Raw genomic sequence first — 72,089 nt, forward strand, 5'->3', positions numbered from 1 at the left:
AATTGTCCCCAGAGAAATTCCAATACACCCAAAAGGACTCACATTCTACTTCACAAAAAATAAAAAGTTCTCTATGCTATCCAAAAGAAAAAGAAAAAAACAAGATTTTTTTTCTTTGTTTAAAATGTTTGAAGGTCTTCCAGCTACAAGAGTTAAGCGTTTGGACTAGTTCATTAGAATTTTGCGTAAAAACTTATCTCAGGAATGAACAAATAACAGTTTGGCTACTGGCAAAAAGACAAAGAAAAATAAAGACAATTGTGTTTGGGTTGTGGTCTGGGTAGGTGATGGTGGGGGGAAAATGAGAACACTGCACACTATGAAACTAGCCACCTGCTACAAAGCCCAGCAGTATCGATATTAAACTAAATATAATTTCATATTGGTGTCTCCAAATCTAATTCAGTACCACGTGGTTCATTCCATCCTTCTCTTGCTTTTCTGCAGCCTTCTTCTCCAATAGTGAGAAATTTGGCTCCCATCAATCACCAAATGTATGGTAATACATTTACTTATTTGTCAGTTTCCAGTATACAAAGTACAGCAGTTTCAGAACTGTTAACCAATACCCCTGTGAGAAAACTTTACCAACTGCAGTATTTATGTACACTTTTGTCTTTAATCTTACAGTTTCTAGTTAAAACACTGTTTTCCAATAATTATTTAGGTCAGCACCATTTCCGCCATCCCTTTAGTGAAGTTACATCACATATCTGAAACACACTTGTTAGGTTATTTTGTCACCACTGCATTCCCTTCTGGAATCCCTAACTCTTGGTTGATTGACTTTTTTACTTGCACATATTAAACTCTCTATGCTATAAAGTTCTGTCAGTTTTTACAAACATATAGTATCATATGTCACCACTACAGTTTACTGATAACTCTACACCTCCCCCATCCTTTCCCCCAAGTCAAAACTCCCCTTTCCTCAATCCCTAGCAACCACTGATTGGCTTTGCATTCCTAAATTTGGCCCTTTCTAGAATGCCATATGAATGGAATCATTCGATATGATGTAGCCTTTTCAGTCTGGCTTCTATAACTTGGGAAAATGCATTTAAGAAGCATCCATGTTGTACCATCAATTGGATATCATTGAATAATAACCCATTGCATGTACCACTGTTGTTTATGCATTCACCTACTGAAGAACTTCTTGGTTGCTTCTAGTTTTTGATGATTATGAACAAACCTAGCAACTATGATTAAAGCACGTGTATGGATTTATATTTTCAAACCAATTTGGTAAATATCTAAAGGTGCTTTTGCTGGGTCATGTGGTAAGTCTGTGTTTAACTTTAATAAGACACTGCTAAACCATACTCCAAAGCGGCAAGTGTGAGATAACCAGCATTTAGTATTGTCAGGTTTTTTTTTTTCTCTTAACCAATCTAATAGGCATGTCAGTAATATCTTGCTGTTTTAGTTTCCTTAACGACAAATAATGTTGAGGATCTTTTTACAGATGGTTATTTGCTATCCATAAGTCGTTTTTGAAGCAATGGTTCAGATCATTTGTTCATTTTTCAAAAGTGGCTGTTTCTTTAATTTTTTTCTTGTATTTTGGATATCCACTTTAACAGATATGTGATTTGAAATTTTCTACCAGATATAACCTGTGTTTTTATTCTCTCAAGAGTATCTTTCGTAGAGCAAAGTCTTTAATTTTGATAAGTCCAATTAATAAATTTTTTTTTCATGGATCATAAAAGGACTGTCTCCAAAAAGAAAGCGAGTTCTTACAACCAAGTGTGACAGAGAAGTCAGATAATTTTGCGAATACAATTAAAATAATTTATTCTTTTGTCAATTAAAAAAAGCAATTCCAAATTCTGTGGGAGAGGGGACTTACAGAAGAAAGTCATTATGTAATTATAAATAACATTAAAATGTTACGTTTTAAATTTTTTTTATTATTATACTTTAAGTTCTAGGGTACATGTGCACAACATGCAGGTTTGTTACATATGTATACCTGTGCCATGCTGGTGTGCTGCACCCATCAACTCATCATTTACATCAGGTATAACTCCCAATGCCATCCCTCCCCGCTTCCCCCTCCCCACAATAGGCCCTGGTGTGTGATGTTCCCCTTCCAGAGTCCAAGTGATCTCATTGTTCAATTCCCACCTATGAGTGAGAACATGAGGTGTTTGGTTTTCTGTTCTTGTGAAAGTTTGCTGAGAATGATGGTTTCCAGCTGCATCCATGTCCCTACAAAGGACATGAACGCATCCTTTTTTATGGCTGCATAGTATTCCATGGTATATATGTGCCACATTTTCTCAATCCAGTCTGTCACTGATGGACATTTGGGTTGATTCCAAGTCTTTGCTACTGTGAATAGTGCTGCAATAAACATACGTGTACATGTGTCTTTATAGCAGCATGATTTGTAATCCTTTGGGTATATACCCAGTAATGGGATGGCAGGGTCATATGGTATTTCTAGTTCTAGATCCTTGAGGAATCGCCATACTATTTTCCATAATGGTTGAACCAGTTTACAATCCCACCAACAGTGTAAAAGTGTTCCTATTTCTCCACATCCTCTTCAGCACCTGTTGCTTCCTGACTTTTTAATGATTGCCATTCTAACTGGTGTGAGATGGTATCTCATTGTGGTTTTGATTTGCATTTCTCTGATGGCCAGTGATGACGAGCATTTTTTCATGTGTCTGTTGACTGTATGCATGTCTTCTTTTGAGAAATGTCTGTTCATATCCTTCGCTCACTTTTTGATGGGGTTGTTTTTTTCTCATAAATTTGTTTGAGTTCTTTGTAGGTTCTGGATATTAGCCCTTTGTTAGATCAGTAGACTGCAAAAATTTTCTCCCTTTCTGTAGGTTGCCTGTTCACTCTGATGGTAGTTTCTTTTGCTGTGCAGAAGCTCTTTAGTTTAATTAGATCCCACTTGTCAATTTTGGCTTTTGGTGCCATTGCTTTTGGTGTTTTAGACATGAAGTCCTTGCCCATGCCTATGTCCTGAATGGTATTACCTAGGGTTTCTTCTAGGGTTTTTATGGTTTTAGGTCTAACATTTAAGTCTCTAATCCATCTTGAATTAAATTTCGTATAAGGAGTAAGGAAAGGATCCAGTTTCAGCTTTTTACTTATGGCTAGTCAATTTTCCCAGCACCATTTATTAAATAGGGAATCCTTTCCCCATTTCTTGTTTTTCTCAGGTTTGTCAAAGATCAGATGGCTGTAGATGTCTGCTATTATTTCTGAGGGCTCTGTTCTGTTCCATTGGTCTATATCTCTGTTTTGGTACCAGTACCATGCTGTTTTGGTTACTGTAGCCTTGTAGTATAGTTTGAAGTCAGGTAGCGTGATGCCTCCAGCTTTATTCTTTTGACTTAGGATTGTCTTGGCAATGCGGGCTCTTTTGTGGTTTCATATGAACTTTAAAGCAGTTTTTTCCAATTCTGTGAAGAAAGTCATTGGTAGTTTGATGGGAATGGCATTGAATCTATAAATGACCTTGGGCAGTATGGCCATTTTCACAATATTGATTCCTCCTATCCATGAGCATGGTATGTTCTTCCATTTGTTTGTGTCCTCTTTTATTTCACTGAGCAGTGGTTTGTAGTTCTCCTTGAAGAGGTCCTTCACATCCCTTGTAAGTTGGATTCCTAGGTATTTTATTCTCTTTGAAGCAATTGTGAATGGGAGTTCATTCATAATTTGGCCCTCTGTTTGTCTGTTACTGGTGTATAATGCTTGTGATTTTTGCACACTGATTTTGTATCCTGAGACTTTGCTGAAGTTGCTTATCAGCTTAAGAAGATTTTGGGATGACATGATGGGATTTTCTAAATATACAATCATGTCATCTGCAAACAGGGCCCATTTGACTTCTTCTTTTCCTAACTGAATACCCTTTATTTCTTTCTCTTGCCTGATTGCCCTAGCCAGAACTTCCAACACTATGTTGAATAGGAGTGGTGAGAGAGGGCATCCCTGTCTTGTGCCAGTTTTCAAAGGGAACGCTTCCAGTTTTTGCCCATTCAGTATGATATTGGCTGTGGGTTTGTCATAAATGGCTCTTATTATTTTGAGATATGTTCCATCAATACCGAATTTATTGAGAGTTTTTAGCATGAAGGGTTGTTGAATTTTGTCAAAGGTCTTTTCTGCATCTATTGAGATAATCATGTGGTTTTTGCCTTTGGTTCTGTTTATATGCTGGATTACGTTTATTGATTTGCATATGTTGAACCAGCCTTGCATGCCAGGGATGAAGCCCATTTGATCATGGTGGATAAGCTATTTGATGTGCTGCTGGATTCGGTTTGCCAGTATTTTATTGAGGATTTTTGCATCCACGTTCATCAGGGATATTGGTCTAAAATTCTCTCTTTTTGTTGTGTCTCTGCCAGGCTTTGGTATCAGGATGATGTTGGCCTCATAAAATGAGTTAGGGAGGATTCCCTCTTTTTCTATTGATTGGAATAGTTTCAGAAGGAATGGTACCAGCTCCTCCTTGTACCTCCGGTAGAATTCGGCTGTGAATCCGTCTGGTCCTGGACTTTTTTTGGTTGGTAGGCTATTATTGCCTCAATTTCAGAACCTACTATTGGTCTATTCAGGGATTCAACTTCTTCCTGTTTTAGTCTTGGGAGTGTGTAAGTGTCCAGGAAATTATCCATTTCTTCCAGGTTTTCTAGCTTATTTATGTAGAGGTGTTTATAGTATTCTCTGATGGTAGTTTGTATTTCTGTGGGGTCGGTAGTGATATCCCCTTTATCATTTTTTATTGCATCTATTTGATTCTTCTCTCTTTTCTTCTTTATTAGTCTTGCTAGCGGTCTATCAATTTTGTTGATCTTTTCAAAAAACCAACTCCTGGATTCATTGATTTTTTGAAGGGTTTTTTGTGTCTCTATCTCCTTCAGTTCTGCTCTGATCTTAGTTATTTCTTGCCTTCTGCCAGCTTTTGAATGTGTTTGCTCTTGCTTCTCTAGTTCTTTTAATTGTTATGTTAGGGAGTCAATTTTAGATCTTTCCTGCTTTCTGTTTTGGGCATTTAGTGCTATAAATTTCCCTCTACACACTGCTTTAAATGTGTTCCAGAGATTCTTGTATGTTGTATCTTTGTTCTCATTGGTTTCAAAGAACATCTTTATTTCTGCCTTCACTTCGTTATGTACCCAGTAGTCATTCAGGAGCAGGTTGTTCAGTTTCCATGTAGTTGAGCGGTTTTGACTGATTTTCTTAGTATTGAGTTCTAGTTTGATTGCACTGTGGTCTGAGAGACAGTTTGTTATAATTTCTGTCCTTGCACATTTGCTGAGGAGTGCTTTACTTCCAACTATGTGGTCAATTTTGGAATAAGTGCGATGTGGTGCTAAGAAGAATGTATATTCTGTTGATTTGGGGTGGAGAGTTCTGTAGATGTTTATTAGGTTCGTTTGGTGCAGAGTTGAGTTCAATTCCTGGATATCCTTGTTAACTTTCTATCTCATTGATCTAATGTTGACAGTGGGGTGTTGAAGTCTCCCATTATTATTGTATGGGAGTCTAAGTCTCTTTGTAAGTCTCTAAGGACTTGCTTTATGAATCTGGGTGCTCCTGCATTGGACGCATATATATTTAGGATAGTTAGCTCTTCCTGTTGAATTGATCCCTTTACCATTATGTAATGGCCTTGTCTCTTTTTATCTTTGATGGTTTAAAGTCTGTTTTATCAGAGATTAGGATTGCAACCCCTGCTTTTTTTTTTTTTTGTTCTTCATTTGCTTGGTAGATCTTCCTCCATCCCTTTATTTTGAGCCTATGTGTGTCTCTGCATGTGAGATGGGTCTCCTGAATACAGCAAACTGATGGGTCTTGACTCTTTATCCAATTTGCCACTCTGTGTCTTTTAATTGGACCATTTAGTCCATTTACATTTAAAGTTAATATTGTTATGTGTGAACTTGATCCTGTCATTGTGATATCAGCTCATTAGTTGATGCAGTTTCTTCCTAGAATTGATGGTCTTTACATTTTGGCATGTTTTTACAATGGCTGGTACCGGTTGTTCCTTTCCATGTTTAGTGCTTGCTTCAGGATCTTTTGTAGGGCAGGCCTGGTGGTGATGAAATCTCTAAGCATTTGCTTGTCTGTAAAGGATTTTATTTCTCCTTCACTGATGAAACTTAGTTTGGCTGGATATGAAATTCTGGGTTTAAAATTATTTTCTCTAAGAATGTTGAATATTGGCCCCCACTCTCTTCTGGTTTGTAGAGTTTCTGCCGAGATATCTGCTGTTAGTCTGATGGGCTTCCCTTTGTGGGTAACCTGACCTTTCTCTCTGCCTGCCCTTAACATTTTTTCCTTCATTTCAACTTTGGTGAATCTGACAATTATGTGTCTTGGAGTTGCTCTTCTCGAGGATTATCTTTGTGGCATTCTTTGTATTTCCTGAATTTGAATGCTGGCCTACCTTACTAGGTTGGGGAAGTTCTCCTGGATGATATCCTGAAGAGTGTTTTCCAACTTGGTTCCATATTCCCCCTCACTTTCAGGCACACCAATCAGACGTAGATTCGGTCTTTTCATATAATCCCATATTTCTTGGAGGCTTTGTTCATTTCTTTTTCCTTTTTTTTTTTCTCTAGACTTCTCTTCTCACTTCATTTCATTCATTTGATCTTCAATCATTGATACTCTTTCTTCCAGTTGATTGAGTCGGTTACTGAAGCTTGTGCATTTCTGCATTTGTCACGTATTTCTTGTGTCATGGTTTTTATCTCTGTCAGTTCGTTTACGGCCTTCTCTGCATTGATTATTCTAGTTATCCATTCTTCCATTCTTTTTTCAAGATTTTTAGTTTCTTTGCACTGGGTACGTAGTTCCTCCTTTAGCTCTGAGAAGTTTGATTGACTGAAGCCTTCTCCTCTCAACTCGTCAAAGTCATTCTCTGTTCAGCTTTGATCCATTGCTGGAGATGAGCTGCATTCCTTTGGAGGGGGAGATACACACTGATTTTTTGAATTTCCAGCTTTTCTGCCCTGCTTTTTCCCCATCTTTGTGGTTTTATCTGCCTTTGGTCTTTGATGCTGGTGACGTACTGATGGGGTTTTGGTGTGGGTGTCCTTTCTGTTTGTTAGTTTTCCTTCTAACAGTCAGGACCCTCAGCTGTAGGTCTGTTGGAGATTGCTTGAGGTCCACTCCAGACCCTGTTTGCCTGAGTATCAGCAGCAGAGGCTGCAGAAGATAGAATATTGCTGAACAGCGAGTGCTGCTGTCTGATTCTTGCTCTGGAAGCTTCGTCTCAGGGGTGTACCCTGCCGTGTAAGATGTGAGGTGTCGGTCTGCACCTAGTGGGAGATGTCTCAGGGGTCAGGGACCCACTTGAGCAGGCAGTCTGTCCGTTCTCAGATCTCAACCTCCATGCTGGGAGATCCACTGCTCTCTTCAAAGCTGTCAGATAGGGTCATTAACATCTGCAGAAGTTTCTGCTGCTTTTTGTTAACTATGCCCTGTCCCCAGAGGTGGAGTCTACAGAGACAGGCAGGCTTCCTTGAGCTGTGGTGGGCTCCACCCAGTTCGAGCTTCCCCATGGCTTTGTTTACCTACTTAGGCCTCAGCAATGGCGGGCACCCCTGCTCCAGCCTCACTGCCGCCTTGCAGTTAGATCTCAGACTGCTATGCTAGCAACGAGGGAGGCTCCGTGGGCATGGGACCCTCCGGGCCAGGTGTGGGATATAATCTCCTGGTGTGCCATTTGCTAAGACCCTTGGTAAAGCACAGTATTAGGGTAGGAGTTACCCGATTTTCCAGATGTTGTGTGTCTCAGTTTCCCTTGGCTAGCAAAAGGGATTCCCTTCCCCCTTCTGCTTCCCAGGTGAGGCGATGCCTCGCCCTGCTTCAGCTCTCGCTGGTCGGGCTCCACCAGCTGACCAGCACCGATTGTCCAGCACTCCCCAGTGAGATGAACCTGGTACCTCAGTTGAAAATGCAGAAATCACCCATCTTCTGTGTCACTCGCGCTGGGAGCTGGAGGCTGGAGCTGTTCCTATTCGGCCATCTTGCTCCCAACTATATCATATGTTTTAAATTTTAGGGAGTGAAAGAAAAGATAACCCATTTGACCTTGATACTAGAAACATCATTTTTAAGGTCGCGACTTTGAACACAGAGACAAAGAAATGTAATCACAGTGTACTATTTGGTTCTCCATTGTATAATCATAACAAATTAATTAGTTAAATATCATGTATTGGTTTTTAACTTTTAGAATAAATTGGAAGCATGGAAGAGTTCACTATGATTACAGAATAATTATAACACTAATAGCAATCATTTATATAGTTCTTATTATGTATCAGGCCCTGTTTCAAATGTTTTACATAAATCCTCACAATAATCCTGTGAAATAAGAGTACGTTATCCTCATTTTATAATTGAGAAAACTGAGGTACAGAGAAATTAAATAACTTGCCAAGGTGACACAGCTAGGATGTGGTAGTGCTTGGATTTAAACCCAGGCAACCTAATTCCAATCTCTACATTCTTAACCACAAAGTTATACTGCCTTCCTTAAGTAGAATATAAATATTATAAACTTTGATAATTTTAAAGTAAATGGATATTTGACAGAAGTTAAAAGACAGAAGGGAGGTAAAAATTAAAGTAGAGGGTATGGGTGATAAACTCTCACTTTATTAAAAGGGGAATAAAGGATACAGTACTGCCAAAAGTTAATGGAACATGAAATAGAGGTTCAGGCATATTGGAGTCACAAAGATAACCAACAGAGGAAATAACAACAATAATATATAACTATATGAAGTTTGAAGAAGGGCAATAGAGTAGCAGAAGAGTAAATCATCTTAAACATCATCAATAGTTATCGCCTTTAATTGATAAATCAAGAAATAGTAGTATAAGCATATTATTTAAAATTATAGAAACACCCCACAAGACAAAATGAAATAATCAAAACTGGCTTGCAGCATTTCAAATAAACTAGTTGTATCTGTCCGTTTTCACATTGCTATAAAGAATTCCCCAAGACTGGGTAATTTACAAAGGAAAGAGGTTTAATTGACTCACAGCTCCACATGGCTTTATTTCCTCAGGAAACTTATAATCATGATGGAAGGGGAAGGGGAAGCAAGGACCCTCTTCACATGGTGGCAGGAGAGAGAAGTACATGTACCAGCACAGGAAAAACTACCATTTATAAAACCATCAGATCTCATGAGAATTCACTCACTATCATGAGAACAGCATGGAGGAAAGCGACCCCATAATGCAATCACTTCCCACCAGGTCTCTCCCTAAACACCTGGGGATTACAATTCAAGATGAGATTTGGGTGGGGACACAAAGGCTAACCATATCGCTAGTCTAGTACAGCAGTTAAAAATATAAACTCCGAATCAAACCTTCTTGGGATCAAACCCCATTCCTCCACTTAACATTACAGTCTGTTAAAGAAAGTTATTCAGCTTCTCTTTCCTCAATTTTCTTATTAGAAAATGGCTATAAATATGGAGATGGCTAATTCATATGAATGTTATGAAGATTAAAAGAGTTAATGCAAGTAGTGCATTAGAACTATGTCTGGCCCATAATAAGTAAACCTTAAACAAATATTAGCTATCAGCTATGAACTACAGGAAAGAGTGCACACACACGCACACACGCGCGCGCGCGCGCACACACACACACACACACACACACACACACACACACACAGAAAATAGGTTTACGTTTAGTTCCTGACTTACTTAGCTAAGGATCCAAAATCTTATTAGCAGTCAGACTGCCACTCAGAGCAAGAACAGATGTAGCATGGCTCAACACAGCTGTCACTGGCCTCCAGAGTCATGCACTACCAATGAGATAACAAGGTGACATTTTGCCATATTTAACAAGTTCAGTTATTAGGGTGACACTTCTCTTTGATGCTTAGGGCTTACATCACCATTTGGGGAATAACAAACTAACAAGCTATGCCCTTTAATGGAAAATTACAAATATCTGGGTTCTTGCTGGTTCTTGAGCCAAACCCAGTGCCAGTAAGGCCACAACTTTACCTAAGAAGATGAAGCAGGATCAATGTACAGATATTCCTGAACAGCCTCACTTCCTCCAGCTTGATAGTGTTTGAAAAGACTGATTCCCCACAGATTGCCTCTGTGAAGTAGAACTGGGGTTCTGATCACTGTGGAGATGAAATATCCAAAATTATGGTACCAGCCATAGATCTAATTAGCTCATCAGGAAAAAAAAAAGACATATATAAAAATATGATGAACTTTATAGACCAGATTAGGAGGGATGAAATAAAGATGCAAAATTTTGCAAAAGGAAATATAACACTCTGTGGTAATAAGATAATGCTGCTTGCAGAAAACTGCATTTAAGTTAAGTAGAAAGCAGGTAAGAAAGCATTCTATGTACGAAGAATAAATGAGCATAGGAAAGCAGCAATGCAAAAGGAGAGCTTAGGCAACATAAGTGTTCCAGTTTGATTGAAGTAAGAGATTTACATGAAATTCCACTATGAAACATCATGGAAAACCTGTAGCCTTTGAGGGTATGTACTAAGTGGAAAGATGAAAGTAAAGTATTTCAAAAAGTGTAATCTCTTTTCTCTCTACACTTTTTCTCTAGATGACTCAACAAGTCTCATAGTTTTAAATATTATCTCTGTGATGCCAACTCCCAGACTTCCTTCCTGAACTTCAGTCTAATCTATTACACTCACATGAAGCCAGGCCGTCTCATTCGACTTGGACACCAAGCAAGCATCACAAATTCAGCACATTCAAAGTTGTACTTCCTGAAAACCCCCTGCCAAATCTGCTCCTCTCAGGGCTACTCCCATCTTAGTTAATGGCAACTCCATTCTTCCAGCTACTCAGGCCAAAGATTTTCAAATAATCCTTGACTTTTCTTTTCCCTTCACACCCCACATCCAATCTATCAGAAATTCTGTTAGTTCTACTTTAAGTATATCCCAAACCAGACTCTTCCTCTCACTGGATTTGTACCAAAGCTCCTAGCTGGCCTCTCTGCTTCCTCTCTTACCTCAGCATCATTGCCAGAATGATTCTCTTATCATGTATGTCAGATGTCACTTGCATGTTCAAATTCCTACGAAGGCTAGCCAGCTTAGAGTCAAAACCACACCTCTAATTGTGATCTATGTGGCCCCATTCAATCTGCACTTTTCCACATCATACCTCTCCCCCAACACACACCCTTGCCTCCTACTAGTCATCTTCCAGCTCACTCTGCTCCCCATCGATATTCATAGTCATCTTCCAGCTCACTCTGCTCCCCATCGATATTCATAGTCATCTTCCAGCTCACTCTGCTCCCCATCGATATTCATAGTCATCTTCCAGCTCACTCTGCTCCCTGTCGATATTCAAACATGACAGGCACACTTGCATCTGAGGTCCTTTACACCTGCTTTTCTCTTTGCCTGGAACCTTCTTTCTCCATATGTATTGCCTTCCTCACTCAATTCCTTCAAGTTTTTACGCAAACGCTACCTTTATAGAAGGGCTTTCCTAGCCACTTTAATCCAAAATGTCAATCTTTTTAATATTTTTTCCCTCAGAAAGCCCTGTTCTGACAAAATGTCAATGTCTCATACTCCATACTCCCAGTCTTCCTCCTTCCTTCAATTTTTTTCTCCTTTGCAGTTATCACTGCCTAACATGCTATGTACTTTACTAATTTATCAGTCCTTTTTACTTCTCTAGAAGATAAGCCATCCAAGGTCGTAAGTTTTTGTTTGCTGTTTACTATAACCTTAGTTCCTAAAAGAGTCCTTAGCACATAATAGACACCCAATATTTGTTTAATTAATGAAGAACCTGGCAATGCTATACAAACTACATTAGAAGGAGAAAATATTATAACTAGAATACCATATTCTCAAATTCTCAAAAATATGTGTTTAGTAGCAACAATGCTGCAAGGTTTCTGGAGAATGAAAAGATAAAAAGACCATGTGAGAGAGCGACACAATTAACTGTAATCTAAATATTCACAACTTTCACAAAGAAAATGCTATAAGGACTTGATGGAAAATTCCACTGGTGGGGAACGACTGCAGCAGCCTAGGCATCAGGGGATCAGGCCCTATATTGAACATAATGAAAAAAAATGGAAAGGAAAGCACAGGTGTGATTATAACAATAGACAGAAATAGTTGGTAGAGATTGGCTATTACTTGAACAGGGAAAGAAACACCACAAATTTTCAAGCTTAGAAAATGACACGAACATAGTGCCACTTTTAAAAGGGGGGACTGTGTACAAAATTAACGGAAAAATGACTAGTCCAACATTAAACATGCTTTGTTTGAGGTGACAGCAGACCATATAAGTGGAAATTTCAGGTCACAGTTCTAGCCTGAGAACTGTGACTCACAACTTTAAGAAATACAGAATTAGAAGAGTTTTCCCCACTACAGAGAATTGAAACTGAAAAAGATGAGATTTCTAACCAAAAGAGTAAAGAACACCATGGGAAATAGGTGAACTTACATGTCAGGGGAAACAAGGGGTGCAAATGAACATGACAGACAAAAGGAAGTTAAAGAGGAAAAAATAAAACCAGGACACATCAAAATCCATATAAATATAAAAATTTATTCAGGATTTTAAAAATAACCAAACTACCACCACTTTCAGATTTAATAATTTTGCAAATATGTTCATTTAGGTACTCAAAATCTCAGATGAAACCAAAGAAATACTTCAGTCTTCATTTAAAATTGTCAGACTGGTATTATTATTTTCCTGGTAACCTCTGAAACAAAAATCAGCTCGTATACTTTTGCACATTTAATTGGATTGTAGTTTGGATGTAAGATAAAGAATGTGATGCAACAAGTCTCTGTCACCCAGGAATCCACATAATATCATGGAAAGTTGTGCAGCCTTCTTTATAATTGTAATTCAACCCTGCTCAGCATGTGGCCCAGTTCCATATATATAAAGAGCATTTAATGTATATTCATTTATAAAAGTAGCAAATAAGACAAGAAAGAAAATACCAAAATGGGTAGATTTCAAGTAACTAATTCTGTGGAGAAATGGGAAATGGAGAGCTATTGTCTAATGGATACAATGTTTTGGTTTGAGAAGATGAAAAAGGGTGGTGGCAACTGTTGTATAATGATGTGAATGTACCTAATGCCACTGAATTGTGCACTTAAAATAGTTAAAATGGTAAATTCTATGTTATGTATATTTTACCACAATAAAAAAAATAACTAGTTCAGCTCACATTTTATGCTATAAGCTAAATGTTAGTTCTCCAAGAACAATGGTTATATCAATATTCTTTTTAATCTCAGGTCTCTGAATTCATTATTGCAATTCAATAATGAGGAAAAGCTTCGGTCCAAGATGAAACTGACAAAGGAAAATAGAGAACAAGATAAAAACAGGGTTTTTCTATTTAAAATAATTTTTTTCTTTTTTTTTTTTTTTTTTTTTTTTTTGAGACAGATTTTCAATCTTGTTGCCCAGGCTGGAGTGTAGTGGTGCAATTTCTGCTCACTGCAACCTCCGCCTTCTGGGTTCAAGTGACTTTTCTTGCCTCAGCCTTCCGAGTAGCTGGGACTACAGTCACACAGCACCATGCCTTGCTAATTTTGTATTTTTAGTAGAGACAGGGTTACACCATGTTGCCCAGGCTGCTCTCAAACTCCTGACCTCAGGTGATCCACCCACCTCAGCCTCCCAAAGTGCTGGGATTACAGGCGAGAGCCACCATGCCTGGCCTAAAATAATTTTTAACAACTATTTTTCTTTACATTTTACTTATGTCACTTCATATTAAAGCTACAATACATTTAGCAATTACATTAATAAGTCAACCATCTAATGTTTTAAAGGTTAAATTAAAAAGCAATGTTTCAAATACATAAAATTTAAAACATACTTAGTACTACTAGCCCCGTGGAAAGTCAGCCATAAACATATGGGGAATGAAAGGTTTTCATCATGCCATAGCTCAAGCAGTAACCAAATGAATAGGAAATGCTCCTTTTATCTGGTGTCTTCAGCTTTCCATAAATTTGATTTTTAATTCTGCCAGAACTCTCTCCTCCCTGGTCACCACAAAACATATCACCACACCTCTACTCCATTTGTGGTCCAAAACCTTATCATTCCTACCTGAAACAACCCAGTGCACTACAACCATCCAAATGCTATTTAACCTTCAAGTAAAGATCTCACCTCCAACATAAAATCATCTTCGACCAGGCCAAAACATACTGATTGCTTCACTGCTAAATTCTCATATCTCTTGTAGTCTAATCAGTGCTTCTCAAGCAATCTACGGTGAGGTGCAATTTTTTAATTTTTCTATGCCATTATGGACTGATACTTTTATAAAATGAAATTAAGATGATTACCAGAAATTTTTATAAACATGCAAACTAGGCCGGGCGCGGTGGCTCATGCCTGTAATCCCAGCACTTTGGAAGGCCGAGGTGGGCGGATCGTGAGGTGAGGAGATTGAGATTATCCTGGCTAACACAGTGAAACCCTGTCTCTACTAAAAATACAAAAATTAGCCAGCCGTTGTGGTATGCGCCTGTAGTCCCAGCTACTCAGGAGGCCGAGGCAGGAGAATGGCGTGAACCCAGGAGGCAGAGCTTGCACTGAGCCGAGATAGCGCCACTGCACTCCAGCCTAGACGACAAAGCGAGACTCTGTCTCAGGAGAAAAAAAAAAAGGAAATTAGAAGTCAAATTTTTTATTACAAATTTCAACCAATATAAAACTACCCTGTCAAATGACTATTAAAATTTCTAAAGCTTATTCTCAATTTCTTTACTTATATTCCAGCAAAGCAGTAATAAACAGTTCATGGACTGACATCCGTCTACAGAACACACTTTGAGTAGAAATAAACAATTCAGGGCTTCAGTCAATAAATATTTATGATATACTCAGCATGAAATCTTCACCATGCTAGATACTGAAGGACAACGACAAAGGTATAAAGCAAAGGCTTTTCCTTTAGAGAGTCTATACTTCTATACTTTGTAAGGAAGAACATGAAGAAGTGTAAAACAATTACAAATAATATGGATAAATAAGCTTTGTTGATAATTAGAGGAAAAACATTACTAAATTTGCAGCAGTCAGGATGGAAGACTTGAAAAAAGTGAAATCTGAATTCAACATTTATGTTTCAATAGGACTCAGATATGGAAAAGATAGTTACTCTAGAGAATAGAGACCACATGTACAAAAGTAAAAGAATGAACACGGCATGTAGATAACACAATAAACTGAGTAGCTCTCAGTAGAAGGACAAGTACTGATAGGCAGGTATTGAAAGCCAATCAGAGTTCACACAGAAATATGAGCAAGGAAAAAAATTAGTGAACATTTCTAAAGAAGTACTATGATAGCCAGGTGTGGTGACTCACGCCTGCAATCCCAGCACTTTGGGAGGCAGAGGTAGGTAGATCACTTGAGGGCAGGAGTTCAAGACCAGCCTGACCAACATGGCAAAAACCCATCTTTACTAAAAACACAAAAATTAGCTGGGCATGGTGGCACATACTTGTAATCCCAGCTAGTAGGGAGGCTGAAGCAGGAGAATCACTTGAACCGGGGAGGTGGAGGTTGCAGTGAGTCGAGATCATGCCACTGCACTGTAGCCTGGGCAACAGAGCAAGACTCTATCTCAAAAAAAAAAAAAAAAAAGAACAACTGTAATACAATCTATGTTCTAGAAAGATAAGCCAGTAGTGACATCAAAGTTGGAGCAGAGTAGAAATTCTTCAGGTTGCAAGGATTATATATTATACCTTTTTACATATCCTCCAGAACCCCCTATTTATTGATCTTCAGCCCATCATGGATAGAAAATGAATCTTGTTCAAGCAACATATATTTTTTCAAAAACTAAAATTCTGTTAAGGGTACTAATTGAAGGTATTCCAGATTTACTTCATCTGACTCCTGAAACTTAAAATTTAAAAAACAATGTACAGATATTTGACTCTGTAAAATAATGAAGAGAACTCAGCTAGGAAAGAGATAACCATTGGCCACTAAGAGATTCCAAATACTTCCTCAAAGGCAAAAAGTGGACAGGAGTGTACTGACAACCGAAGCAGAACCTAACATACTAGTGATCCATGCTCCTCTGGGTGTCGCTTTGCCAGCCGGAAACTTCCGTGGCTGGCGGTGCCTCTGCCTGAGTTTTGCTCACGCCCACTGGACTATTCCACCCACTTGACCCAGCCTCCTGCACTTGGCTCTCACTACTGGCCTGGATCCCACGGCTGCTAAGAGTGAGCTAGGCACTCAGTGACAGGGATGTATGAGCAATCAAGTGTGGAATCCAGCCACTGCACACAGCCAGGCATACCAGCTGCTGCTGCAGAGTGGGCAGCTCCAAGCACCAGCACAGGCACTGGCTCCATGCAAGGCTCTGGCTGGACCAGATGTATCGCAAGCAGCTTCCGCTGCAAAGACCAGTGTCTGGATAAGGGGAACAAGGTGACACCCAAAAGCCTGGAGATGCCAGGAACCACAGAGCACCGGTGTTACATCATGTCACAGCTCTGGGGCAGGAACCCCCAAGGTCTGGGCTTCCAGAAGGGCTGCAGCTCTTCTCTCCTTCTCATTGCCTGCAGTGCAGAGAGCAGGGGATGGCAACATGTTTCAGTGGGGAGTGTTTAAGCTCGTTTGTGGTACAGCTCTTTCAGTCGCACTGCCCCACTGCAGCCCGTGGCTGGCCCAGCCCCATCTGCTGCTTCCCACTGCATGGGGCGGCCACCTGGCACCAACAAAGGGTGGGAGTGCTATAGTGTTATAGCAATTCTGCCTCAGGAAATCCGAAGGTCTGGGCCCCCAGAAGGGTTGTCACTCTTCACTCTCACAGTCCAGGAGTGTGTCACTGCCTGTAGCTTGGCAAGCAGGCCAGGAAGGCATTACAGCTCCTTTCACACCCACCATTCAGTGAGTCCGTAGTTCTTGTCCCATGTCCAGGAAGAATGAGGTTACATGGACAACTGGAGGGTGAACAAGGCAGAGAGGGGCTTTATTGAGCAGCAGAACAGCTCTCAGTAAAAGAAGATGCGTAGTGGGTAGCTCCTTTCCGCCAGCAGGTCATCCTGAAGAATATCTGAGTCTGGATGAGTCTAGGGTTTTTATGGGCTCAGAAGGGAGGAAGTACATGCTGATTGATTCATGGGTACCCATGAGCAGGCATGGAAAAAACACCGTAAGTTCTCACTCTGGGTCGCGGACTCCACTTGTAATTGACAGCCTGGCCCCCGGGCTTCAGGCCATCTCTGGCTTCAAGACAGGGTTTCAACAGGGACCTGCCCCTTCCCGCCTAGGAATATGTCTGCCTCCCGTTGCCATCAACATGCCATTTGTGCCCAGGCTGTCTGTGCTGAGGGGAGCCCACAGGCCCACACCAAGCTGCCCTCAGCACCCCCGGCCTCCCTCTGAGCTCATCAGTGCCCAAGGCAACAGTGGGGGGGGTGGGGGTTGGTGTGTCAGTGTTACCCCAAGCATGCAAACACCTGGCTGGGTCACGACAGTGCCTGGGCTAAGCTACAACTTTGCTCCACACCAGAGTGAGCACTGAGAGTAGGGAGAGGCCAGGGAGAGTGGGAGCAGGCACTTCCGAACCTGCAGGGACAAGAGGCTTCCTGGGCCCCAGAGAGCACAGGGATGCCCAGGTCCGGAGCCATGGCTGGGTGGCTGCAGCTGCACCTAGGAGCTCAGGCTCCTGCCCCGCCGACTTGGTAGAGTGTGAGGCTTCCACTGGGATCACCTGTTCCCACCCCTGCTGGCTCTACGGAGGGCACAGCCCCAGGTGCACCTCCCCTACTGCAGCTGGCTTCACCGCAGCAGCTGCTCCAGATGAGCCGCCACCATCACTAGGAGGAAGCTGCAATTGAGATAAAAGTTGGCCTGTGCACTGAAATCTTAGAGATTCTGGGTTCAGAGCACCTGAGGAACTATCTCTAAGGAACATTAAGGAAAGAGTGAGAAGGTTAGCTAGGAACAGAGATTAACTAAAGATCTGAATATAAGAAAACTATACCAAACAAATCCGTTTTCTTCCATCTCTGTCCACAGCAAATACAAGGGCCCTAGTATTTACCTCCAGCTAAAAACAGTAATAAAAGGATGGGCCTCCTTTGTAGCAAAACTTCATCTCTCAGACCCTTTACATCTAGGCAAGACCATGTGTCTAGTTTTAGCCAATGGAATGTAGGAAGTAATCTGTCATTTCCTTGCTAAGGCAATTAAGAAGTGCCTTCTCCATTGTCTCTCCCCATCCATTACAAGAGACAGAGAATCACAGAGCATTTTAAGGATGGTATAACCATAAAACAGAAGGAATTAGGGTCACTGAATCATCACATGAAGAAAAGCTGCCTGCTAAGAACACCTTCAGTGGACGGTTAAATGAGTAAAAAAATACAGGGCTATTTTGTTGTCATTAAGATCTTCAGGTTTCCCTTTTATAGCAACTAGCATCCTTATTCATTAGAGCCCTTCTTATAAAAGGAAGAAAGGAAAAATTAACTTTACACAAATCATAAGACCCAAGTTCAACATTAATAATCATGGGAGAAATTATGCTTTTTCCATAAAGGTGGATAAAGGGAGAAAAAGTGAATATTTGCAGAATAGTTATCTAATCTACTATAATCTAGCCAATTATAGACAAAAGATTGTGACTGCTATGTAGCAAAAGCTGATTAATGTAAGAACAACCAAGAGGCTAGGCATGGTGGCTCATGCCTGTAATCCCAGCACTTTGGAAGGCTGAGATGGGAAGATTACTTGAGGCCAGGAGTCCAAAACTAGCCTGATCAACATGGTAAAACCCCATCTCCACTAAAAATACAAAAATTAGCCAGGCGTGATGATGCACGCCTGGAGTCCCAGCTACTCAGGAGGCTGAGGCAGTAGAATTGCTTGAACCCAGAAAGTGGAGGCTGCAGTGAGCCAAAACCACATCACTATACTCCAGCCTTGGCAACAGAGTTGCAGCCTTGGCAACTGCATCTCCAAAAAAAAAAAAACAAAAACAAAACCAAGAGAAAAACAAAACATTACAATTATCAAATATTGGTAGGAATATGGAAGAGGGAAAGAGTAATATAATTGAACTACATATTTTGCAAAAAGGGAGTAAACAGATGATGTCTAAAGTTAATCAGTTAAAAAGCATAGGTAGTGGCTGGGCGTAGTGGCCCATACATCTAATCCTTGCACTATGGAAGGCCAAGGTGGGAGGATTGCTTGAGGCCAAGAGCTGAAGACCCCATCTCTACAAAAAATTTAAAAATTAACCAGGTGTGGTGGTGCCTGCCTATAGTCCTAGCTACTTGGGAGGCTGACGCAGGAGGATTGCTTGAGCTGGGAGGTTGAGGCTGCAGTGAGCCATGATCCTGCTGATGCACTGCAGCCAGGCCAACAGAGTGAGACCCCTTCTCAAAAAAAACAGAAGAGAAAAAAGTATAAGTAAAGGCATATAATTTGAAATTACCTAAAGAGGCATTCAAATAGGAAAAGATGTCAAACTATCTCTCTTTGCTGGCAATATAACTGTGTACCTAGAAAACTGTAAAGACTCCATCAAAAGGCTCCTGGAACTGATAAATGACTTTGGTAAAGTTTCAGGATCCAAAATCAATGTACAAAAATCAGTAACATTTCTACACACCAATAATGTTCAAGCTGAGAACCAAATCAAGAACATGATCCCGTTTACAATAACCACACACACACACACACACACACACACACACAAAGCCTAGGGATATATATATAACTAAGGAGGTGAAAGATCTCTACAAAAAGGACTACAAAACACTGCTGAAAAAAAATTATAAATGATACAAACAAATGAAAAAACATTCAATGCACATGGACTAGAAAAATAAATATTGTTAAAATGGCCATATTTCCCAAAGCAATGTACAGATTCAACACTATTCTTAACAAACTACCAATGTCTACCAATGTCATTTTTCACAGAATTGGAAAAAACTATTCTAAAATCCATATGGAACCAAAAAAAGACTCTGAATAGTGAAATCAATCCTAAGCAAAAAGAACAGAGCCAGAGGCATTGCATTACCTGACTTCAAACTGTACTATAAGGCTACAGTAACCAAAACAACATAGTAGTGATATAAAAACAGACAGCACAGACAAGTGAACAGAACAGAGAACCCAGAAATAAAGCCACACTCCTATAGCCTTCTAATCCTTGACAAAGTTGACAAAAATAAGCAATGGAGAAATGGCTCCTTATTCAATAAATGGTTCTGGGGTAGCTAGCTAGCCATATGCAAAAGAATTAAACTGGACCCCTACCTTTCACCATATAAAAAGATGAACTTAAGATGGATGAAAGATTTAAATGTAAGACCTCAAACTATAAGAATCGTAGAAGAAAACCTAGCAAACACCATTCTGGACATCAGCCTTGGGAAATAATTTATGCCTAAGTCCTCAAAAGCAATTGCAACAAAAACAAAATTTGACAAGTGGGACCTAATTAAACTAAAGACCTTCTGCCCAGCAAAAGAAACTATCAACAGAGTAAACAGGCAACCTACAAAATGGAGAAAATATTTGCAAACTACACCACCAACAAAGGTCTAATATCCAGAATGTATAAAGAGCTTAAACAACTGAACAAGTGAAAAACAAATAACCCCATTAAAAAATGGGCAAAAGACAGGGATAGACACTTCCCTAAATAAGACATATAAGCACCCAACAAACATATGAAAAAATATTCCACATCACTAACTGTCAGAGAAATGCAAATCTGAACCACCATGAGATACCATCTGACACGAGTCAGAATGGCTGTTATTTTAAAAGTCAAAAAATAACAGATGTTGGCAGGGTTGCAGAGAAAAGGGAACACTTACACACTTTGGTGGAAATGTAAATTAGTTCAGCCACTGTGGAAAGCAGTTTGGAGATTTCCCAAAGAACTCAGAAGCACTATTCGATCCAGCAACCCCATTGCTGGGTATACATCCAAAAGAAAACAAATCATTCTACCAAAAAGACATACATGCTCACATGTTCACAATACTATTCGTAACAGCAAAGACATGGAATCAACCTAGATGCCCATCATGTGAACTGGATAAAGAAACTGTGGTACATATACACCATGGTATACTACACAGCCATTAAAAATAACAAAAATCATGTCCTTTGCAGCAACATGGATGGAGCTGGAGGCCATTATCCTAAGTGAATTAATGCAGGAACAGAAAACCAAATATCAAATGTTCTCACGTATAAGTGAGAGCTAAATACTGGGTACTCATGGATATAAACAAAGCAACAACAGACACTGGGGACTACTGGTGGGAAGGGGGAAGGAAGGGGGCAAGGTTTGGGGGAAAAAAAGAAAAGTTAAATGAAATAAAATTACCTAATGAATCTAATACCAAAATGGTTAAAAACGTTTTTGGGAGTAGGACTGACAATGGGAGGCAAGAGACGAAAATTTGTTGCTTTTCATCAACAGTACTTTTGTACTACATTTTTTCGTTACCATGGTCATGTATTACTCTTACGAAAAAAAAATAATGAATTTCTACTAGAAATTTCTTGCTAAAGGGTTAGATTTTAGAGATGTGAGAATCTTCCTACATAAACTGAATACTATGGAAGAAATTCCATAACCTTCAAGTAAGTGAATGAAAAATTTGCTTTATTGCCCTTGTGGTATGAAAGCATGACTCCCCTTTTAATACTCAATATAAATGAAGGACTGATTACCATTCACAGAGAATTCAGTTAAGGGCTGATTCACTTATAGATATCAAAATTTACTTAATACGTTGTAGCTTATAAAAGTTCCTAATTTGAAATAATTTATAAAATTTATTTAAGTGATCTGTTGCTATTCACAAAATAAGGAATTAGCATGAATACAATCCACTAAAGATTGTATATGTACTGTGCAACAAATGTAGAAAACAAATACTAACATATAGTCACATTAGACAATAATTAACTAAACAGATAACCAATTCTTTCCAACTATGGCAGACATCACAAATCAAATGATACCCCTTCCAGTAGAATGAGGACAACCACAAAATCTTTCTTAACATAGTACTTCTCAACCTCCAAAACTAATTACAGTTGGCACATCAAGTGAAACCCCTTTGGCCTAGAGCAAGACAACATTCCAATTAATGCTACTATATGAAAATATTCACATCATTTCTCCTTTTCAGCACCTAATGGGCTAAAAAGATTTTCCAAAGGATTAAATACTAAGTTTTGCAATGAGAATATTGCAGTAATTAGCCATGAATAATATATTTCTTCATGGCAAAGTCTTACGATTACTCAGCCAGTATGACCTGGAAAAGCTTGATGAAGATTCCAAATAACTATGGTACTCAGAGATGAAGACAGTAACATTAGCTCCTGCTTTTAGTTTTCCATTCTGGTCCCTATGCATCAAAGGATACCTGTGGATGTCCTCAAAACTCCAGGAAGAGGAGGAAGACGGCCAGAGGGAAGGAGGGAAGAAAATCCTCTCAGTGCTTAAGTTAGTTAGGTTAAACAACCAAAAGAACCCAATTAAAATGACTACTTGGAGACTGTGCCTTTTAAGTAACAGCCCTGTGAGTCCCATTGTGGGATCCTGCCTATAATCTAAGCTGCACAACTCCAACGAAGATCATTAGTCAATTCCTTATTTTAACTAGAAGTCAAGGAATTTTGTTGGTTGAATCACCTGTGTTAAACATAACATTCAGTTTTTAATATGTACTTAAGCAATAAAGGGTACCTCTGAAAACACCCATCCTCTTAAATAAAAGGGAAGAAATCAGTAATGCAATATAAGAAGCATTCAAGTTAAACCTTTTTAATTCATTTTTTAACTAAACGGGATGGATGGGGAAAAAAATAGCTCTGGAAGTGGACTTAAAACGCAGGGATTAGCTAGCAGGCCTAGCTACAGAGACAAAAAAATGGCTTTGGCCCACAGTTTTGAGAGCTTTGGTAAAGAATTTGAAATTTGGTGCCCTGAAGACTAAATCTGGTTTTGTTATGCCCACAGATCATTTTTAATGTAAATAAATTGGCAATCTGAAGGTTTAGCCTTTTTAAAAATGAGGATTGCAGTTACTTTTGAAAAACTAGGAAATCTGGAAACACAGAGCCCACTGTCCCATTTGTGAAAAGCATCCTCCTGTAAGACACAATCTTTCCATCTCCCTATGTTGCACAGGACCCAATTCTTCTCTCACTACACCTGTCTGATTCTTCTGAGATATGAACTATCAATCCCTGTTTATGGAGAGAGGTCTTGCACAATCAACTCATGAGTGGCTTGGTTAGAAAAAGTTGTGATATCAGCAACAAGCTGCATCTAGACTGACAAACCAATGACCTGGTCCTCTGTCATCTAGCTCACCATGGCAGACTTCCCCCTCTAAAGATGAATTCCCTTCAATCCCTCATTTCTTTTTACTGTAATATGATCACACTAGGAACACTTCAATCCATCAGACAAGGGTGACAGGAATCAGGTCCCCAGATCTATTGTCCCAGGAGGCTCTTGTGCCACTAGGTAAATTTATGGGTGCATGCTAAGAGAAAACTGGAAAGGTATTATGTCACCTCTACCTGTCAGCAACGTCTGAAACCCAGAAATCACTCAGAAAACAATATTTTTTCAAGAAATATTAGAATTTAGGCAATTTTCATGTTTATTGGTAGCCTTGAACAGCTTTCATGATGCAGCTAAAATAAAATGTCATGGTTACCTTTTTCTATTATAAAATTGCAAGTGATTCCGTACAATAAAAGTTATATTTAACCCAAAGAAAGTTGCCAAACTTAAGCAAAAATGGAAAAAAAGCTATAGTAAAGACATATTTAATATCCCAATTACCTAACTAGGAAAAACACTAAACTTAGCATGTTAGAAAAGAAGAAATATAAAAGTATTAAATGCTTAATTTCTCTCTAAAAGAATTAATCATAGTAAGTGTAACAAGAAAAACAGAACAGACCATTGACTATCAACAGGCAGGCATATCAATCCACCAGAGCACACATCTACCTTAGTGTTATAGTCCTATCCACCACTCGTTGCCTGGGTTTCAAATCCAAATAAGCATGGTGGTTGCTATAGTGACAATATGCCACTTTTGGAACCTGGAGCTTAGTACTACTAGGTACTGATGAGCTTCATAACGTCAGTACTTCCTCCCACACTCTGAATCATAGCTCAGATTTTATAACTTCACAAAATGCAATTCCATTCTGCCCTATATGAGTCCATTTTATTCTAGCAGTATAGAATACATGTCAAAAGAATCTAACTCAACATGCTAAATATACATTTAATTAATAGCAAATGTATTGGCCTGATAAGATAAATTTTGGGCAACCATTGGAATTCACTGATTTATTATTGAAACTGGGCAAGATTCGCAGCTAATTATTTAGCTTTCAGTTATTAAAACAGGAGTCCTACCACACTTCATTTAATAAGAAAGTTTGAAATTCTAAACTAATGAATTTCATTTATGGCAGACTGACATATTTTCATTTTACTCAGGAACCATTCTTAATAATTAAAGACTAATTATTAACGATATCCAAGGAGGTAGCTTGTTGCTAGCAAAATGCTAAGAAACAAGTATCAATCTCAAATTAGAGTGTATTTCTAGAATATTAAAAAAAAAAAAGTCAGAACTGAAAACTCTCATACATTGCCGGTGGGAATGAAAAATGATGTAGCCACTTTGGAAAAGTTTCCCAGTTTCTCAAAAAGTTATTCACAGAACTACCCTACGACCCACCACTTTCATTCCTAGGTTATCTAACCAAGACAAATTAAAACATACATCCACACAAAGACTTGTACATGAATGTTCACAGTATTCATAACTGGAAACGACCTAAATGTCTCTAAACTGGTAAATGGGTAGTGTTTCATCCTGCCGAACCCACGGCTGGGGTCGCCCTCTAAGTGTTCATTAAAATTAATAAGGTATAATTACCTAAAACTCTTGCAAGCAGGGGCTCGGAGAAGTAACCTATCACAACTGATAAATAACATCATGTTGTTGGCAAACTGGTATGTGCAAGGCATTAAGAAACATGAACGGAGAGCTTTGCCCTCAAAGGGTTAAGAACATCTAGAACGGGGCGGGGGGGGGTCTCCTCTTCCGGCTTTGGAGGCCCCCTCCGTCTGTCTCTGTAGAGGGGAGCTTCTTCCTTCCTACTTCTTCCTTCTTTCTTGCCTATTAAATTCTCCGCCCCTTAAAACAACAACAAAAAAGTCTTGGTGTTTACCACAAAAGAACGAGGCTGTTCCAAAATCACAGCCTCCCTAAAGCAACCCTCAATTATTACATAAAGAGGCAGCCTCCCTAAAGCAGCAACCCTCGGTTATTACATAAAGTCACTTAATCCTTTCTGACTTCACCACTCTTTGCAACCAGAGTTTACTTCGCAGGTAGGCTGTGGTGAAGTTAGGGACATGATTTAGACAATCTAAGTTAGGGGTAACAGGCAAAAAAAGAAGAAGAAAAGAAGAAAAAGAAAATCAAAGCTCTGTCATCACTGTGAACTTCTCTTCAATGAGACTTAAATCTCAGCCCTGGGAACAGAGACCCTTCCTCAAGCCCTGGAGAAGAGGCTGGTAACAACCTGCGGATCTCAGACTCATTTGCCAATTTTTTTCTCTCCCTTTGAATCCAAAGGGTGACGCTGTCCTCACTGCTTCCCCACACACTAGCGAGTGCGCGAAAGTCCACCTTCGTGGTCGGACCGAGGGGGCAGGTCCACTAGCGGCCTCTGCCACGCCCCACGCCGCCCCTCCCAGCACAGCCCGCTGGGGTTAGCCAGCCCGTCCTCCTGCTCCCTCTCACAGGCGCAATCTCAGGAATTCTTAACCCTACTTTGGGCAGGTGGGATGGCTGAGAAAGACCCTGCATGCCGCCACTTGGGCTTAGGCTCCTCAGCCCAAACTGAGAAACGTTTTACAGAGAAGCGTGACGACCTCTCGCAATAAGCCAGAGTACCGCCACCTCCATCCACGGAGCGCCAAAATTCACCGACTTACGGATGTGACTGGGCGCAGCGGCCGCCCTAAGCCGTAAGGGGCGCCAAGTGCTGGTTCCACCCCGCCCAGTGCCGCCCCGCCCCGCGGTCTGCGTGCGTCAGAGATCACGTGCCGCGTCTCCCGTCCCTACAGGCAATCGGGCGCTCCCCTCTTCCGGAAGTCGCGCTGGTGCGCGCCGGACTCCTCCCACCTGCGGCGACGTCAAGTTCAGCTCCTACCACTTCTCTGTGTCCCCCGACTGGCGCAGGGAGGGCTGCCTTTCCCTTACAGTATGCCTTGAGGCTTCCGGGCCACTGAACTTTAGGAGGGAGGGCATTGCAGTTATTGAGTGTGCCAGCCTCGGACGCACTTGAGTAGAGTTTGAGAGAACAGAGGCTGGCTCCGAGAGGCCACGCCCGCAGAGGCCTTTCCCCCTCTCTACAACTTGTGCTCTACTTGGTTCCGCCGAGACCCACGACGGTTCCGCCCCCTTCTTCCTTGTCATTGATGTTGTTGTTCTTGTCAGTGCCAGTGCCGCAGCCCCGACCGCCGGGAGCTCGAACCCGAGCCGGGGCCGCCCGGGTGGCGCGGTGGCGGCGGCTGCGGCGGCAGCAGCTGCGACGGCTGCGGGGGCTGCTCCGGGTACTGCGGGGGCGGCCGGAAGCCGGCACCCGGCGACGGGGCCGGATGGCTCTGTGCGGGCAGGCGGCGGGCGCTGCGTCGTTGCCCAGCGAGCTGATCGTGCACATCTTCTCCTTTCTGCCGGCGCCCGACCGGCTGCGGGCCTCGGCCTCCTGCTCGCACTGGCGTGAGTGTCTCTTCTATCCGGCCCTCTGGCCCCAGCTCCGCATCTGCCTCCGCGTCTCGCTCGCGGAGCAGCCTCGGCTGGAATTCCTCATGCGCAAGTGCGGCTGGTTCGTGCGGGAGCTGCGTGTTGAATTCGCCGCGGAGAACTACCTAAGCGGCGGCGGCCCGGGAGACGGAGGTGGCGCGGACACCGGGACTGGAGGGGAGGAAGTCGAGGCCCTGCAGCTCTCTGCTCGTTGGCTGGAAGTGCTGCGCACCTACTTGGAGCTGGTGCTTTGCGTCCTGGTCAGCATCCGGAACAACAGGTAGGCTTGCCGTGAGTCCCGCCCCGCCCTGTAACTGGAGGGGGCTCCATTCCCGCACCCCGACATAGATTCTGTGCGTAATAGGCGCCCGGCCAACTTCAGCGTTGCCTTCTTCAGTGACGGAGAGTGTTGGTTCTAACCAGGCGGTTTCCTTGAGCGGAAGGGCATAACGGGACTCATCATGATACTTCATAAACAGTGGTGGACTGGGTGTTTAACAGACACCACTTCTGGCGCCTTCTAGGCACTCATTCATCCTCTCGGTGGCCGTGGGATGGAGCTGACAGGCGCCGTCATTTTTCGTTTTATAGATGGGAGAGTTAAGGCTGGGAGGGTGAGGCCTGTGGGTGAGCCTTGGAAGAAACAAAACATACACATAACTTGATTTTCTGAGTCTGAATCTGTCTGTTAGAAATAGTTCATTGTGGGGGAAGGAGTACTCATAGGACGCTGCGTAAAAGAAATTTTGTAACAGGCGTTTTCTTACCAGAAATAGTTTCAGCTAACTGAACAAGGCCCGAAGAGAAGAAGGAGGAGTGTTTGTTAAAGGGATTGGGGAAGAAGTTGATCTTCAGGGTTGAAAGACCCTCCCCATACACCCCCACACTCAACAACTTGTCCCCAGTAGTTCACTTAAAAGTAACAGTCGGGCGGAGGAGGGGGGTGGGCAGCGAGGGAGTTGGCCAGGGTCTGCAGAGGGTAAGCTCGTAACTCTTCTGGTTTTGCATCAGGACTTCCCTGTAATTCTGGAACCAACACCTTATGTTCTGACCCAGTATCCCTTCCAATCATCATTTTTCTCTATCACCACCTCCAAAACCTTATTAATTTATATCTTCTGTATATGGATATTCTAAAGAACCTTACAGTAAAACTCTTATTAGAAGAAAGTTTAGAAGTTCACAAAAGGAGCGCCTTACATAGTAAAAACACTTCAGCAGTTTCACATTCACTGTGTTATTTGAGCCTCTCAGTGACACTGTAAGGCAGGGCAATAATTAATATCCCTGTTTTATAGAAAGGAAACTGACCCTTTATAGGATCAAGTGATTTGCACATTGCTGTACGACATAGTTTTTCTCCAAAAGTGTGTCCTTTTGCAGTAAATATACTGAACATTATGTTGAACAAGGTTAAAAGCAGTCCCTGGTTTAATGCTAGGAGATATATATAGATATATAGATATATTATAAGGTTATATATATATATATATGCACCATTATTCTGTGTCTTAATCCAGAAGTCAAGAGATAAGCATATAGCTCCAAGTTGTATCTGGGATATGCTCCATTATTCCAGTTGCCTGTGTGTGTTTCCCCAGCTTTTCGCCAGACATTCCATTTCGTTACTTTGGTTTTATCTGGCAGGAGAGGCCATTGAAGCTAAAAACAGGTCTTAATTAGGTTAGAGACTTTCTCAGAGTTGAATGTATCGCTAGAGGACCAACTGACCCAAAAGTTGCAAAGTTTCAGTCAGTGAGCACTTACTAATGAGACCAAGGTTGAGGGTGAATTCAGTGAGTGAGTACCAATTAGATTTTTCTGTACTGAGATCAAATTGCATTTTTATCCAACCATCCAAACAATGTATGTGCCTTTGACCCAAGTAAGAACAAGCCTTCAGCAGTGTCTAGTTCTTTTTAAGTATTTTAATAACTGGTTGGTTGGATGGGTGGATAACACATAGGCAAAATGGAGGTATTTCACATCTTTGTAGCTTAATTCTCCTGTCCTTCTCTTCCTTACCCCTACAATTTTTATTAACATCCCAATCTGCTTCTCTCTAAGGCCACCCATGTCTGCCCTTCTGGGTCAGCTATCGCTTCTATGCAAAAACATCACACCTGTCATCCCTAATTTTCAGGTTTGCTTGTCATCTACTATTAGCATGGTGCTGTATGTCGTGCTGCTTTGGTAGCATATTCATTCTGTGTGTCTCAAATTAAAGTGTAGTGTAATTGCATGTTGTTTGTACTAGTGATACATCAAAGGGTTTTTAAAAATTCTATTCATATGTTTGGAAATAAGTTAATCTCATCTTTATTGTTGAAAGTGTTTTGAGATACTCCAGTGATATTGGAAAAGTTAATATGAATATTAAATCCATAAATAGGACTAGTTTCCTTTAAATTTTAACAAGTCTGAAAATGTTTTAAACCAGGTTGTTTATTCAGTGACTTGTAAAGCCTATTATTTCTTTCTATAATCACTTAAACTATAGACTTGGGACATTTGACATTGCTCTTTATATTCCGAGTTAAATTTACAATGGTTTTGCTTTATGATCTCTGCCATTCTATAAGTAGAAAAGAGGGGGTGTGAATCATACCAGATCATAAGCATTCTGCTTCCAGGCTTTGTGCTGAATTCCTTTATGCAGTTCATACAATTCAGACTGTTATTTTGTTTTGTTCCAGTTATTTTCATGTCCCTCAGGAAAATAACTAAAAGTATAAACTTGAATTGTGGGAACTTTTCAAGGGTACTGATCTTCAGAGAGGACAATTGGTGTTTTGCTTTGCATGATTCCCGGGTTATATATGTACATGTATTCTCACAGTGATTATAGTTGCCATACCTGTATCTTAGGTTTTAGGAACAACTAATAAGGATAAAGAAGGTGCAGAAGTGCCTCTTTGAGGGTAAAACACAGTCCTTCACGTTTCAGAAATTCCTTCTCTACGGGGCACTAGGATACCTGTCTTCTTCATGAAAAGTAAGAACAGAAAGGCAGTAAGTACTCATTCAACTGTATTTTAGGTCACATAGGCTGAATTTCTTCTGTAGTCGTTCTATAAGAAATCGTACCTAGAAGTGCAAAACAACAAATCTATAAATGCATTTTTAGCATTCAAACCAGTTGTCAGGTTGAGTACTGCCTATTGAAATGCTGTATTTCAGACTCCTTAGGAAAAACGAGTTCATGGTGAGATTTATGATAATAGGTAATGGACTCAGTCACTAAAAATACCTAAACAGTAGCCACAGGCACATTGTCTTCATCTGGTTTGTGCTTTTATGGGCTGTATAAATGTTTTACATAAGCTCTTCTTGGGTGAAATGCTATTAGGGGGCAGTACTTTTTTTTTTTTCTTTTTTTAAGAATTCGTGTTGTTGACCAGGGTTAGTGGCTCACACCTGTAATGCCAGCACTTTGGGAGGCCAAGGCAGGTGGATCACTTGAGGTCAGGAGTTTGAGACCAGCATAGTTAACATGGCAAAACCCCATCTCTATTAAAAATACAAAAATTAACTGGGTGTGGCGGTGCACACCTGTAATCCCAGCTACTCAGGAAGCTGAGGCAGTAGAATCGCTTGAACTTGGGAGGCGGAAGTTGCAGTGAGTGGAGATCCTGCTAGTGCACCCCATCCTGGGTGACAGAGCCAGACTCCATGTCAAAAAATAAAAAAAAAAAAGAATGCATATTGTAACAGACCAGAGAAATTTTGTATAAGATTGATTTTCTTTTAAATATTCTGGGTATAGCTCTAACTGCTTGTATGTAAATTGACCATTTCATGACTCTGCTTATATACCCTGTAAGTGAAACAGGATCTATTAATAATGCTTAGATTTGGGTCTTGTTGATTTGGCATGCACAGTGAGGGAGAATCTTACCTTTGTATTGTTTCATACCAGGAAACAATAATAAAACCATTTAAAAATATTCTGAGACAGAATCTTGCTCTATGACTCAGGATGGAGCAATCGTGATCATAGCTCGCTGCAGCCTCAAATGCCTGGGCTCAAATGATCCGCCCACCCCAGCCTCCCTAGTAGCTAGGACTACAGGCATGCACCACTATGCCTGGCTGGTATACTTTTTTTTAATTTTGAGTAAAGACAGGGTCTCACTGTGTTGCCCAGGCTGGTCTGTAATTTCTGACCTCATATGATTATCCTACTTCTGCCTCCCAGATTACAGGTGTGATCCCCTGCGCCCTGCCTAAAAATGCATTTTAAAATGAGTTAAAAATTCTTTGGACATTTCAGATTACTACCTAAGATGGTAGAAAATGCCTTGAAGGTATTATCTCCAACAGTTTTTAGCCTTATTTTTCTTGAAATATTTCTCCTGTGGTAGTATAATAAATATGTATAACAATGTTTCATTTCTGACAGCTTACTTTGTTTCATTATTTACTTTAAAAAGCCCATTTACAGAATAATTATATTAAAATATACTGGCCCTGTGACCAATCTGCCCTGTCCAAGAATTAGTTTCCTGTAGCACTGCATTCCCAGCAGACTCCTTACCTAAAAGCTGACAAAGAGTTTCCTTAGGGATAGCCTCAAAGTTATTGAGAAGGAAGGCTGAAGAAACTAACCTCCTGGAAGGCTGTTTTGAGAGGTTTTAGGACTTTTTATTCCACAGCTGTATTGGCAACTGATACATGGAATAGGTTGTAAAACTCAAGGGAAAAAAAGTTAAAATTTTTTGACTGTTAAATGAGGGTGTTAAGCAGCTTTTGAGTGGAATGATTAAACATCTCCATTTTAATTTGTTAGTTCTGAGGCAGCCTTGGGAGAGTTCACCAAACTCGATCAATTTATTTAGGAGCTGAAATGATAGTTTTAGAAAATCTGTGGTTTTTTTCCTCCAATTATTGAGAGCGTACTATGTGCCAGGCAGGGAAGACATACTTCCTGTTCTCATGGAGTCATTCTAAAGGAGGAAGAAAGAAACAAGTAGACAAAAGAAAGAAAGATTATTTCAGGTTGTGAAAATAAAACAGAAGGATGTAATAGTGACTAGGTGGCAACATTAGGTAGTCAGGGGAAACCTCTTTTGAGAAGGATATTTGAGCTGCAGCATGAATGACCAAGAGTTGCCCATCTGAAGATCTGAGCAAATAGCATTCCACACACAAGAAACAGTAAGCACAAAGGTCTTTAACCAGACAAATCTTTGGTCTGTTCGAGCAGTAGAAAAGAAAGTGTGAGAGGGCTGTGGCAAGTGAGGATGAAAATGGTGCCATGATGAGTTCTGAGAAGCAGAAGGAAGGATTGGATTTATGTAGGCTTATTTAATGAAGTTTGGAACATATTCTAAGGATAGAAGAAGTCACTGAAAAAAATTTTGAGGACAAGAATAATGTGATATCATTTGTATTTTAAGACAATCACTCTGGCCATTTTATGAGCGACTTAAGGACCAAGAGAGAAAGTAGGGAGACAGGTTGGGAAGCTCTAAATTATTTGTGTTCATTTGATTTGGCTATGATCATTCATTAGCATTTGTGAGGAAAGGAAATAATGTTATTAAAAGAGTATAATGTGGATGTTAAAACATGATACTGAAAGTGGACTAAGAAGAATAGAACCAGCATGAGATAATTTCATGCAATGATGGTGGATTATTTTAGCTTTTATTAATTTAAAAAAGGAAAAATATTATATGTCACGATATCTTTTATGGCATTGGAAAAGATTTTAATGTGTTTAAGAGCATCTTTTTAAAGAACCATGTTCTTTTGTGTTTCCATAACTTAATTCTTCTTAGCTGTAATAACTCTAAGGTGGCTGCAGTTTGCATTTTTCTATTGTTCCTATGTATTAAAGAAATAATTTTGGATCCTCTGGAATGAAAAGAAACTTACCAACATTTACTACCATAGATGAAGTTCCCCAATTCTGACCCAGAGAAGAGAGAACAAGGTCATCAGGTCTGAAATCTCAAGCATTGGGTCACAATTGTGCTAAACAGTCCCAACAGGAGTCTGAGAAGAAGAAGAAGACAATAAAAAATTGTGATGGTTGTTTAATTCATAAGGAAATTCTTGTGCAGCACAGAAAACAAGATATCTCATTTCAGTGGAATTTTAATAAACATTTTTTTTGAGATGGAGTCTCACTGTCACCAGGCTAGAGTGCAGTGGCACGATCTCAGCTCACTTCCACCTCCCACTCCCGGGTTGAAGTGATTCTCCTGCCTCAGCCTCCCAAGTGGCGGGGATTACAGGCACGCGCCACCACGCCCAGCTAATTTTTGTATTTTTAGTAGAGATGGGGTTTCACTATATTGGCCAGGATAGTCTCTATCTCCCAAACTCATGATCCGCCTACCTTGGCCTCCCAAAGTGCTGGGATTACAGGCCTGAGTCACCACACCCAGCATACATACTTAAGTTGTTTGTTTCTGTTTACTGTTTCTACAGCTAATTTGACTTAGCTATATTAACTCTAATATAAGGTAGCTGCATTTTGCGGTTTTCCACTGGTACTATATACTACGTCAAAGAAATAATTGAGAATGGGATTTTTAGTTTTCTGGGAAAATATATTGTTTTAGAGGGATTCCTAATGTATAATGTCACTGAAAACTGGTCTGCCCCCTAAATTTGTGATGTGTGAGATGTAGCTAAATAGACTAATTTTTGTTGTGAACTAAGGTAAATATACTATTCAACAAATATTTTTGAATGCCAGACCCTGTTTTAGTATTTGGAGATATAGCAATAATCAAAAGGCCCTGCCATCATAGAGCTTTTTCTTATGGAAAAGAAGACAGAAAACACATTAAGTGAAATTATAGTGTCTCAGTTGGTAATATATGCTACGAAGAAATATAAATCAGTGAAGGGAGATGAGAATGGTGGACTTAGGAGTGTTGCTATTTAAAATAGGGAAGTTAAGGAAGGTCTCAACTGCTGAAGTGATATTTGAAGGTAGGGAGGGAGCAAGCCGTGTGTCTCTTTGGGGCAAGTGATTCCAGACAGAAGTAGCACTAAGTGGAGTAGCTCTGTAGTGCAAGTACGACATGTTTTAAAGACAGCATGGTGAAAACCATTATCCTAAGCTAACACAGAAACAGAAAACCAAATACCACACATTCTCACTTACAAGTAGGAGCTAAACATTGAGTACACATAGTTATAAAAATAGGAACAGTAGACACTGGGGAATACGGGAGTGGAGAGGGAGGCAGCAGGGTAACAGTTGGATACTATGCTCACTCCTGGGTGATGGATTCATTTTTACCTCAGACCTCAGCATTACACAATATACCTTTGTAACAAACCTGTACATGTACCCCCTGATTCTGAAATAAAAGTTGTTGTAATTTTTTTACAAAGAAATAGAACATTGCTAGAGCCCTAGAAGTTCCCTTTGTGCCCCCTACCAGTTACCACTCCCTTACCTCAAAGGTAGCCATTATCCTGACTTCTTTTTTTTTTTTTTTTTTTTTTTTTTGAGACGGAGTCTCGCTCTGTCGCCCAGTCTGGAGTACAGTGGCGCGATCTCGGCTCACTGCAAGCTCCGCCTCCCGGGTTCACGCCATTCTCCTGCCTCAGCCTCCCGAGTAGCTGGGACTACAAGCGCCCGCCACCTCGCCCGGCTAGTTTTTTGTATTTTTTTTTTTTAGTAGAGACGGGGTTTCACCGTGTTAGCCAGGATGGTCTCGATCTCCTGACCTCGTGATCCGCCCGTCTCAGCCTCCCAAAGTGCTGGGATTACAGGCTTGAGCCACCGCGCCTGGCCTATCCTGACTTCTAACACCGTGAGTTAGTTTTACCTCTTTTTGGATTTCATATAAGTGAGATTATACCGTATGTTATCTTTAGAGTCTGACCTCTGTTGCTCAATGTTGTATGTCTGAGACCTCAATATAATAGTTGTTCATTAATTGTCATTGATGAGTAGACCGTAATTTATTGTATTGCTGATGGACATATGAATTGTTCCCAGTTTTTGTATTTAATGATCATTGCTGCTATCTTTATACATATTTGTGCACTTCTTTTTAGTGCATTAATGTAGTCATTCATATTGGACTTATACCTAGGAATGAAATTTCTGGATCATAACATATACATGTGCTCAGCTTTAGTAGAAATAACCAAAAAACTTTTCAAAATGAGTTGTCTATTTGATACTCTCATCAGTAATATATATGAGTTCCAGTTTTTCCAGTCTTACTAACGTGTTAGCAAGTGTCAGTGTTTTTAATTTCAAGTGTATTACATTGTACTTTTAATTTGTATTTTTCTGATAACTTTTTATATGTCCTAAATGAGTCCTTTGATAGTTGTAGTTATTACAAAATTCTGTCATTATATTAAGCTCTTTTTTTTTTTTTTGAGATGGAGTCTCACTCTGTCACCCAGGCTGGAGTGCAATGGTGTGGTTTCGGCTCACTGCAACCTCCGCTTCCCAGGTTTAAGCAATTCTCCTGCCTCAGCCTCCCAAGTAACTGGAACTGTAGGCACATGCCACCACACCCAGCTAATTTTTGTATTTTTAGTAGAGACGGGGTTTCACTACGTTGGCCAGGCTGGTCTCAAACTCCTGACCTTGTGGTCCACCCGCCTCGGCTTCCCAAAGTGCTAGGATTACAGGCATGAGCCACCGCGCCAAGCCTTAAGCATTTTTTAATATTTAGAAGTTAATTTTAAAAATTCCAGTTTATCGTTTTGTTCCTTTATGGGTAGAGATTTTTGTGTTCTATTGAAACAAAAACTTTGTTAGAAAAAAATCTGCAAAGTCAAAAAGATACTCTCTTATGTCACCATTTAGAAGCTTTATTGTTTTACACTCTACCTGGTAATAAATTCTTATGAAGGGTGAAAAAAGAAAAAGACACAGCATGGAAAGCAATGAAATGTCGAAGAGGTCAGCCAGGTAAGGGGGAAGGTGATATGGAAATCTGTAGGCATTTGTGAGGCTCTTGTAAGGACTTTGACTTATACTCTTAGATGAGGTGCCATGAGAGGGTTTTGAGCCAAGACAGTGATGTGATCTGACATTTCAAAAGGATCAGTCTGTCTAATGTGTTAGGAATAGCTTGTAGTAGGGCAAGGGTGGAAGCAATAAGCAGAGTTAGGAGATTGTTGCAATAATCCAGGCAAGAAGTAATGGTGGCTTAGACGAGGGCATGAGCAACAGAAATGATGAGTAGTCTGATTCTGTACTTACTTTGTTTTTTGTTTTATTGTTTTATTGGAGATAGAGTCTAGCTCTGTCGCCCAGGCTGGAACACAGTGGCGCAATATTGGCTCTCTGCAACCTCCGCCTCCTGGGTTCAAGCAATTCTCCTGCCTCAGTCTCCTGAGTAGCTGAGACTACAGGCGCATGTCACCAAGGCCGACTAATTTTTGTGTTTTTAGTAAAGACGGAGTTTCACCATGTTGCCCAGGGTGATCTCGCACTCCTGAGCTCAGGCAATCCACCTGCCTCAGCCTCGCAAAGTGCGGAGATTACAGGCGTGAGCCACTGTGCCTGGTCTGTATTTATTTTTAGCTGGAGGTTTTCTAGAAGTGGAATAAAGTACAAAAAGTTAGATATGATGTTCTAACATTACAATGCCCTTCTAGTTGCTTTTCCCTAAATACATCTAAAAATATTTTTCCACTTTTTGGTTGTTCTTTCTTGTGTGTGTTTGTGTGTGTGTGTGTGTGTATGATTTGTACTAAAAAAAAAAGCTAGGGTTTAGATACAGTTTATTATCTGAAAACATAACTTACTTTGGTGTTTAACTCCTTTACCACCAAGCACTTGTACAGCAGTGCTCTGTTCATATTGTGTTATATAAATTTGGCTTAGTCTGTGTAATTGCCCCCAGAAACTTCCTGGTCTTCGTTACTGTGGTCACCTGAAATTTTCATTTTTCTTCTTTTTTCTCTTTCACTTTTCTGCTTCGTATAAACTCATTACTCCCTGAAATTTGCCTAGGTCTAACCTTCATATGAGCTGTGGACTCATATGAAGTCCATATGTGGTAGGACTGAGCAGAAAGGAAGAAGCCAATGGTATTCCCTATGTGGATTTTTTCCTCTCCTTTCATCCAAATCAGTGATCTAATCACCTGTGACACTAGACCAAGGTAATTATGTTTTTCCATGCAGATGCTCATCACGTGTACTCCTTAAGTTGAACCAAATAAGGGAGGAAATAAGGGCCAGAGTTGGGCTACCTTTTAATCTGGTTTGTTACTCAACTGTTGCTGATAACTTCAAAAATGAAACCTACTTTTCAAAACCTCAAAAGGACAATTTTTGATCAAGGAAAAGAAGAGGAAACATAGTAACCTGAGGCAAGAGTCTTTGATCTTAACCCCACCTTCGCAAGCCACCCACCTTCATACCGATGTCCTATTAGAATCCACACACAGACCACAGGAGTCACCACCACGGTCACAGGGCTGGGTAATGCCCATTCATAGTGCCATGCTTCAGAGGACTGAGTGGATGTGTTCTTGACGTCCCTTAAAATCCTAAACTAGCTTTCCTATATTAACAGCAGTATTCAGCAACTCTAGGATTTAGGCTTTTTTATTATTTCTATTTTACAGATGGTGAAACTGAAGCACAGAGTAATTAAGTGAAATTATTAGGGTTACACAATTAGAGAAGTGACTGCCTTGTTTTCTAATTTTACTTGTGAAATTTTTAAGAAACACAAAAACTAGACACACGAACCCCCATTAATACCATCACTCAGATTCAGTAATTTGAAGATTTTACCACGTTTGCTTGCTTGCTTTTTTTTTTCTTAGACGGAATTTCGCTCTGTGCCCCAGGCTGGAGTACAGTGGTGCAGTCTCGGCTCACTACAAGCTCTGCCTCCTGGGTTCACACCATTCTCCTGCCTCAGCCTCCTGAGTAGCTGGGACTACAGGCGCCTGCCACCATGCCCAGTTAATTTTTTGTATTTTCATTAGAGACAGAGTTTCGCTGTGTTAGCCAGGTTGGTCTCGATCTCCTGACCTCATGATCCGCCCGCCTCGGCCTCCTGAAGTGCTGGGATTACAGGCGTGAGCCACGGCGCCCAGCCACTTTCTTGTTTACTGAAGTATTTTAAAGCATATCCCAGATATCATTGCCATTTTACCTTACTAAAGTATGCAGGTCTGAAAATTATGTCCATTCTATGTAATGGACATTTCTACAATACCATTGATACCTTAACAGAGTTATCAGTAATTCCTTGGTATCATCTAATTTTTAAAAACAAGGTTGTTTTTAAAACCTTTATTTCTATTCCAACAATCTAATAAGCCCACGGATATTTAGAACTTAACCACTATAACTTTTCATGTCATTGGCACACAATATGCATATTTTAGTAATTAAATAAGCAAATTGTAGGAGAGCGGTGTGTAGGCTGTTTCTAAGTTGTAAGTGCTTAAGTATGTGCTTTAGCTCTAGATCTGGAACTCATTACTTTAAAATACTGTTAAAGGACAAAATTAAGTAGAAGAAATTCATTCTCTTTTGATGATAGTATGTGGCCTTTTGGATGCTTTAGAAAGATTATCAAGCACTGTTTATGACTTTGTGACATTTCACAACACATTTTAGGATTTACATAGGGACTAGTAAATAGGTTCTATCCTATCAATATTACCATGGGAATCAAAGTACATTGAAGAAACTTTCTAGCCAACTGTAATATTTTTCCAGTATTTTTTGTTACATGTCTTTTAAGCAAGTGTTATTTGTGACATTCTGCAGGAAATAACCCTGTTGATTTCTTTAGTTCACTTGCTATTCAACAATAAATAAATGAATGAGTAAATAAATTAAACTGAGATTACTGAGTTCACCTTAATTAAAAGGATTATGTAGCACAATTCCCTTATTTATTACTGGGATAGTCTCCTGGCCTCAAAATGAGGCATCTATTTATTACCACAGCCCAGTAGGTTCTGTTCCAGTATTGCTGCCTAGATGTTCTTTTCAGTCTCTTTTTTACCATCTGAAACAATGAGCCACTTGGAGGTTACATGCAGTTTTCTTGGCTTTACCATGTGGTCTATAATCTAGTTTCAACACCATACGTTTGAAAGCTGCCCTTGAGTTGTCATTTTTTTTGTTTTTTCTAACTTTTAAATTATTGTTTTCCATATCACTTAATAAATTTTCATTTTGAATTGAAAAATAAGTACCTAAAAGTGTTTTTTGCAAATGTTCATCCTATACTGCTCTAAAATATGTGTTATAATTTTTCCTATCACTTGAATAAAACCATTGTATTCAAGCACCTGGTTTAATTATAAGAAGCATCACTAAGTGGAAATTAAAACTTCAGTTCTCTACCTCGCTGTACTTTAACTAGTGTTGTAGTCTGAAACAGGTCACTTCACTTTCTTTGTCTACAATAGGAGAGGAATGAATTCGATAATCCCACAAATCTTCTGGCTTTAAAAGTATATCTCTCGTTACATATGTAGGGAAAGTTTGTGCATGTGTTGTGTACCATACTGTAAAGGGATTATTACCATTTTGTTGCTGCAATTAGAATTTTTTTCAGTTTCCTTTGAATGACATATTTCTAACACTGCTAGAACATTTTTAAATTATTGTATTGCTGGAACTATTCCAGAGAGAATCTTTACATTAACTTGTTAAGTTTTACTGTAATGCAGTTTGTTAATTTTTTAAATGATTTTAAAGTAAATCAGAGGCTCTGTAAATCAAATTTAACATTTTTTTCTGAATTCTTAAGTAATGTGTGCTTATAATAATAGAAAACTTGAAAATTACAAAGAAAAAAGTCCACCAGATATGATCACTGGTAAAATGTGATGCATCCTTCTACAGAATTGGAATAACAGTCTGTGTATGGTTTTATTCCTTTTTCCATTGATTAGATCATGCATTTTTTCACATAATTAAAAATCCTGTCGTGAGGGCAAGATGACAGAGGGAAGTCCTAGCCTTTGCTCTCCCATAGAAACATCAAGATAACAATACTTGGGCCAGGCGTGGTGGCTCACACCTGTAATCCCAGCACTTTGGGAGGCCAAGGCAGGTGGATCACGAGGTCAGGAGTTCAAGACCAGCCTGGCCAACTTGGTGAAACCCCATTTCTACTAAAAGTACAAAAATTAGCAGGGCAGAGTGGTGCATGCCTGTAGTCCCAGCTACTTGGGAGGCTGAGGCAGGAGAATTGCTTGAACCCAGGATGTGGAGGTTGCAGTGAACCAGGGTCGTGCCATTGCACTCCAGCCTGGGCAACAGAGCAAGACTCCGTTTCAAAACAATAAATAACAACACTCCTACTAAAATACCTTTATAAGAAATGCAGAATCCGGTTAATAAGTTGTAGCACCCCAGCCACATACATAACTGAGAAAATCCACACCATGATAGGTAAGGAGAGCAAATTCACTTTGCCCACATCAGCTTCTCCCCCAGACTAGCTTAGTTCAGAGCCCAGAGGATCACCCATGACTTCTCCCACATTGGGAAAGGAAAGAATGGAGCGTGCACTTGGCCATCTGGCCTCCTGGCATTTTAGTGCATCCCTGCCAATTTCTGTCTCACCTCATCCAGTGCTGAAAAACTGATAGTGCCCAGATGCCTGAAACAACTGAGAACAAAAGAAGGGTGAGTGGCCTCCTACAGCTGGCACTGTTCTGTAAGATTGGGAAAAGGCTCAGAACAAAGTGTTTCCCTTTAGGAGGGAAATGAAGGGAGCCTTGTCTCTAGCCTTTCAGTATGGTACCCAAAGGGCTGGTTTCCATCTCAGTTCATGCCACGTACTAAAGGACTGGCGGAGCCTGGATGCCTGTGACAGCTAGGAATAAAGGGAAATGGGTGGGTGCCCCCTACAGCAAACAGTACTCTGTGAGACTGGAAAAAGTACTGTTTCTTCAAAGTCACAGACAACAATGCAGCCATACAATAAACATGGAAAATCAAGAAAACATGACACAATCTAAGGAAGAAAATAATTATTTAGTAACCAATTTAAAAAAAAAAAAAAAAGTGGATGTATTAATTACCTACAAAGAATTTACATTAATCCTGTTAAAGAAGCTCACTGAGTTACGTGAAAACACTGGTAGGAAACTAAATGAAATCAGGAAAAGAATACATGAGCAAAGTAAGGATGTTAACAGAGAAACAATTAAAAAGAAGCAAATACTGGTGCTGAAGAATACAGTAACTGAACCGAAAAATTCACTACAGGAGTTCAACAAGCAGCTGACTTGATCAAGCAGAAGAAAGAATCAGTGAACTTGAAAACAGGTCATTTGAAATTATCAAGTTAGCGGAGCAAAATAAAAAGAATGAAAAGGAGTGAAGCTGTGGAACTCAAGCAAAGATAAGCAATGGACGTCACAGAAGTAGAAAAGGAGCAGACAGCTGTTTCAAGAAATAATGACTGAAAATTTCCCAAATCTGGTGAGGGAAATGTGAAGGTCAAAGAATACCAAACAGGATGAACCCAAAATGGTCTACATCAACACATATTATAATCAAATTGTCAAAAATCAAAGACAAAAGGTAAGTGAGATAAGTGCTGAAAGAAAAGAAAAAAAAACTGTCAACCAAAAATAGTATGCCCAGCAAAGCTATCCCTCAAAAATGGAGAGAAAGATTTTACCAGATAAACAAAAGCTAAAGAAGTTTATCATTACTAGAACTGCCTTACAAGAAATACTAATGGGAGTTCTTCAATATGAAACAAAGGAACAATAAATAACACAAAGCACATGACAGTAAAAAACTCACTAGTGAATATATAAACAAATAGAGAATACTCTAATGTTGTACTGCTGGTTAATAAATCACTGTAACTCTGGTATAAATGTTAAAAGGCAACAGGATTAGGCCGGACATCATGGCTCACACCTATAATCCCAGCACTTTGGGAGGCCAAAGCAGGTGAATCACCTAAGGTCAGGAGTTCAAGACCAGCCTGGCCAACATAGTGAAACCTTGTCTCTGCTAAAAATACAAAAAGTAGTCGGGCATGGCGGGTACCTATAAACCCAGCTACTTGGGAGGCTGAGGCAGGAGAATCACTTGAACCTGGGAGGCGGAGGTTGCAGTGAGCCAAGATCATGCCACTGCACTCCAGCCTGGGCAACAGAGCAAGACTCTGTCTCAAAAAAAGAAAAAGCCAACAGTATGAAGAATAACTCCAATAGTTAATTAGTGGATATGTAATATTGAAATATGTAAATTAGAACATCAGTAGCAAAGTATGCAGGAGTAAATGTGTACAGTTTTTGCATACAATTATATTATCTTAAAATGCACTATTATATATATAAGATCATTTATGTAAGCCGCATGTTAATCATAAAGCAAAAACATATACAGGCATACCTTGTTTTATTATGCTTCACTTTATTGCACTTCACAGGTATTGTGTTTTTTACAAATTAAGGTTGTGGCAACCCTGCATCAAGCAACTATATTGGCACCATTTGTCCAGTATCATGTGCCCACATTGTGTTTCTTATTATACCTTTGTTGTTGTTGTTGTTGTCGTCGTCATCGTCATTTTTTAGAAACAGTGTCTTGCTCTGACACCCAGGCTGGAGTGCAGTGGCATGATCATGGCTAATGGCAACCTCAACTCCTGGGCTAAAGAGATCCTCACCTTGGCTTCCCAGAGTGCTTGGATTACAGGTGTAAGCCACCACGCTGAGCCCACTCTTGTTATATCTGATGTGATCTGTTGTCAGTAATCTTTGATGTTACTATTGTAATCATTTTGGCACCCCACGAACCACACCTATAGAAAATACCTAATTTAATTATAAATTTTGTGTGTGTTCTGACTACTGACTGGCCCTTCCCCCATTTCTTGCCCTCACATTGAGCTGCCCAAATCCCTAAGACAATAATATTGAAATTAGGCCAATTGGCCATTCACAGTTGCCCACACCTGTAATCTCAGCATCAGGAAGATCACTTGAGCACAGGAGTTCAAGACCAACCTGGGGAACATAGACCCCCATCCCTACATAATATTTTAAAATTAGCTGGGCATAGTGGTGTGCACCTGTGTTCCCATCTACTCAGGAGGCTGAGGTGGGAAGATCACTTGAACCTGGGAAATCAGGGCTGCAGTGAGCTGTGATTACACCACTGCACTGCAGCCTGGGCAACAGAGCAAGACCCTGTCTCAGAAAAGAAAGAAAGAAAAAATTAGGCCTATTAATAACTCTACAATGACCTCTAATTGCTAAGTGAAAGGAAGAGTCCCACGTCTCTCACTCCAAGTCAAAAGCTAGAAATGATTAAGCTTCATAAGGAAGGCATTTCAAGAGCCCAGATAGGCCAAAAACTAGGCCTCTTGTACCAAACAGGCAAGTTGTGAATGCAAAGGAAAAGTTTTTGAAAGAAAGTCTAAGTGCTACTCCATCTATCACATGAGTGATAAGAAAGGGAAATGGCCTTATTGCTGATGAAGTTTTGGTGGTCTGGATAGAAGATGAAACTAGCCACAACATTCCCTTAATCCAAAGCCTAATCCAGAGTAAGCCTCTAATACTGTTCAAGTCTATGAAGGCTGAGAGAGGTAAGGAAGCTACAGGAGAAAAAGCTTGAAACTAGTAGAGGTTGGTTCATGAGGTTTAAAGCAAAAAGTTATCTACACAAAAATGTAAGCTGAGTCAGCAGGTGCTGTCATGGAAGCTGCAGAAGATCTAGCTAAGGTCATTGATGAATGTGGTTACAGTAAACAACAGATTTTTCAGTGTAGATAAAACAGCCTTCTATTGCAAGAAGATACCATCTAGGACTTTGATAGCTAGAGACAAGCCAATACCTGACTTTAAAGCGTCAAAAGACAGGCTGACTCTCGTTAGAGGTTAATGCATCTGGTCACTTTTAAGTTGAAGCCAATGCTCATTTGCTATTCTAAAAATCCTAGGACCCTTAAGAATTATGCTAAATCTACTCTGCCTGTGCTCCATAAGTGGAACAACAAAGCATGGATGATAGCACATCTGTATACAGCATAATTTACTGACCGTTTTAAGCCCACTGTGGAGAGGTACTGTTTACAAAAAGGTTCCTTTTGAAATTAATCTCATTGACAATGTACATGGTCACTCAAGAGCTCTGATGCAGATGAACCAGGAGATTCATGTTGTTTTCACGCTTGCGAACACAACATCTGTTCTTCAGTCTGTGGATCCAAGAGTAATTTTGACTTTCAAGTCTTATTATTTAAGGAATACATTTTATAAGATTGTAGCTGCCATAGATAGTGATTTCTCTGGTAGATTTGGGAAAAGTAAACTGAGGATTCACCCATTCTAGATGCCATTCAGAACATTCATGATTCATGGGAGGAGATCAAAATATCAACATTAACAGGACTTTGTAAGAGGTTGAATTCCAGCACTCATGGATCATTTGAGTGTTTCAAGACTTCAGTGGAGGAAGTCACTAGATGTGGTAAAAAATTGCAAGAGAACTAGAATTGGAAGTGAAGCCTGAAGGTTTGACTAAATTGCTGCAATCTCATCATAAAACTGGAATGCATGAGAAGTTGCTTTTTGTGTATGAACAAAGAAAGTGGTTTTTGAGATTAGAATCTACTTCTAATGAAGATGCTGTGAATGTTGTTGAAATTATAACAACAAAGGCTTTAAGAATATTCCATAAACTTAGCTGATACAGTAGCAGCAGAGTTTAAGGGGATGGAGTCCAATTGTAAGAACAATCTCTACTGTGAATAAAAAGCTATTAAGCAGCATAGCATGCTACAAAGAATCTTTCATGAAAGGAAGAGTCAACAGATGCAGCAAACTTCATTGTGTTACTTTAAGAAATTGCCAGTCACTCCAACCTTCAACTATTACCCTGATCAGTGAGTAGCCATCCAATATTGGGGCAAGACATTCTACCAGCCAAAGATTACAACTAGCTGAAGACTCAGGTGATTGTTAGCATCTTTTAGCAATAAAGTATTTTTTAGTTAAGGTATGTATATTGCTTTTTAACTTGAAAAACAAAAAATTATTTGACTTTCTTTATTTCAATATTCACTTTATCGCAGTGGTCTGGAAGTGAACCTGCAATATCTCCAAGTTATGCCTGTAGTAGATACACAAAAGATAAATACATAGCACTACAAAAAAATCATCAAATCACAAAGGAAGACAGCAAGAGAAGAATGAAAAAACTACAAACAAAATGACAATAGTAAGTCTTTACCTATTATTACTTTAAATATAAATGGATTAAATTCCATCATCAAAAGTCATTGAGTGGCTGAGTGAATTAAAAAAACAGGAACCCACCATGTGCTGGGTATATAAGTTATATACTTATATCTTAGAAAATAGACTTTAAGTCAAAAACTGACACAAGAGACAAGGTCATTATAGAATGATAGGGTCAGTCAGGAAGACATAACAATTATAAATATATATGCATCCAGTATCAGGGCACCTAAATACATAAAGCAAATATTAACATACCTGAAGGGAAAAACAAACAAACAATATAGTAATAAAAGAAGACATCAAGACACCACTCTCAACAATGGATAAATCATTTAGACAGAAAATCAATGAGGAAACACTGGATTTTAACCAAACTATGGCCCAAATGGACCTAACAGATACATACAGAACATTCCATCCAACAACAGCAGTTTACACATTCTTCTCAAGCAGACATGGAACATTCTCCAGGATAAATCACATGTTAGGCTACAAAACAAGTCTTAACAAATTTAAGATTGAAATCATGTCAGATATCTTTTCAGACCACAATAATATAAAGCTAGAAATCAATAAAAGGAGGAAAATTTACAAATATGTGGAAATGGAAGTCAATAAATATTAAAAGGGAAGTCATATCGATTAATTGATATATTAATATCTATATATAATTGATGTTAATATCAGTTAATTATACTAATTTATAATCTATTGATAATTGATATATTAATGTCAGTCAATATAATATTAAAAGGGAAGTCAAGGCCAGATGCCAGTGGCTCATGCCTGTAATCGCAGCACTTTGAAAGGTGAAGGTCAAGAGATCGAGACCATCCTGGCCAAACATTGTGAAACCCCGTCTCTACTAAAAATGCAAAAATTATCTGTACGTGGTGGCATACACCTGTAGTCCCAGCTACTCGGGAGGCTGAGGCAGGAGAATGATTTGAACCTGGGAGGCGGAGGTTGCAGTGATCTGCGATCCGCCACTGCACTCCAGCCTGGGCGACAGTGCGAGACTGTCTCAAAAAAAAAAGGCGGGGAAGTCAAATAATGTCTTGATACAAATAAAAATAAAAACTTACCAAAACGTATAGCAAGTGGCAAAAGTAATACTAAAAGGAAAATTTATAGCAAAAAAATGTTAAGAAAGAAGAAAAGGCCAGGCGCAGTGGCTCACGCCTGTAAGCCCAGCACTTTGGGAGGCAGAGGCACACAGATCATGAGGTCAGGAGTTTGAGACCAGCCTGGCCAACATAGTGAAACCCTGTCTCTACTAAAACTACAAAAAATTAGCTGGGTGTGGTGGTGGTTGCCTGTAATCCCAGCTGCCTGGGAGGCTGAGGCAGGAGAATTGCTTGAACCTGGGAGGCAGAGGTTGCAGTGAGCCGAGATCACACACTGCACTCCAGCCCAGGTGACAGTGCAAGACTCCATCTCAAAAGCACATATACACCATGGAATACTATGCAGCCATAAAAAAGGATGAGTTTGCGTCCTTTGTAGGGACATGGATGCAGCTGGAAACCATCATTCTTAGCAAACTATCACAAGAACAGAAAACCAAACACCGCATGTTCTCACTCATAGGTGGGAACTGAACAATGAGATCACTTGGACTCGGGAAGGGGAACATCACACATCGGGGCCTATCATGGGGAGGGGGGAGGGGGAGGGATTGCATTGGGAGTTATACCTGATATAAATGATGAATTGATGGGTGCTGACAAGTTGATGGGTGCAGCACACCAACATGGCACAAGTATACATATGTAACAAACCTGCACGTTATGCACATGTACCCTAGAACTTAAAGTATAATAAAAAAAAAAAAAAAGAAAAAGAAAAAAAAATTTCATACAACTTAACTTTAAACCCTAAGGAATTAGAAAAACAACATTCAAAGCCCACAGTTAGCAGAAGAAAGGAAATAATAAATATTAGAGCAGAAGTAAATACAGACTAGAAAAAGCAGTAGTAAGGACTAACAAAGCTAGGTGTTGCTTTTTGAAAAGATAAACAAAATTGACAAACCTTTAGAGTAAGACAAAAGACTCAAAGAAGTGAAAGAGGAGACATTAAAACTGATGCCACAGAAATACAATAAGACTATAAGAGACTCCTGTGAGCCTTCATTTCCAATAAATTGGATAATCTAGAAGAATAAATAAATTCCTAGAAACATAAACCTTCCAAAACTGAATCATGAAGGAAATATAAAATATCATCAGATGAATAACAAATGAGAGTGAATCCATAATTTTTAAAAACCTCCCCCCAAAAAAGAAAAACCAGGACTGGATGGCTTGACAGGTGAATTCTACGAAATATTTGAAGAAGAATTAATGTCAGTCTTTCTTGAACTCTTCCAAAAAGTTGAGGAAGAGGGAACGCTTCTAAACTCATTTTATGTGCCTAGCACTGCTGTGATACCAAAGCCAGATGAGGTCACTAACAATAAAACTATAGGTCAGTGTCTCTGATGAACATAGATACCAAAATCCTCAACAAATACTAGCAAACCAAATTCAACAGCACTTTAAAAGGATCGTACATCCTAAATAGGATTTATCCCTGGAGTGCAGGCATGGTTCACCATATGCACATCAATAAATATAATACGCCACATTGTAACAATGGATAAAAATCATGACCATGTCAATAGATGCAGAAAAAGCATTTGATGAAATTCAACATTCTTTTATGATATAGCACTCAAAAAATTAACCATAGAAGGAATGTACCTCAGCATTATAATAAAGTCCATATATGACCATGTATGACAAGCCCGTAGCTTAACATCATACTCATCAGTGAAAAACTGGAACCTTTTCCTCTAAGATCAAGAACAAGATGTGGATGCCTGCTCTTGCCACTTCTATTCAGCACAGTATTGGAAGTCCTAGCCAGAGCAATTAGGGAAGAAAGATAAAAGCATCCAAATCTGAAAAGAAAAACTAAAATTATCTGCAGATGACATGGCATTATATATAGAAAACACTAAAGACACCACCCAAAATAAAACTCTTAATAAACAAATTCAGCAAGGTTGGTGGATGCAAAACCAACATACAGAAATCAGTTGCAGTTCTATACATTCAACAGGAAATTAAGAAAATCCCATTGACAGTAACATCAAAAAGAATAAAATATTTACGAATAAACTTAGCCAAAGAGGTGAAAGTCTTCTGTTTTACTGATGAAAGAAATTAAAGCAGATACAAATAAATGGAAAAACATCTCATGTTCATGATTGGAAGAAATAATATTGTTAAAATCTCCATACTACCCAAAGCAGTCTACAGATTCAATGCAATCTCTATTAAAACCTCAGTGGCATTTTTTACAGAAATAGAAAAATAACCCTAAAATTAACATGGAACTACATAAGACCCCAAATAGCCAGAGCAGTCTTGAAAAAGAACAAAACTGGAGGCATCATACTTCCTAATTTCAAAATACATTACAAAGCTACAGCAATCAAAACAGTATCATGCTAGCATAAAGATGGATGTATAGACCAATGGAGCAGAAGAGAGACCCCATAAATAAACCCACTCATTTATGATTAACTGATCTTTGACAAGGGAACCAAGAACATAAAATGGGGAAAGGATAGTCTCTTCAACAAATGGTGTTGTGTAAACAGGAAATCCACAGGCAAAAGAAGGAAATTGGATCCTATCGTAGACCATGGCCAGAAATCAAAGCAAAATGGATCAAAGACTTAAATATAAATTCTGAAACTGTAAAACTTCTCACAGAAAACATAGGGGGAAAGCTTCTTGGCATTGGTCTTGGCAATGACTTTGTGGTCACCAAAAACAAAGGCAACAGAACCAAAAATAGGCAAGTGGGACTGTATCATAATAAAAGCTCTGTACAGAAAGGGAAACAACAAAATTAAAAAGCAAGCTGAAGAGACTGAGGCAGGCAGATTGCTTGAGCCCAGGAGCTCGAGACCAGCCTGGACAACATGATAAAACCCCATCTCTACAAAAAAATACAAAAGTAGCTGGGTGTGGTAGCATGCATGTGTAGTCCCAGCTGCTTGAGAGGCTGAGGTGGGAGGATCCATTGAGCCCAGGAGATCGAGGCTACAGTGAGCCATGATTATGCCACTGCATTCCATCCTGGAAAACAGCAGGACCCTGTCTAAAAGAAAAAAAAAAGGTTAGATAAAAGTAAGGAGGCTGAGGCGTAGATCACTTGAGGTCAGGAGTTCAAGACCAGCCTGGCCAACATAGTGAAACCTGTATCTACTAAGAAAAAAAAAATACAAAAAAAGAGAAAAAAACAGGTGTGGTGGTGCACACCTGTAATCCCAGCTGCTTGAGAGGCTGAGGCAGGAGAATTGCTTCAGTCTGGGAGCCAGAGGTTATAGTGAGCTGAGATGGCGCACTGCATTCCAGCCTGGACCACAGAGTGAGACTCCATGTCCAGAAAACAAAGAGAAATAGAAGTTAAATATTAGCAAAACACCTATCAAGATAAGAGGTTAATATCCAAAATATATAAGTAACTCGTATAACTCAATAGCAAAAAATAAAAATTTAACCTAATCTTAAAACAAGCAAAAAACAAATAGACATTTCTCCAAAGACGACATACAAATGGCCTCCAGGTATATGGAAAGATGCTGAGTATCATTAATCATGGAAATGCAGATCAAAACCACAGTGAGATATCAACTCACATCTTAGCATGTCTGTTATCAAAAATAAATTTAAGGCCAGGCTTGGTGGCTCACGCCTGTAATCCCAACACTTTGGGAGGCTGAGACAGGCAGATTGATTGAGTCCAGGAGTTCAAGACCAGCCTGGCCAACATGGTAAAACCCTGTCTCTACTAAAAAATACAAAAAAAGTTAGCTAGGCATGGTAGCACACACCTGTAGACCCAGCTGCTCAGGAGGCTGAGGTAAGAGAATCGCCTGAGCCTGGGAAGTTGAGGCTGCAGTGAGCCAAGATGGCGCCCTGCACTCCAGCCTTGGCAACCGGAGACCCTGTTTCTAAATAAATAGACATTTGTGAGGATGTAGAAAAGTTGGAACTTTTATGCAACTGTTCGTGGGAGTGTAAAATGGTGCAGCCACTGTGGAAAGCAATATGGAGATTCATTAAAAATAGTACTGCTGTATGATCCAGTAATGGAATATTTCTGGATATGTATACAAAAAGATTGTAATCAGGATCTCAAAGATATCTGCACACCCATGTTCAGTGCACCATTATTCACATTAGCCAATATAAGGAAACAATCCAAATGTCCATCAAAGATGAATAAAGAAAATGTGATATATACATGCAATGGAAAAATATTAAGCCTTAAAAATAAAGAGAGAGGAGAAATCCTACTATATGCAACAACCTAGATGAACCCACAGGACCTTATGCTACGTGAAATAAGTCAGTCACAGAAGGATACATACTGCATGACTCCACTTATGTGAGGTATCTAAAATAGTCAAACTCCCAGAAGCAGAGAATAAAATGGTGATTGCTGGGGCTGTAGGGAGGGAAAAATGGAGAATTGTTAATGAGTATAAAATTTCTGTTCTGCAAGATGAAAAATTTCTAGAGATCTGTTGTAAAGCATAGTACCTATTAGGATTGTGTTGAGTCTGTTGATCAATTTGGGGAGAATTGACATGTTTACAGTATTGAAACTTCCAGCCAACAGATGTGGAATTCCATTTACTTAGATCTTGTTTGATTTACTTCAACAATGTTTTGTAGTTTTCAATGTATAGGATTGATACTTCTGTTCAGTTTATTCCTAAATATTTTGTATTTTTGATACTACTGTAAATACTTCTTTTTTAAATCTTAATTTCCAAATGTTCATTGCTAGCATGTAGAAATACAATTGATTTTTATATATTGACCTTGTATCATGTGACCTTACTCAACTCACTAACCTTACTAAACTCATAGTAGCTTTTTTTTAGATTCCTTAGAATTTTTGTTTAAATGACCATGTAATTGGCAAATTAGGACACCTCTGCTTCTTCCTATCTAATCCATATTCTTTTTATTGATAAATAGTTTTATGGAGTATAGTTGTAATAGCTGATTTAAATTCGTTCCTTAAATCCTTCATCTGCCATTTCTGAGTATATTTCTGTTGATGGATTTTTCGCCTAGTTGTGAGCCATGTTTCCTTACTACTGTGTGGACTCTACTGCTTTCCAGCAGTACTCTCTTCTTCAGCCTTGTAGTTTTGCCCCACGCGTGTACAAATCATTACTCAGCCAAAAACCTGGGTAATATAGAGTCTTTGCAAATCTGTGAAGCTCTCTCTGTACATTTCCTTTGTCTCTGGTACTCTGCCCTAAAATTCTAGACTGCAGACTCCCTAAAATCTCTGTCCTTGACTCAGACTACCAGGCTATGTTGTAACCTGAAAACTCTTTCCAGGCCATCATCTCAGGCAATTATAGTACACACTTCATTTTTTCCCCATTTTCCAGGATCAGAGTCCTATATTGCTTATTGTCCAGTGTCTGAAAACAATTATTTTATGTTTTGTCTAGTTTTATAGTTGTTTACAGAGGGAAGGCAGTTGTCCTTGTTTAATTCTTTGTAAAAGAAGTAAAAGTTTCTTCCATATGTATTTTAATACCACCAAATAAATGAAAGTTGAGTTGAAAGGAGGAAAGTACTGAGATTGTATGACTTGCCTGAGTATTATTAGAAATTGAGTGTGATATATTTGTTCTACTTTATATAAAACCTTATATTCTCCAAAGCCAAATATCCACTTTTATGGATACTTGTCCTTCACAGCACTGAATCACTATTGTGTCTCTAATATATAGCACAGTTCCTGGTACTTCGTAGGCCCTCAGGGAATTGTTGGTTAAATGAATAAACGAATTAATGATTATTCCTCAAGCTAAATTTTAGAATCACTGGGCTTTTCAGTGCAGTTAAGGTGATTTACTTGAGAAAATGTGACATACCGTCAAGAAATGGTATTTTTCGGGCCAGACATGGTATCTCATACCTGTAATCTCAGCCCTTTGAGAGTCCAGTACGGGAGGATTACTTGAGCCCACAAGTTCAAGACCAGCCTGAGGAACATAGCAAGACCTTATCTCTACAAAATATTACAAATTATCCACATATGGTGGCACATGCCTGTGGTCCCAGCTACTCAGGAGGCTGAACTGGAAGGATCACTTAAGCCCAAGAGGTTGAGGCTGCAGTGAGCCATGATCATACCACTACACTCCAACCTGAACAACAGAGCGAGACAGTGTCTCCAAAATCTTGTATCACTGTTGTAGATATTTTTTAATTAAAATTATCTCATTTTATGTTGTAAATGGAATCACTAGTTGGTTGTTATTGGACTCAGGAGTTTTATCTTTATCCATTTGTTTTTCTCCTATTTTATTTACAATTTTACTATTAGAAAACTATATGTTTGGTAGATAAAATTATCTAAAACCAAAAGATTTTTACATCATTTTCTTTTTTAGGTAGAGTCTGTCTCCCAGGCTGGAGTGCAGTGGCACAATCTTGGCTCACTGCAACCTCCGCCTCCCAGTTCAGCTGAGATTACAGGCGTATGCCACCATGCCCAGCCAATTTTTGTATTTTCAGTAGAGACAAGGTCTCGCCATGTTGGCCAGGCTGGTCTTGAACTCCTGGCCTCAAGCGATCCCCTGGCCTTGGTCTCCCAAAGTGCCAGCCAGGACTACAGGTGTGAGCCACCGCACCTAGCCTTACATAGTTTTCTACTTCCCTTGTTCATAAGCTGTATGGTTTGATCATAAAACTGGAGAAGGTTCTCTTTAGATTTTGGTTAAGGAATATTTCTTACTGAGTAGGTATCTTCAGGGCAGTGATTTACCCTGGAGCATTTAACATGTTAACTAAATTAACTGGTTTGAGGAAATGTTTATATTGTAATTATCATCTCTATAAAATTTAGAGCTTATATAGTTTGTCATACGTCATTGTGTTACTTATACCTAAACCCTATAAGGTAGGTATTGTTACTACTGATGAAGAATTGAGTCTCAGGCACATTAAGAGACTTTTCCATGGTCATTATAATATTGAGTTCCTGAACTAATCTGTATACCCTAGTCCTTGTTCTTTAAAGCTTTTGCCACTTCTCCTGTATCATGTTGCTTTGTATGTATAAAGAAATCTGAATGTATGTATAAAGAAATCTGAAAGTACTTAACTGGATTCTAAGTGAGTTATAAAATAGAAACCTTGCTAGAATATCCCCTTTGCATATTCTTATTTTTTTAAGTATAAATTATTTAGAAAATCATTTTAAATGATTTTTCTTGTAGGAACCTTCAGAAGTTTAGTCTTTTTGGAGACATAAGTGTTCTACAACAGCAAGGAAGTTTGTCAAATACATACCTCAGCAAGGTGGACCCTGATGGCAAAAAAATTAAACAGTAAGTTACATGGTTAATGGAAAGGAGGTTGTACTATTTATTAATAATGTGTTTTTTCTAATAAATTATGAGATACAAACAGAAGAGTAATGATTTTTTTCCTGAAAGGAACATAGGTCCTGGAAATGTTTTAATGATGAAACATAGTGATCCGCATCTGCCATTCCATCTCATAAATCTTTAAGACAAATCAAATAACTTGGTGAATAATTATTGCTATATAAAATTATTTCCCTACTTGCCTTTGCTATAACATAAATTGTATGTCATCATACTTTTCTACTAAACGGGTATAAGTGGTGCTTTTCTTGGATGAGGAACATATTTCTGTGTGTTTAATAGATCTGTGTGTTTAATATACCTTTTCATTACATTTTAATGTGAATTTTAATGGTATTTACTGTGGGTTGAATAGAAATTACCTAATGAGGAAGACTAGATCTCAAAATTGCATGTTTTTCATTGCCTATTTTCAAAAGTCAGTGTTAAAAGTTTAGAACTGAATGTTAATGGGATCACCGTGGCATGTGTTTTCCTTATAGAATTCAGCAACTGTTTGAAGAAATCCTGAGTAATAGCAGGCAACTGAAATGGCTGTCCTGTGGGTTTATGCTGGAAATAGTAACGCCAACATCACTGTCATCTCTCTCTAATGCTGTTGCCAACACCATGGAGCACCTGAGTTTACTTGACAATAATATTCCTGGTAACAGCACTCTTATTACTGCAGTTGAACTGGAGCGATTCGTGAATCTGCACTCACTTGCCTTGGATTTTTGTGACTTTACAGCTGAGATGGCAAGAGTCTTAACTGATAGCAACCATGTGCCTTTGCAGCGACTGTCTCTTCTGGTTCACAATGTTTCCGTAATGCACAAGTCTCTGGACAACATGCCAAATGATGAACACTGGAAAGCCCTGTCACGAAAGAGCACCAACCTTCGGGTCTATATAATGGCCTTTGATATCAAGAGTGAAGATATGTTAAAGATTCTGAAACCCAGTATACCACTAGAGAGGATTCATTTTGATAGCTATATCACTTGTGTTTCAGGGGCTATTGTTGATCTTATATCCAGGCAATATGACAAGTTCCTCACTCATTTTATTTTAATGAATGATGTGATTGACACGTCTGGTTTTCCAGATCTTAGTGACAACCGAAATGAAGATCCGTTGGTTTTATTAGCATGGAGGTGCACAAAGCTCTCGCTTCTGGCAATTCATGGTAGGTGATTTTGTTCATTATAATCTAATACTGGAATTACACCGAAAACATTTTATGCCAGTGAAGAGATAGCACTGACCTTGATAGTATCAAGAAATCTTGTATCAACTTGATATGCAGATTCTTATGCTTTCTAAAGCTTGCAAGATACATCACTTACAAAAGGAAAATCATATTTAACCCTAAGTGTTCTGCTCCAGCTTCCCTGTTACTTTTTTGTCCATCATTTGAATGGCGGTATTTAAAAAAAAAAAAAAATCAATGAAATTAATTTAACTGTCTAAGAAAGCACACATACCTGTGGTAGATACATTTCCTCTAATCACTCGACCCCTTAAAACATAGCGCGGGGGAAGAGAACGTATTATTTCTTTCTTGCTCACTACCTCATCGTTTAGGTTCTTGGTATCAAAGTATTAATGTGTGTAATTTTTTTTAACAATGGTTCCATTGATATGCTTATTTCATTTTAACGTGACCTGTTCTCATTTGGATCGAGAGTTGGTATTCTGACAAATAAATTTACTTCCTTTTTCGGATACTTGGTAAGATAATTACAAAGTAGTCTATAAGAATGTCTTAAACTCTCTTATTAGCTATCTTACCAGCACTGTTTCATTATTTTTTTTTAGCGTTCCTTTGTATTTGGGAATGTATGTCTTGCTTTTCAAGTCTTGCTTTATGCCAGTCATTAGAGGTGGTAGAAAAGACTAGATCAATACTGAAAGTGGTAAACACAGTGGGGTAAAGACATATCAGGTTATTTAAAAGTTAATTTAAGCCAGTCTTTTTAAAGCCTTTTTCTTCTTTAAGCTAAAGCTCCCCACATTCATCCCCCTTTATTCCTTCCCAGAAGTAGTTATTATTCTGAAGTTGGTGTATATCATTCCCATGATTGTTTTATAATTTACATACTTGCTACTGACAATTAACAGTTTATCTTTAAAGTGTCACTTCGTAACTTTGTGAAGCATTATAGGAGATGATTTTTCGCAAATGAAAAATACATTTACCATGTGTGGTTAACAGATACGTGTATATATGAACTAAAAATTTCATCCTTATGGTACATCGTTGCCCAAAGCTGTAAAATTTATTTGTATATACTTTAAATGTCTATTTTACTGAATGAAGTAGTATCATAAAGGATTAGATCCGCTGCCAGTTCACCACCTATAGTGGTACTCTTGAACACAACTTGTAGCCTTTTTTTTCTGGGCTATACAACCATGTTTCCTATTCCAATTTCAATATATTTCTAAAGGAAAAAGACCAAAATGGTAAGTGAGATACAAATTTGAAGCTTCTCTAGAAGCTTTGAATGAGAAAAGACAGACGTATCAAAGAGAAAAGGAAATGACAGTGTTGTCTTCTGTTAATTTTTCAGGTTACATGGTATGGGCACACAACCTCATTGCCATTGCTCGTCTTCGGGGCTCTGATCTGAAAGTGCTTGAAGTCACCGAAGAAAGCATTGATTTTGACCAAGGTGAACTGGCTGACCAGGATGTAGATCCAGTGCATAACCTTATTGAGCAGGTATCCCTGGGCCTGGGTCAACCTTGGCACGCAGTCATGGACATCGAATCACTCAGTGTCTTCACTGAACCAAATCGTCATTTTTACAGAGAGATGCAAAGCTTCAGTGAAGACATTTAGCTTTTTTTTAAATGTAGAATTCCTGTGGTTACATATGCAAGTAGGGTCCTATTATGTTTTTTTTTTTCCAATAGTGTGAATTAATCCTTTTGTGCTGTGTTTAATCAGTATTAGCTTTATAGAATTATATATGTATATTCTACTTCTTGATCAAAGAACGTAGTCGGGTATTGGTTTAGAAGTTCAAAGTGACAATGTATAGGGCTTTCACGGTTAATGGACTTGTTACCAAACCTTAAGGATATACAGCCGAAGATTGTCTGAGGTTGCTGGCTAACTTTATTTTTCACTGAGTTACTCTGCCTTTTTGACGTTTTTATTCTTTGTGTGTCAGAGTTCAGAGCTCAGGAGCCAAAATATTTTTATACATATATAGATATATATCCATAGCCTGGTAGATTTATATGCAATGCACTGCATCCATGCATTCTGATAGCATTTCATTAATTTTGATTTCAAATGGAAGATAAATAATATCCCAAATGAATTATCTGTAACACAAAAGCCAAGACTTTAACTTTCATTACATATCTAATAGTCGGTATCACCAGTTACCATTTTGAATTTTGTATAGTACTAGAACATCGCTTAATCCTTTTTTTAAAAAAAATGCATTTACATAAACATGAATACTGAAATCGTTGGATTTTTTTTAACTATATTTGACATAATTTTATTCATCAATTACATTACACATTCATTTAGCCCAGATTTCAAATAGTGGGGGAAGAAAGAAACTGTATTTCAGAGTAAAACCTCCTAAAGGAAATAAAAATACAGAGTTGTAAATACACATGCTTGCAAAAACATTAGTCGTGAAATCCCTAACAACAAGTCACTGGATTTTTCTCTGTCAGCACGCGTGTCAGCTGCCAAAGAATAGACTTAATGAAGAAGTGCCCACATGCTGGCAGGGGCCGGCCCACTATGGCCAGCCAGATACTGCTAGATTGTAATATTTAAGGTCGAATTTCGACCTGTGGTACACAGCTGTGCTGTGGCTCAGTCAGCAACCTCAGAACTCTGAAAAAACAAAACAAAACAAAAAAAAAAAAAAAACATGCACCTGTTTCACTGTGAATAGTGAATGTAAAGGAAAGAAAGGAAAAACTGAAAGCTTGTTCTATCACAGGTATGAGCTGCTATGATACATGAAGAACATTCCATGAAGTATGTTTTAAAACCTTGTTATATCTGAGAGGCTTTAAAAGCCTATTAACTGTTTCAGGGCAACCGCGGTACAGACGTGGTCTCTGTGAGACTTCCACCTGACCCCAGTTTTAAGTGGTACGAATGTTGTGCATTTAATGTTAAAGGACAGTCTGCAATAATAAAGTAAGTAGCCAACCTGGGTGCCCAGCAGTGCTGAGACCTGGCTGCTCTATTGTAAGCTTTGGAAACACAATTTATGCAACAGATGTCCAGATATGATTCTATTTATGGAAAAAAGTTTATATGTGTTTTACAAATGGTTTTACCATCTTATATTAAAATGACCTTTTGACAGGTATGCACTGTTTTGTCTCCAGTGAGCACATACCATGCGGATTTTATATGTACATCAGTAGTGTGAATCCACTGGCACAGTGTGTGTAAATGCCAGATGTGGTGAGATTTTATCTTATAAATGTGATCAGATAAAATAACTCCTGACAGAAACTGTAAGGAAACCAGCTGAATGTTTGACCTGATGACTGATGTTGTATGGTTTATGTTAAATGTATATTCTTTTAATCAATGAATAAAGCATTAAAAATGATCATTGTAATATATTTTATTGTATATGAAGCATGACTACTTTTAGTGTTAAATAAACTGCAATAATCCTTACATTGTGTATAATAATGTGTTAGTATTCTGGTTGTATTCTGGTGCAGCAAAGCTTAAATTTGAGAATACATTATAAAAAGTCTTAGCTGAATAGTTTGGAGAATTTTTTTACAAAAATTCACTTGGACAAAATACAAGCTTAAAAGCAAACACTGGATTTCTTAGCCCAAAATCTCTATATTATGCACCTAGAATACATTATCAATATGGTAAAACTTAATTTATAGACTAGAGGGGCTGTTTTTTAAAAGATACCAAATGCAGAAATACTTAGATATGCCAATATTAAATTCTTCATAAACCCCTATATTCCTTTATTTTGGCATTCTAATCTCTGTTCTTGGTTGTTGAGATTCACAGCTCTTATTCATAGGAAACAAAAGGACTTCTTTTCTTCCTTCCATCTTCCCTTCCTTATCATTCCAGACATTGACTCTTCCAGGTACTGCTTTATCTTGGAATAATCTGGTGTTCACAAATAATTGTCCTTATACTTACCACTTCATTACTTCCTGGAATATCTAACTCCTTTGAATGAATCAACATGTTTAAGTATATATTTAAGACATACCCAAAATGTATGAAAAAGGAAAATCTAATGGGAATAGCATGCAAGTTAAGGTCATTGTAGTGAAGCTCTAAATTTTGGAGGCTTGACATCTATTTTCTAGTCTAAGCTCTGGCTCTACTTGAGCACAAACACCTCTTTCAGCTTTGGTTTCCTCATCTCTAAAATGAAGGATTGGACTTGTCTAGCTAAAATTCCGATTCTTCATTGAAATTTTCCATTGCTGTTAGCTCAGTAGCTCACAGATACACGAAATCATCTTTAAACAAAGGTATTAAATATTTTCAAAACATAGCTTATTAAACTATATGAAATTTACGTATCTATCTAAAACTACTTTCCATTTCCCCACCACAAAAATGCAGAAATTGAACACAAAGATGCAGGAACTTGCTTGGGACTTAGAGCATGAATCAGATTGGATCCTTATGAAGCCAGTAACATAACACAGTGCTAATGGAGTAACATAGCACATGTGAATGATACCCAGGGAACATACCACATTGTATCCATGTTTCCCAACCTTTGTCATGTTGTAGCACACATAGAAAATATTGTACAGCATACTGGTATAAACCAGAAAGAATTAGAGAAACATTACTTTTTTTAAATTATATAATTGATGAAAATGTAGAAGATTTGAGGAAAAAATACTGAATTTGGAACTTTCAAGTAAAATCTTGCCAGATGTTTTAATTGATTTAATTAACATTTGATCAAAATGTTTTAATACTGTCACCAATGAGAAACACCCCACAAACAGGTAATTTTTAGGTCTTTTTAAAAAATAACCCATAATTTATGCAGTTGAAACTAAGAAATTTAACGCTTCTTTTTCTTTCTTTGGGAAATAATGTTGTCAGTTAATTTTAAATTCAAATTGATATGTTAGAATTATTTTAAAATTATGATGCTCTAATTTGTGATCTCCCTTACATAATCTTGTTAGGTGAGACACCACTGAAGAGTAAACAGCCACCAACTTTATATATATGTGAAGGCAGTTAGAGGCTGCAGGAAGCCCTCCTCCCACCTCCAACTCCCAACCCTTTCAAATCCAACTAGCCACACCTGGGGGCCTCACACTTGGGGTTCCTTCCTGCTCTTTGAACACCTGGAACGTATTGCTTTCACAGCTTTGTAGCCTGCCCCTCCTTTTCTGTGATGGACAGTGACTCTCATCTGGCTAGGAGTAGTGAGTGAGTTTGCTCTCTGTCCGGGGCCTACTTTCAGAATCAGCTCCACTCCCACTGCTCAGAAGAGCCTGAAAGCATCAGAAGGCAACCAACCCAGGCTCCAGCCACCCCAGGACTCATTAGGTGTCCTTGCAGGGTATCACCTCTGGTACAGTATACTAATAAATTTGGTTTGCTGGTTGTGGAAAGAAATGGATGATGTATCATAAGTCAGTTTTCAGGATACTTGAATCGTCCTTTCTGAAAGATTTTTTAAAAGGGCAAGATACACCATGTGTTGGCAAGGAAAAGGAAACACAGCTGGAACTTGATATATCCATTTTGGAAAGCAAACTTGGAGTATCTTGTAAAGTTGAAGTTGCCTGTGCCCTGTAACCCAGAATTTTCACTTTTAGATATATTCTCTAATCCCATGTTTTCTAACTTGTTTTCCTAGCCCCTAAAAATGTACCCCTTTGCATATTTTTAAGTTAAACATATAACATTGGTCATAATCTTAGCAGCTATAAACATTAGCAGTTTAAATTATATACATGACTACTTAAAATATGTATAATGGAATCTAAATGCTATAGGAATTTAGTACTTACCATCTTTTTTTTTTTGACAGAGTCTCACTCTGTCACCCAGGCTGGAGTGCAGTGGTGCAATCTCAGTTCACTGCATCCTCCACCTCCTGGGCCTACCAAGTAGCTGGGACTACAGGCATATGCCACCCAGCCCAGCTAATTTTTGTATTTAGTAGAGTTGGGGTTTTATCATGTTGGCCAGGCTGGTCTTGAACTCCTGACCTCAAGCTATCCTCCCACCTTCGCCTCCCGAAGTGCTGGAATTACAGGCATGAGCTACCGTACCCAGCCTGCTTACCATCTGTTTTTAAAAAGCAATTCACTCTTGATCACTAGAAATTTTGTCATTCATTTTCCTCCTTAAGCTTATACTGTCAGTTATCAGTTTATTTGCCTTTTAGCTTTGAATGCATCCTTCAGTATATACTCTCTCATAATGAAAAACAAAAAACAATCACACCCTCTTCACAAGAGTGCTTACCTGTGAGGCAGGCATGAGGACAAGGATCAGTATGGATGGGCATGAAGGTCATTTTATCTGTAACTGGGCATGGGCATTCATATTTTGTTATTTCCTATTTTTAAAAATAATTTGTAATTTGCTGATCCAAGTTGCCAACAAATGAATGTTCATGGACTGACTTGTTTCATAATCCTGAGTCTAAAGTCAACTGTTTTAGTCCATTTTGTGCTATTACAGAAGATCTGAAACTGGGTAATTTATAAAGAATACTAATTGATTTCTCACAGTTCTGGAAGCTGGGAGGCCCAAGATCAAGACACCAGCAGGTTTGGTGTGAGGTGAGCGCTCTATCTCCACCTCCAAGATGGCACCTTGAAGGCAACATCCTCCAAAGCAACACTGTATGACATGGCAGAGGGGAGAGAGAGCTAACCTACTTTCATAAGCACTTTTTATAGGGGCAATCAAGAATCCATTATTGAGGGTGAAGCCCTCATGACCTAAACTACTCCTATAAGACCCCACTTTCCAACTCTTGTATTGGGGATTAAACTATGAATTTTGAAGGGGGACACATTCAAACGATGGCAGTGACCAAGGCAGGAGGACAGAGTATTGCTTTCTATCCTTTCATGCATTACTGAATCACGGTAACTTGAAAGAGGCTCAAAGATCTACTGAGAGTTTAAGGCCTAGTTGTTTGCAGGGAAGTTCTAAAAAGGTTTTTCAAAATATATCACTGTGTGGGGGAAAAGGGGAGATACTGGTCAAAGGGTACAAACTTTCAATTATAAAATTAATAAATTCTGGAGATTTAATTTACGTATGGTGACGTGTTAATGTATATTTGAAATTTGCTAAGAGTAGATCTCAGGTGTTCTCACCACACCAAAAATGGTAACTATATGAGGTGATATTTTAATTAGCTTGAGTATTATAATCATTTCGCAGTATATACATATATCAAAACACATTGTGTACCTTAAATATATGTAATTTTTGCCAATTACACCTCAATAAAGCTGCAAAATGGCACTGTAATTGACTCTACCATATTTCAGTTTAAAGCATTATTGTCATTAAATGAATACTTATTTAATATGGACATTATATCCAACAACCTCAGCTATTTGAAGTGTAGCCAAGGATCCAGATATAAATATAAAAGACTCATGGCACTGGATTAGTCCCTGACTAATGGGTAAAGGTGTCACACTCAGAAGAGCCATTTCCAATTCCTTCTAGCTCACTTTGTCTTCTTTTCAGCATAATTCTAATAAACCTGTTCATCAGGTTTCTCAGTCTACAGTGGATTAGAAAGGGAAGGGAAAGAGGTGACTGTGAAAGGCTCGGAAGCTTACACATTCATGAAAGCGAGAACATAATCAGTCTTAGGCCATTTTGGTGTTTGAAACAGACTTCAACACCCCTATAACAAGCCTGAAATACAGGGCAATGGTAAGTATTTGTAATGAACCTGAATCCATATAAAAATATTACACTGTGTTCAGAATACTGGGATAAATTAATGGAGCATTTAATACATTTTGGAAATATTTCTACTGAAGATGGCTAAAATAAAAGTATGTATTTAAAAGACTAGCCTTTAGCTACAAAATACACACTTAAGGCCGGGCATGGTGGTTCACGCCTGTAATCCCAGCACTTTGGGAGGCCGAGGCAGGTGGATCACCTGAGGTCAGGAGTTGGAGACCAGCCTGGCCAACATGGCGAAACCCCATCTCTACTAAAAGTACAAAAATTAGTCGGGCGTGGTGGCAGACAACTGTAATCCCAGCTACTCAGGAGGCTGAGGCAGGAGAAGCTTGAACCCGGGAGGCGGAGGTTGCAGTGAGCCGAGATCGCACCACTACACTCCAGCCTGGGTGACAAAAGCCAGACTCCATCTCAAAAAAAAAAAAAAAAAAAAAAAAACAAGTAAATTCTCTAAGAAACAATGTTAATAAATTGGCTAAGACATGACATAACTTACATGTATTAACTATTTACTATGCGCAAAGCACTATTTTGAGCATTTCACAAACAAGTATTTTGCCATTTAATTCTCACAGCAACTTTGGAGTAGATATCATTTCATTTCACCTATAAGGAAACAGGCATAGAAAAATTAACAATTGTGTCTTAAGGTCGTAAAGCCAGTAAGAGTTTAGGTAGAATTTAAACCCAGATGATAGAACTCCTTCATTATATGAAACTGCCCTTGGTATATTTATCAGTATCACCAAATCTATGGAATCACAAAGCAACAGAATGATCATCATGTAAGTTTATGAATTTATGCCTAACACATCTAACACATACAAAGTGTGTATGTGTACTATATAACCTAATCTATGCATATAATTTTATTCTAATCTTTAATAAGAAATCATAATTGGCCAGGTGCAGTGGCTCACGCCTGTAATCTCAGCACTTTGGGAGGCTGAGGCGGGCAGATCACAAGGTCAAGAGATCGAGACCATCCTGGTCAACATGGTGAAACCCCCATCTCTACTAAAAATACAAAAATTAGCTGGGCATGGTGGCGCAAGCCTATAGTCCCAGCTACTCTGGAGGCTGAGGCAGGAGAATCGCTTGAACCCCGGAGGCAGAGATTGCAGTGAGCCAAGATCACAGCCCTGCACTCCAGCCTGGTGACAAAAAAAAAAAAAAAGTTGGTATGCGGTTAGCCAATTGTTAGACAAGACAGCTCTAAAATTAGAATAGGCACTGCACTATAGTTGTAATTATTTCTGAAAGGTAAGAACTACTCAACTGAGGTGACATTATTAAAGATTTTCAAGTGTTTTTTTTGTTTTTGTTTTTGTTTTTAAGACGGAGTCTCGCTCTGTCACCAGGCTGGACTACAGTGGTGCGATCTCAGCTCACTGCAACCTCTGCCTCCCGGGTTCAAGCGATTCTCATTCCTAGCCTCCAGAGTAGCTGGGACTACAGGCACGCGCCACCACACCCAGCTAATTTTTGTATTTTTAGTAGAGACAGGGTTTCAACATGTTGGCCAGGATGGTATCAATCTCCTAACCTCAAGATCCACCCACTTCGGCCTCCCAAAGTGCTGGGGTTACAGGCGTGAGCCACCACACCTGACCTGAAGTGGTCTTATACATAATTGTGGTCAATATATAATTGTGGTCCTTTATAAATATTATCTTGTCAGTATATGTGGACCCAACAAATAGAAGACATTTTTTAAAGGCTAATTAATTTGCAGTTTTGTTAATACCTGAGCTGACTGAATTGATCATGTTTTCCACTAAATTAATAAAATCAACTGACTATTTTGGCATCGTGTCATAAAGTTCACAGATCGCGTTTCCGCCAGAACTGCCATCTTCCAGTAATTCGCCAAAATGACGAATACAAAGGGAAAGAGGAAAGGCACCCGATATATGTTCTCCAGGCCTTTTAGAAAACACGGAGTTGTTCCTTTGGCCACGTATATGCGAATCTATAAGAAAGGTGATATCGTAGACATCAAGGGAATGAGTACTGTTCAAAAAGGGATGCCCCACAAGTGTTACCATGGCAAAGCCGGAAGAGTCTACAATGTTACCCAGCATGTTGTTGGCATTGCTGTAAACAAACAAGGGCAAGATTCTTGCCAAGAGAATTAATGTACGTATTGAGCACATTAAGCACTCTAAGAGCCGAGATGGCTTCCTGAAACGTGTGAAGGAAAATGATCAGAAAAAGAAAGAAGCCAAAGAGAAAGGTACCTGGGTTCAACTGAAGCGCCAGCCTGCTCCACTCAGAGAAGCACGCTTTGTGAGAACCAATGGGAAGGAGCCTGAGCTGCTGGAACCTATTCCCTATGAATTCATGGCATAATAGGTGTTAAAATAAATAAATAAATAAAAGACCTCTGGGCTGGACAAAAAAAGTTGACTGATAAAACTTTTTCAGATCTACATAGTTACCTTATTTTTTTCCTCCAAAATACTCTTTTGACATACTAGATTCTTTATAATATATAACAATTATACTATAATCTTACTAAAACACTATGTAAGCTAGACTTTAAGATTTTTTTGCATGGATTTAAAGACAAAAGTAAAACAGACACTCTGAAGATACTATTTGGACCTTATTTAGATACTGATTCAAACCAAAAAAAAAAAAAAACATTTTAAAGACAGTTGCAAAAATATGAATGGATCTTTATGATTCCTGGATGTTAGGTGGTATTTGATGATATTAGGAAATTATTGGGATTTTAAAGGGTGGACACTGGTATTGTAGTTATGTTTGTTGTTTGCTTAAGGGTCCTTATCTCACAGAAATATACTCTGGATTCCAGCCCAGGCACATTACTAGCTCTGTCTGTGGCAGGAATTTTAACAGCTGTCCTGCCTAATCACTGGATATAAAGCCACTACAAATAGGTATGAAAACTTTTTAAAAGCTAATGCATAATGCATTGTACAAATTCAACACATGACTAAATATCATGTAATCTGTTAGAATATACATGAAATTAAAGCATCAAAACTAGCTTTGGAGTTGAAACATACAGGAAGAAATTGTTTTAATTTACATATTTCCAAGCTCTGCTGCACCTGAATATTCTGGAACATACAGGTCACATTTAGCCTCATAGGATAAATGTTAACATTGTCACTAGAATTTTTCAACATTGTCACTAGAATTTTTCTGGCTTACAAGAGCATTCTAGACAGAATTTTAAATATTTTCAAATATTGAAATATTTTAAATTTCTGAAATACTGTTTTAAATAGTTTGAACTGAAGGTAATCTAGGATGGGTGTTTTCTAGCACAAGAAAAATCCCATTCCCAGTAAATCTTCACCTTTGAAGGAAGATAAATAGCATTTCATGCAAGGATTCCTAAGTCACACTCAATCCAGAAAAGTAACCTGAGAGAAGGATTCTATTTGTATGTAGCCAAATTATGCTGCTTGTTTGTAAGACATACCCACAGCACAACCTACTGAGAAACAGATTAATGCAAAGGTCTCCTAAAACTTAGCGGCAGCATATCAGTCAAGAAAGCTAAGTGACAGGAAAAAAAGTAAAACATAGTCCGAGACAGACTGATACTCATTCCCTTTTGATAAAATTTCTCTTACTAGATGCCAGAAAGATTCATCAAATCTAAGCAGGAAGGTTCTCACTCACTCTGAGGTTAATCCCCTTAATTAAAAATATATTTCTCTATTTTGTCATAAAACTTTTAGACCCATGGAGGAGGAAACCATGCCAGAGGATGTTTGGCTTGGAAGAAGCACTGCAAGGCTTAAATTCATCAGAAAGGGATGGCATGGTTTTCAGGCATCTCATGGACACTTTTTTTTTAACCTTCCCAAATGTATCGCAAAGGTTTCTAAATTGAAAGTGTTAAGCAACTTCCATACATACTTGATGTAAACTGTGAAAATTTTCACAACTCTGTCTACATTCACTCCCCACATAATTTCATCCACTGGCACGGTTACCTGTAAGCTGATGACTCCCAGATTAGTTTCCCTGGCCCTAAAGTGCCTTCCTCCACAAGCTCCAGACTCACAGAGTTTACTTCCTTCTTAGTAATCTCCACTTGGATGTCTAAATGGGCCTCTCCAACTTAATAGGGCAATCTCTAGTCTGTATTCTTCAATAGAATTCTCTATTCTTGATTTTCACCCCCTCTAGGACTTTTCTCCCCAGTTTTTCCCATTTCCATAGATGGCATTATTGTTCACCCAATTGCTCAAATCAAAAACCAAGAGTCACTCCTGATTCCTTTTTTCTCTCACTCTCTACATCTAATCCACCAGCAACTCCTTGGCTATAACTTTAAAATACATCCTAAGGTCATCCACTTCTCTTCCTCCTCCATCTCTTCTTGCCACCATTGTCTCTCAGCTGTACTATTTCAATAGTCTTTCAGTTTATTTCTTTACTTTCCATCTTTCTCCCCTTAAAGTTCATTCTCCACACACAAATAAAAGTGCTTTTCATTTTATATGTTGTTGGGTCATACAAAAATATTCCACTGGCATCTTGTTCTTAGAATAAAATACTAACTTCCTAACATGGCCTTCAAGACAGGCATAACCTATCTCTCATACAGATACTGGAAAAAAGAAAAAAAAAAAAGATAGGCACGACCTGGCCCTGTCTACTTCTTGATCTGATCTCTCAGGCTCTCCTGTGCTCACTCCACTCCATATCATACCAGCCATCTTTCTTTCCCTGAAAATGAAAGCCCATTTCTTTCTGCACAGCGCCATATTTGTACTTGTTTCCTCTTTGTGGAATGCTATCCTATCCATATTCACATTCTTTTTTATTATTCACAACTCAGCTAAAAAAATTCACCACCTCTAAGCAGCTTTTTGGAACACATTCTATTATTATGTGTTTTCATTTTCTTTGGCATGCACTATTTGCAAGTGCCTTTTTAACATATTCATTGTTAAAATCTGTCTCCCCGCTATTAACAGAATGTAAGGTCCCACAAGATCAGACCTTGTCCGTCTTATTCTTGATTGTTTCCTGTGCACTTAGAACATGCCTAGTGAAAGGTGACAACGTGCCAGCAGCCCTCCATCGCTCCTGGCTCCGGCTGCATTTGATGAGCCCTTAAGCCTGACGCTGTGCTGTGGGGCCCCTCTATGGAGCTGGCCGAGGCAGGAGCCAGCTCCCTCTGCTCCCAGGGAGATGTGGAGGAAGAGGCGCTGGCAGGAGCCAGGGCTGCGCGCGGTGCTCTCCGACCCACGCGGGTTCCAAGTGGGCGCGGGCTCAGTGGGCCCCGCGGCTAGCGGGCACCTGCAGGGCTTGATGGGGGGACGAGCTCCCTCTGGGCTGCCACAGTGCCTGGGCTGGGTCCGGCAGAGGGTGAGAGATGAAGCTGGCTGGGTTTCTGGGCTGGGTGGAGGGACTTGGAGAACTTTTGTGTCTAGTTAAAGGGTTGTAAACGCACCAATCAGCACTCTGGATCTAGCTAAAGGTTTGTAAATACACCAATCAGCGCTCTGTGGCTAGCTAAAGGTTTGTAAAAGCACCAATCAGCGCTCTGTGTCTAGCTAATCTAGTGGGGACATGGAGAACTTTTCTGTCTAGCTAAAGGATTGTAAACGCACCAATCAGCACTCTGGGTCTAGCTAAAGGTTTGTAAACGCACCAGTCAGCAGCATGTCAAAACGGACCAATCAACTTTCTGTAAAACGGACCAATCAGCTCTCTGTAAAAGCAGCAAGATGTGGGTGGGGTCAGATAAGGGAATAAAAGCAGGCTGGGCGAGCCAGCAGTGGAAACCCTCTAGCCTTACCTTCCATGGTGGGGAAGCATTGTTCTTTTACTGTTTTGTTTGCAATAAATCTTACTGCTGCTCAGACTTTGGGTCTGCGTGGTCTTTATGTGCTGTAACACTCCCTGGGAAGGCCTGCAGCTTCACTCCTAAAGCCAGCTAGACCATGAGCCCAACGGGAGGAACAAACAACTCCGGATTTAAGGAAGGAATAACTGCAGACGCGCCGCCTTTAAGAGCTGTAATACTCACCGCAAAGGTCTGCAGTTTTACTCCTGAAGCCACGGAGACCATGAACCCACCAGAAGGAAGAAACTCCGGACACATCCGAACATCAGAAGGAAAAAACTCCGGACAGTCTTTAAGAACTGTAACACTCACCGCAAGGGTCCGCGGCTTCATTCTTGAAGTCAGTGAGACCAAGAACCCACCGATTCCAGACACACGAGCACACAGAAGACTCTCAGATATGTTTCTCAAATGAATGGCATATTAACATTTGGGTTAGCATTAATTTTACAGTATCGCTACATCTGGAAAACATTTTTCAGAGAAATTGGGTAAGGACATAAAATTTATAGACTTAAAGGGATGTGGAAAGATGTGGAAAAAAGGCTTAAATTATAAAGTTTGAAATTACAGTAACAATGCAGCAGAATAAAACAAACTGCCTCTCTAAAAAGAAACATGAAAAAAAAGTAAGATTGTTTGCATAGCTGTCAGTAAATACATGGGTATGCCTTACTTTATCAACAGCCTTGTATATTGACCAAAGTTAATTCTAATTTCTGATAAAAAACAGTTGTTTCTCCATAAGGCACTAAATGATTAGCAGATGGGGGAACGTGGCATTAGGGTACAGCTGTACCTTAGAGATACTGCAGGTTCAGTTCCAGACCACTGCAATAAAGAGAACAATACAATATAGCAGGTCACACACACTTTTTGGTTTCATAATTCATATGGATGTTTATACTGAAATGTATTAGGTGTGCAATAGCATTATGTCTAAAACATGTACAGACCTTAACTTTTAAAATATTGCTAAAAAATGCTAACAATAATCTGAGCCTTCAGCAAGTCAGTCTTTTTCCTGGTGGAGGATATCACCTCCATGTTGATAGCTGCTGACTGATGGGGGTACTGGTTGATGAAGGCTAGAGTGGATCTGGCAATTTCTTAAATGAGACAACAATGAAATTTGCTGCATCCATTCCTTCTTTTTGTGGACATTTTCCTTGTAGTATGCCATGATGTTGTATAGCTTTTTACCCACAGAACTTCTTTCAAAATTGGACTCAATTGTCTTGTACTCTGTGGCAGCTTTATTGACTTAAGTGTATGGAATATTTGAAATATTTTGTTATTTCAACAGTGTTCACAGCATCTTCAACGGGAGTAAATTCCACCTCAAAAACGCACTTTTTGACCGATCCATAGAAGCAGTTCCTCATTTGTTCAAGTTTTCTCATGAGATTGCAGCAGCACTTTAGTCACACTGTCAGGCTCCACTTCTGATTCTAGTTTTCCTGCTATTTCTACCACATATGCAGTGACCTCTTCCGCTGATGTCTTAGACCCCTCAAAATCATTCCATGGATTCCATCCATGGAATCCACTCCTTACAAAGTACTTACAAAGTTGATACCTTGATCTCCTCCTGTGAATCACAAATACTCTGAATGGCATCTAGAATGGTGAATCCTTTTCAGGTTTTCACTTTACTTTTCCCAAATCCATCAGATGAAACGCTATCTATGGTAGCGATAGTCTTATAAAATGTATTCCTTAAACAATAAGACTTGAAAGTCAGCTTCCATTGAGCACGGAGCAAGATGGGAGCCTCCGAAACGGTTAGGCTAAGGCTTCAATTTGATTACCCACCACCAGCTACCCCGCACTGTATGGCCTTCTGGCTTCTGGTCGATTTGAACAGCTGACGAGTCGTCACAGATCTCACTAGTCTCATCCATCAGCGCTTCAGCTGCAGTTCTGGGGCCCTCCTAGGCCTCTACCTTGAGCGGGGGCTCCTGCCCCGGGCGGAAAGCGTGCGCCTGGCGAGAGACAACAACTGCCTCAGAGTTAAATTAGAAGAGAGAGGAGTTGCTGAGAATTCTGTAATCATCAGTAATGGTGACACTAATTTATCACTTAGAAAAGCAAGAAGCGGGCATTTCAGTTAGAAGATGAAGAAACCGAACCAGATTACAAATATTCAAAGAAGCATCGGAAGAGGCAAGAGAACAATAACAATAATGAGAAGGCCTTGGATCTGGAACCAAAAGCTGTTACAGATCAGACTGTCAGCCAAAAAAAAAAAAAGAGAGAAAAAAATAAAGCAACCTGTGGCACAGCGGGTGATGATAACAAAGACACCAAAAGAAAATCAGCAAAGAAAAAAGAGAAAAGTGAATATTAAAAAAAGGCCAAGAATCCCAAGTCTCCAGAAGTACAGGCAGTAAAAGACTGGGCCAATCAGAGATGTAGTTCTCCAAAAGGTTCTGCTAGAAACAGCCTGTTAAAGCCAAAAGGAAAGGTAGTGTAAGCGTTTGCTCAAAAGAGAGTCCCAGTTCCTTCTCGGAGTCTGAGTCTTGTGATGAATCTATCAGTGATGGTGCCAGCAAAGTCACTTTGGAGGCCAGAAATTCCTCAGAGAAATTACCAACTGAGCTATCAAAGGAAGGACCCTCTACCAAAAATACAAGTGCAGACAAACTAGGTATAAAATCTGGCTTTAGCCTTACCCCCAGCAAGGACAAGACTTCTGGAACATCTTCTATTTCAGACTGTAGTTCAGAGTCAGACGACCAGTGCTTGATGTCATCAAGCACCCTGGAGTGTGCTGCTGGTTTCTTAAAGGCAGTAGGCCTTTTTGCAGGAAGAGGTTGTCCAGGACCAGAGGTGTCATCACATACTGCAGGTGCTGCTGGATGGAGGCATTCTGGCTCAAATGGTGGCGGACAGACTCCTGGTCCATCTCCTAGTGTGTCTCTCCCCACTAGTTTAGGAAGAGGATGGGGTAGAGGAGAGAACCTTTTTTCTTGGAAGGGAGCTAGGGGACGGGGCATGCAGGGGAGAGGTCGAGGATGACGGCATCCTGTTTTCTGTATTGGAAATAGAAGCACTGACAACCAGAGGCAACAGCAATTAAGTGACGTGGTAACAAATTCATCTATTATCCAGAATCCGGTAAAGACACACAAGAAGGACTATAGTCTGTTACCACTGTAAGCAGCTGCCCCTCAAGTTGGAGAAAAGATTGCATTTAACCTTTTAGAACTAACATCCAGAAGAATATTAAGCCCTAATCCAAAGACCCAGCAAGTAGATACAGAAATTCTACCATCCTTACTTGCCTTTAGAGAACCTGGGAAATTTGATTTGGTTTATCACAATGAAAATGGAACCGAGTTAGTGGAGTACTCTGTGACACAGGAGAGCAAAATCACTGTATTTTGGAGAGAGTTGATTGACCCAAGACTGATTATTGAATCTCCAAGTAACACATCAAGTACAGAACCTGCCTGAGTATAACCTCTCTACTTTACAGTTTATGAATGTCTTGTTTGTGAAAGTGACTGTAACCCGAAATTTATTTAAGAGGATTTGGAAGTTGTGTGGATTTTTTTGTTATCTTCACTTTACTGCATAGGAAACAACCTACCTCATCATCTAAAATAACATGAGTGTCAGTTTTGTAGATCTTTGGGTTTGTCAGGTTTAATTCAGTTAACGAAATGTAAAACATGACATTCCCTGCAGACATT

At 39.3% G+C, this 72,089-nt stretch overlaps 1 protein-coding gene and 2 pseudogenes across 1 annotated transcript; all 3 read left to right on the forward strand.

Moving 5' to 3' along the window:
• The first annotated feature begins 26,252 nt into the window (after window positions 1-26,252).
• Window positions 26,253-58,256, forward strand: FBXO33 (F-box protein 33). The gene is made up of 4 exons (XM_010356640.2): window positions 26,253-27,194; window positions 53,429-53,539; window positions 54,082-54,767; window positions 56,155-58,256. Exons 1-4 carry the CDS (start codon window positions 26,590-26,592, stop codon window positions 56,424-56,426), a joined length of 1,674 nt encoding a protein of 557 aa, XP_010354942.2. The 5' UTR covers window positions 26,253-26,589; the 3' UTR covers window positions 56,427-58,256.
• Window positions 58,257-64,251: 5,995 nt separating this feature from the next.
• Window positions 64,252-64,934, forward strand: LOC104656935 (annotated as a pseudogene).
• A 5,223-nt stretch (window positions 64,935-70,157) lies between these two features.
• Window positions 70,158-71,974, forward strand: LOC104656929 (annotated as a pseudogene).
• The last annotated feature ends 115 nt before the right edge of the window (window positions 71,975-72,089 follow it).

Source organism: Rhinopithecus roxellana, chromosome 5 (genome assembly GCF_007565055.1).
Source record: "Rhinopithecus roxellana isolate Shanxi Qingling chromosome 5, ASM756505v1, whole genome shotgun sequence".
In the NCBI taxonomy this organism is placed as follows: domain Eukaryota; kingdom Metazoa; phylum Chordata; class Mammalia; order Primates; family Cercopithecidae; genus Rhinopithecus; species Rhinopithecus roxellana.

Excerpts from the sequence above, each read along its gene's own strand:
- FBXO33 (XM_010356640.2), top strand. The coding sequence starts at position 26,590 with ATGTTGTTGTTCTTGTCAGTGCCAGTGCCGCAGCCCCGACCGCCGGGA. Across the intron at positions 27,195-53,428 it reads GTCAGCATCCGGAACAACAG|GAACCTTCAGAAGTTTAGTC; the intron begins GTAGGCTTGCCG and ends TTTTTCTTGTAG. Across the intron at positions 53,540-54,081 it reads GATGGCAAAAAAATTAAACA|AATTCAGCAACTGTTTGAAG; the intron begins GTAAGTTACATG and ends TTTTCCTTATAG.